This window comes from Topomyia yanbarensis, chromosome 2, assembly GCF_030247195.1.
Source record: "Topomyia yanbarensis strain Yona2022 chromosome 2, ASM3024719v1, whole genome shotgun sequence".
NCBI classification, from domain to species: domain Eukaryota; kingdom Metazoa; phylum Arthropoda; class Insecta; order Diptera; family Culicidae; genus Topomyia; species Topomyia yanbarensis.
The window spans coordinates 126,166,645-126,231,676 of NC_080671.1; the positions used below are offsets into that span (position 1 = coordinate 126,166,645).

Consider the following 65,032-nt stretch of genomic DNA (forward strand, 5'->3'; position numbering starts at 1 on the left):
CGAATGTAAAACAAAGAAAATGGCACCTTCAAGCTAACGTACACGTGTCCTCTCAAATAAACGAACTGAATAAAAAACAGGCACTAGAGGTGTACGAATACAGATTTGAGCCACTGTATAATTAATACAGATATTATTTTTCAATCACAAAAAAATCAATTTTTAATTAGATCCATTGCCCAATTAATTCAACAATTAGTTTTAGAATTTTCACTTTCATCGAATAATTTCAACTACAGTAGGAAAATAGTATTGGAGTTTCATTTTCCAGATGTATGTGTTCAAGCGGATAGTGTGAAAATAACTCCTTGGAAGCAGAAAATTGAGCTGGCTTGGTTTATACAATATTCTGACAAAAATGAGCTCGAATGGTACTGATAAAATACAAAATTCACTCAAGCTAACCACCGAAAACAGTACCATTTTTGATAATTGCCGTACCTATTTAGTTTCGAAAGTCAACATAAATCTCAATTAGTCAATTAAACTCTTTCGCTGATAAGTGCGTGCTAGACATCGTTCTCTCTAGTAAATAAGAAAGAACGGAACAGATACATATCTCGTCTGCAGGGTCAACACAATAATTTTAATTATTCTATTAAGATAGGAACTTGACTGTTGTTCACACTCGACTAGACTCCGTCTAATGCTCCAGGCTAGGAAACTTGATGAAACCATCTCCGCATGTTTATGTTCAACTCGAGAATCCAACAAAAACAAGAAAATCACCGTGTTGACTGTTGTTGACGGTCCAATAAATTATACGAAGCATACGGTCCACAGTGTGGTGATTGCATTTGCAAATTTACGCCATATGCGAGTAGTTAGCATTTATAATTTCCACAAACCCTAATCGCAAGTGCGTGCAGAGTGCATTTGCCGTCTATGCAAATTGTAGCATTGTTGAAGTCACTGGCGTGTGACACGTGCGCTTACATATGATGCAAATCGGGTTGGTTTTATAATTTCCGGCTCTATTTGTCTGACTTGGTTCCTGTGCCGCAAGGCAAGGGCTTCTGATGGTCGGATGATGCGTAATTGGCGATGGCATAACAGCCATCAGATGGCTTGTTAAATAGTAGGATCTCGGCTAGTGTTTATGCTAACTCGGGCTGGCAAACAGGAGCTCCAACAATGCGAGTAAGGCTACAGGAAAAACTGTCCTAGACTAGAATTTGCATATAAACAATCGATGATTTGCATTTAAATCAGATTCTGGACTTAGCTTCTCGCTGTGCGCCCTTGAAACCGTTTCCCATTCGTGTACATATACGAGTGTTGCCAGCTTGAAGATATTGTGGTACAGTCTAGCCACTTGATAGTTTGAACTATCTAAAAACTAGTACTGGCCCTACACTTTCAAGTAGATAGAAAATTACCTAAAAGTATGTAATGTACAGAAAGTTGCAGTAGAATCTACCCAAACCACATTTCGGTTGCTATTATTTTCATGTGTTGCTTATTGGTTGGTCTTAAGAGACAACCTGGGCACACTTGACCAGGTTTTCGGTAAAACTTGTGTGTAAGTATAATATCCTACAAACGTTTACTGGAAGAAAATAAGCAAAAATATAAAAACGATTCGTTTTCATGATTTTTGTGGATTTTTGACGTAGGACTACGTCTTTGTTTTCGATATGGGGGTGCACTTTGCAAATTCTACAAAAATGGTATGTAACGAAAAGTGGTCCAATTTTAAACGCATATAATTCAGCTATCTCACGATAAATTTTCAATTTTTTGCACAAATCGTCCCGAAATACTTCAAAGAATAGATTACAATAGATAACCGCAAAGATTTTTGATATCATGGCATTAAAAATTTAAATAATATACAATCTTGTCAAAATATCGCGCATTTACACAAAGAAGATGGCACTTCCCAAGCCCGGTACGACAGATTTGTGTACCTAGCGCGCTACGCTTCTATGAATATCATCATCGACTATTTAAAGAACGGATTTGACCGAACAAGCTCAGTTGCCTGTTGAACGGCAGGCGGAGCAGATCACTGCGCTCTGTGTTTTCACAGCCGGTGTAGCTGAGTGAGAAGTCAGTTACACTGCTTGTAGAGGTACAGAAAATTCATACGTTTTTGTTTTTATTTTGTTTCAAAACAGAAATCCGATCTGCACCAAAGGCTTTGTTTACTTATGTAAAGGTTCGCACAGAATGAAGCCAAATCTACCAATCGAACATGTCACTGGCTACCTATCGTGCAAAGTAAACAAACAAACATACTTCTTTAGCTATGTCCTTTTTATCTTTCCGTTAACAAACAGGGATACCACATTGAAATCTGTGTTGCGGTCAAAAATATCATTTTACTATATTTTACGGGAAAATGTACTTTTGCATATAAAATATTTAAAATAATCCATAAAGAATTGAAAAACGATCCATAAAAAAATTGTCAATGTTCCATAAAACAAAACTGAAAATCCATAAAACTGTGTGAATGATCCATAAAAAAGGGTGATTTGATCCATAGATTATGTAAAATTGAACCATAAAATGGTCTCAAAAGAGCACTAAAATAGTAATAAAAGAGCAATTAAAATGAACCAATGCCCCATAAAAATATTGGAAATGTTCCATAAAATGATACATTTTGCGCCATAAATTAACTGACATTGATCCATAGAATATTAACAATGTACATTAAAACACGTCGATATGTTCCATAATATCGACAAAAATGTTCCACGGTATTACAAAATGGAGCAATAAAATGTCAGAAAAAGTTCCATAAATTTGATGAAAATGTTTGCTAAATAATTTTTCTTGGTCCATAGAAGATGTAAAAATGAACATTAGAAATGATTCATATATCGAACGAAATTATGGTTCATGGATATTTACAAAACGATCCATCAGAAAAGAAAATGTAAAACGACCCATTAATATGTGCTTATGCATTAGAAAAAATAAATTTAATGAATTCATGTGAAATTTTATGGTAAACTTAAAAAATAAGTTGTGCTTAATAATTCTCATAACAGTGACAGTGTTTTAACAAGTGAGCTTATACTGGGAGTTAGTGTGATGCGGCTTGGCCGCATATCCGAGGCCAATGATCCGAAGCGGCGCAAAGCCGCTGAGGATCCGTTGGACGAGGCATTGATTAACCCGTAGCTGGAATTGCAGGCAAACCTGTGGTCCTCTCGTTTGCCCGGTTTACTTAAACATAGGGGCTATAGCTAGTTAAAAGCCGACTGAGCGGCAGCGAAGTCGGACAGTGCACAAGAAAGCGATGTGGCGTAGCCACATTAGTCAGTGTTCGTGTATAAAGTGTCCGTTTTCGCTTCAGATAGTTATTCAGATAGTATTTGCGACTCATGCCAGCCTGTATAGGTGGTCTAATAACACTCAGCGCTCTAATATCATAAATACCCTGACGTTTAAAGAGTTGCCATAATGATTTCAGGTTAGCTAAGGTCAGTTAGCTGACTAGTTGGGTACGGAAGCTGAAGTTTAACTATAATGTATGCATTGTTTGTTGTAGTTTGACATTACAACCAAATGTAATAAACTTTATTATTAGTTCAAATAGCAAAAATTTCGCATGAATTCATTAAATTTAATTTTCTGGTGCATAAGCACATATTAATGGATCGTTTAACATTTTATTTTCTTATGGATCGTTTTGTAAATATCCATGAACCATAATTTAACGTTCGATATATGAATCATTTCTAATGTTCATTTTTACATCTTCTATGGACCAAGAAAAATTATTTAGCAAACATTTTCATCAAATTTATGGAACTTTTTCTGACATTTTATTGCTCCATTTTGTAATACCGTGGAGCACTTTTGTCGATATTATGGAACATATCGACGTGTTTTAATGTACATTGTTAATATTCTATGGATCAATGTCAGTTAATTTATGGCGCAAAATGTATCATTTTATGGAACATTTCCAATATTTTTATGGGGCATTCGTTCATTTTAATTGCTCTTTTATTACTATTTTAGTGCTCTTTTGCGATTATTTTATGGTTCAATTTTACATAATCTATGGATCAAATCACCCTTTTTTATGGATCATTCACACATTTTTATGGATTTTCAGTATTGTTTTATGGAACATTGACAACTTTTTTATGGATCGTTTTTCAATTTTTTATGGATCATTTTTGTTGTTTTAGCGGCGCAAACTTAGGGCTGCCATATTTTACTATCTGTGAGAACTGAAACAGGAAAAAATCTGTGATAAATTTCCGAAAAATATGTGAAAAATCACAATATTTCCAAAAATCTATCAAATTTTTATCAAGCTGCAAGCTGTTCAGTGCTATGCTTTCTTTTGTGTTGTGCTCGTTTCCAGCACACTTTTATGTACAATCTCGAACACAGTTATTCCTTTACAAAATCGCTTGTACAGTCGAGCTCCATTTGCAAACACGGTTAACATAGTGTCGTGGTACTAGTTGCCTCTTTCACTCTACCCATTACCATCAGCGTTGATTCATTTTGCTTTATTAGCTTGGGTTCAATGTTTGAGGCGAATGTAGGTATATCTAATTTATTGGCAGGGCTACTATATTCACAGATTTTTCTATAATGTCAGAGATTTCTTTCACAATTTTTGATCACAGATTCTTTTTCACCTACCATCTTTTGGTATTTTGATAAAAATTTGATAGATTTTTGGAAATATTGTGATTTTTCACATATTTTTCGGAAATTTATCACAGATTTTTTCCTGTTTCAGTTCTCACAGATAGTAAAATATAGTAAAATGATATTTTTGACCGCAACACAGATTTCAATGTGGTATCCCTGTTTGTTAACGGAAAGATAAAAAGGACATAGCTAAAGAAGTATGTTTGTTTGTTTACTTTGCACGATAGATAGCCAGTGACATGTTCGATTGGTAGATTTGGCTTCATTCTGTGCGAACCTTTACATAAGTAAACAAAGCCTTTGGTGCAGATCGGATTTCTGTTTTGAAACAAAATAAAAACAAAAACGTATAATTTTCTGAATAGAATTTATACCATTGTAGCCTTGGAAGAAACAATTTCGAAATAAGTGGAATGAGAAAGACACGCGGTAGCCAGAAATACTGACAAAAAGATATGCAGCATATGTACATCCAAATTGAATATGTCATTTTCAATGATTAAGGAACGTGAAATAAATTGGAATCACTGGGAAATATCTCACGTTATAACAAAACCACACCTTGAATGGAGCATTGCTGTGGAGCCTATTCTAGATACATTATTTCCTGGTGATTGATTTCCTGATGGTTCTAAAAATTATCGTCTTTAGAGTACAACAATGTTTTTGCTCTCTCAAAAAAAAAATTCTCCTAGAGCAACTACAATAAATGAGACAACGACCAAGTCCCACTTGACTATGTAGTCGCAGCTAACAACAATATCACCACACAAATGAAGTGTCGCACACGACGTTCATCTTTTCCATCTACGAGCTAAGGCGCATCATATCCTCCCTCGCATTGCAGCTACGTTCTTCGACACTGGTACATCTTTCACGATGAATAATTTATCATTATTGAATTCAATTTCTAGAAAACAACTTTACATTGAAATTACTCGCACTCCGATGCTCGTCTAGTGAAACATCTAGCTGGGATCATCATCTGTTGGAATGGAACCAGCAGCGTATGTCCATTCATGTTTGGATTCTAGGTATTCTATAACACCTAAATTAAAGTCAGTGACTTCCTCGTTCATTGTTCAACAGAAATACTCTCTGCAAATATGCTATGTTTATTTCCCAATCTTCAGTACAAATATTATTAAATTCTAATTAGTTCTTACTCAATTCGCTCAGAAACGAATTAACTGACCATCATCCAAAGCAGCTCGCCAGGAGAAAATAACTGTCTAATAACCCGAGCATACTATTTTCTGGTATCATATCAAAACCTGGTATTAATTGATTAATAATACCTCAATGAGGTATAATACTTTATTTTAGTATTATTTATGTATTTCAGTGATTTTTATAAATACCTTATTGAATACCTCCATACAGTGAATTTTGTTATTGGAAGGTTGAAAAGGTTTTGTTATCATTCAGGTATTATAATAGCGCGTTTCATTATCAACTGGTTATTCGTAGTATATGTCTCAGTTATTATTTCAGGTATTTCACCTCTTATGCAAGGCTGCATAAGAGGTATTGCGGTGTTCAAGTATTGGGTACAGCATACCTCACGGTGTGGTTGGTAGAACAATTTTATTAAAAAAAAAATCGGCATCGCTAAAACATCAGCATGTGATAAGATGGGCTTTTCCCTTTCATTTGAAAGTAAAATCAAAATATTCTGTCGTGGGCTCCAGAACAACTTTTTATTTTAAAGTATTTTTGCTTGAAAACTTAGGTTTTTCAATGAAACTGGATCACATTTCTGCCCATAGGTAGTACTTTAAGACATTCAAATATTACCAAAAGTGAGAATCTAATGGACAATTTCATTGTGTACAACTTTGCAGAAAACTACATCGCAATCTAAAATTGCCAGAGAAAGCTATCGAATTGTTATCACAGTTTCTAGATTCGCACGGGGCTGGTTAAGAAACTTTATTCCAAACACATTTTCATTTGTAAAAAAAATGGTTTGCCTTATTTTAACAGTGTGCTCAGAAGAACCTGAATGCTAGCAAAGTCCCACCTTTAAGCGGAAAAAAATAATTCTAGATTCCACCGTTTTATGCGCACCAATGATATTTTAGGAGCAAGGAGATATAGAGAAGAGTAGATAAAATCTAACCGAAATTAGTACTCTTTTAAAAGATGCTGGGTAATACAGTTAAATTAAACAGTTTTTTCTGTCACAGATATATTTGTTTCTTCTTTTTTTTTCTTCACTAATTCTGGAGCATGCTTGATGTAATCTTGAATCAACCTTTTTGCTCTTTAGCATCTTGTGGGATATATTTGGCCTAAATTTTAACAATATATTTGTTTAATATTAAACTCGATTAAAGGTTTTGTCTATTGTACGAATATAGTGATCTCAATATAAAAGTAGATATAGAAAGTATCACCTTTAACCGAAAGACGTGTTGCTGTTAATGTCTCCAGATTCTGAACTGAACGGCAACTCTGTCTTCTTGATATGTGGTCTTTGCTCTTATCCCATCTTATAAAAATATAAAAAATCTTGAATAAACTGACTTTACTGGATGTATGGTCCAGTCTGATATTTTCTTGTTCCTTTTCTGTTGTGATACGTGTTCAACGAGTAACGACTCCGGAATTTCTTCTTAAAGGAAATTATGAAACTTGGTTTTGTTCTTTTTTCTAAGATTATGTGAAGTGTGTTTGATTTGTAAATAAAATTTAAGCACAAGCAAAACTCTGCATCTATAAATTCTGATGAAACTAAGCTACCCAAAAGAGAGCAAACATGGATCCAAAATTCAAAGAGCTTTTTTCTCTTTCAATCATCTTTCTTTTAATGTTGATAAGGACAAACAGGATTCTCAACCCAAATTTGCAATAAAATCCGGCGCTTATTACAATGACTCGAACTGTTCACTAAATATAAAGCTTTAAATTTAAGCCAATTGTATTTTACTAGACAGGAAAGGATAAGGAAGAAAATTCATTCTAGTTTACATCAGCTATCTCCTAGAGCGAGAAAGGAAATGATAAAATCCGTTATTACATTAATCAACATCTTGAAAAGGTATAAGACTCGAATAAATTTGGTCAACACCTTTGCACACCTCCTTGTTCATAAAGTGTCAATGTCGCCCAAAAACCGGAGGAATCTGAAAATATATTCTTTCTGCTGAGAATGGGACTTTGTAAACATTGAAATTTATCTGAATTTACTGTTTATTTAAACCCAATTTTTTTAAAGGTCATTGTTAATCGACTTCTTTATCCATAGGCGCGCACACCTAAAAACTGATAAAATTTTAATAACTTTTTCGGGTGATTTTACATCGATTTACAGTTTTCTACGAAGTTGTAGACAATGAGATTGTTCATCAGATTCTCATTTTTAGTATTACCAATTACCAATATCAATTAGTAGCAAAAATGCGAATTAATTGCATTAACAAACTTAAGTTTTCAACCAAAGAACTTTAAAGTAAAAAGTTGTTCTAGACCCCCCGACAGAATATTTTAATTTTACTTTCAAATGAAAGGGAAACGTCCATTCTTTCATATCCCGAAGTTTTACAGATGCCGATTTTTTTGAATAAAGTTGTTCGACAAAGACACCGTGTACCTGAATTTAGTATTCTGAAGTTATTTTCTTCTGCTGGGGAAAGAACTGACCTGCCGTCCCACAAACTATTCTAGATGCTCTCTCAGTTCGGAACTGGACGAAGAACGACATTCAAGAAGAATAGAAAATTCATGTCACTCTCTATTTCTGCCATTTTATCATAAACAAATGACCACCCTTTAACGAGCCTGTGTGTATTTTCGCTCCGAAATTATACTGCCTGTGTCTTACTGCCTTCTCTGATTCGACAATCATTCGCTATATACAATAAAAAAATCCAACTGAACGGAAAAAAATGATTCATGTGGTCTAGTTCCTTTTTACACAACTAGTCAGCCCGTATCTAATCGCTAATGCCGTATTTGTACTCACGATCAGATGATTTTCCTTGCCTTTCACACTTAAATGCCACAAAACCCGCGCTGAAGGTGCTGGCTGTTGATTTTGGGTTGCTTGATGCTTTATTTGCAATTGAACAGTTGCCACAAATTTGGCAACCTTATGTGGTTCAGGAGATGGTAGTTGGATTGATTTGCCGTAGATGTGTTGGCAATCGGTTATGATGCATTCTCCTAACCATCTTCCACGAAAGGTTTTCCAGTGTGTCTCATCTAATTACTGAACTTACACATAGGAATCTGCCCATCATCGATGCATAGCGCCGTACAAAGTGAAGATGATTCAAAATTATACGGCAATTAAATTATTCATTTAATGAAGAATGTAATCAATGAACAATTTCAAATCTTGAATAACGAAGAAACGTGGACAACCATACCGACCCTTTCGATTTGATGGGAATTTGATAAATCGTTGGGAGTGACTTGGATAAGAGGGTTAATGTCACTCCTTTGGTCCTAGGTTCTTGGGATGGGACAGAAGTGGGCGTAGCTAGGGGTATGCGGTGAGGCGTTAGCACCCACACATCACATACCACCCTTCTCTAAACACTCTTCCCCCATCCAGTACCCTCTCATCAAGCCGCCCCCGTTAAAATTTCCTAGTACCTCTAGAATAAACTTGAATTTTGAAATGAACACATTACGTAATAGGCAATAACCGCATTTAATAAAAACCAGTGACAAATTTAGTTTGAAATGATTTTGAGTTTGACACTATTTCAAATTAAAACTAATTTAATATTTCTTAACAAGATGAATATATTTTTGGCGGGGTCCGGACCTCTCGAACTCTCTTCCTGGATCCGTCACTGGTTTCAGACAGGATGCTGAGCCTATCGCTTCAGCAGTACGCTGGACGCCGGTAGATCCTCGGTTCCATTTTCCTCGGCTGTTTCCGAAAGCGCATCGGCACTCGGAATTGGAATGGTGCTGTCAGCACGAAGTGCTTCCACTAAAAGGTCCTTGTCGAAGTCCTTTATTTTCCGCTCGCCAGTCCTCACTCTCGGTGTTACCGTACAATTTCGTCGACCAATCGTAGAGTGGATCGCTTGGTGGTCACTATGTGTGTACTGCTCACAAACTCGCCAATTCATGTTATCCATCAGCGAAGGGCTGCAGAATGTCATGTCGATGATGGATTCTCGACCGTCTTTACGGAATGTTGTAACGGAACCTTCATTGCACAGTCTCACATCAGGCTTCGCCAAGGCTTCCAACAAGCTGTAACCTCTTACGTTGGTCAGCCTCCTACCCACTCCTCGGCCCAAGCGTTAAAGTCTCCTCCTATAACAACCGACGTTAGTCCGAATAACGAGTCGGTTAGTGCGTCCAGCATCCGATTGTACTGCTCTGGTGTCCAACTCGGGGGAGCATAGCAGCTACAGCAAAATACGCTGTTGATCCTGGCGATCACGAAGCATTCGTGTGTGTTACCCACCAACTCTTGGACAGGGAAACCGCCCATTACTTGTATTGCAGACATCCCTGCACTATCAACCACCCAGTTACCGTTATCAGGAGGAACATGATACAGCTATGCAATAATTGGAACGTCGCACCTCGTTTCTGTTGTCGACGGCCACAACAGTTGCTGTGCAATGTCGCAATGATTGAGATTAAGCTGGGTTATCTCCACCATCATTGGCCTGCCTTCGCCTTGATATACGCAGGGCATCTGAAGCCACCCGTCATGTGGTCGTTTCCGTCCTCCGGTTTGCAGATCATGCACCTTGGTTGCTTCGTGTAGTCTCTAGCAACGTGCCCATTTTCTCCACATTTTCTACACAATGCAGGCCTGTCCGGGCCCTTGCAGTTCCTCGCCAGGTGTCCGAGGTCAAAGCATCTGAAGCATCGCTCTATCTGCTTGGAAACTCGCGGAGTAACTCTCAGCGATTATACCGACCATCCAACTTTTATCCTATCGGTCTCCGCCAGCTTGTTGGCAGCGGCCACCGCTAGTTGAACCGCCGCCGTTTGAGTTCCTCCATAAGACTTCCAAATCCGGATAGCCGCCGGTACATCCAGTTTGCATTGCTCGATCAGTGCACCCTTCAGTTCCTCAACGGTCTTTATCTCATCTAGACCCTTGCACTCAACTACTGCTTCCTGCGACAGGGCTCTCACGTTCGCTTTGCACTCCAATGATTTAGCAACGAGCTCGCGGTAGGTCGAGATCTTGACGGAAGGATCTTTCTTCAGCTCGAAGATCATCTCACCCTTCTGAGTGCGCCTCGTTCTAACAACGTTCTCTCCCAACTCTTTTTGTTCTGGGTCCTCTCTCACTTTCTTGAGTAGAGCGGCGTAGGACGCCGCATCGTTCGCTTATACGATCAGTGCATCTCCTTTTGGCGCCTTCTGACGAGCAGAAGGTTTTCCTTCCTTATTCTGCTCCTTTTTTTGCTCTTCCTTCTTCTTCTGCTGTTTCCCGTGTTTCTCCTTCCGACCTACAACGGTACTCCAGCTTTCTCCCTGTTGGGTGTCGTCTTTTTCTTCGGCAACAACCACAGCATCCTCGAGCGTCTGCTTTTTGGGTCCGCTTGTTCCCCCGTCCCCTGGCAAGGATCTAGTCCTCTTTGGAATCACGGAAACTGGCGTGTTCTCCACACCAATCTGCTTCTCCTTACCCTGCTTCGGAGGGGCTAGGAAGATAGTAGCCTTAGCCGACGCCAATGCTCGCTCAGCTACATCAGCCCTCCGCGTGGCAGTGTCATACTCAGACAGTAGCGTCTTTCGGATTCGTATTGATCTCTTTAATGATCTCTTTAATGTCCTTATGGATTCACAAACTTGTGGAGCTCCTCCGCCAAATGCTTCGCTGCCCCTACTTTTGGCTTCTATGGGGTGTAATTCGTCTCGCTCTGCTCTGGTTGTTGTTGGTGCCGCTGCTGGTGGTGGTGACCTTACCAACCAACCTCTGGCGAACGGATTCGCCGTGCCTGATCCTTGTTTTTTCCCCATTTTTTTTGCTTCCAACTGCGTGCCGCTATCTCCACTCACTGCGCATAGTCGCCTCTCGTGATCCCATGATTATCGATACTACCAAAATCTTAACAGCAGGGAGGTCATGCAAGGGTTGACACTATCCTTCATGAGGAGTAGTGTTTAGAGTCGGATCGGCGTAGATCGGGAATGCTCCAACCGAACCTAGTATCACCAAACTAAATGGTGGCGAGTTTTGAACGTAACCGGAGACCTGCCAGGGTTTTATTGGGACGGAGAAAGCCATTTCAAGTCGGTGCCATCTTTCCTTACTCATGGAGTAGAACAGCATGCCTGTCAGTCCAATGTCGCCGTCGAATTCGTGATCCCTGTCCTGTGCTTTGTCGTTCGCCATGACCAATACGCCATAATCAGGATGTTACCTGCGTCGATCCTGATGTGCCGGTTGGCACTCCGGTTGGGCTAGAGTGCTTTTATTGCTAATATCTTAGATTATTGGAATCTAAGGATCTTAGCAAAAGCGGCACAGACTCGCTTGGTCGGAACTGCATGCGGAGTTATGGCTTTTTTGAGGTTTAGCAGAGCCCACAATATCCTAGCAAAACTCCCCAACTTGCAGTTGGGGTGGGGGAGGAGGTTCGTTAAGCCCCTAGACTCCTGTCCCTGCTGCCCCCCCTTTTTTCTTTTTTTAAAGTAGCGTTTAAAAAGCTTAAAAAGCCTGGCCTGTAGTGTGTTGGCATTGTGTGGGACTCACGATCCCATTGACTGCTGATGAGTTTAATTCAATTCTGACTCATTGTTCCGGAGTTACAGGTTGGTTAGTAAGGTTACACTGGAATTCGATTCGCATGTCTAGATCACTGATTGCCACTCAAATAGTCTTTAAATATGTTGTCCACTATCCACAAATCCGGTAGTTCCGGATTCAGGATATATTCCACAATTAAAGTCACATCGGTTCTTCGGTAATGACTGACCCGATTTTCTCAAACCAAGTCTATTGTCTATTGCACCTCTAGGTGGATTAACCCTTTGGTCGCAGTGGAAACCAAGGCCCTACAGCTAAAAAAACCCTATGCGACGCGATTTTTTCATTGTTATTACTGTTATTTTTCGCTTTATATAGGTTTTCAGGGTCGCTGATTTTGATTCTGACGTCGAAAATGTAAAATTCAAACCCCCGTGAATCCGGTTTTTTACTGACTGTAACAAAATTTGCCAATTTCGTAAAAAAAAATATTGCCTTTTTGTAGGCGCCGCTTGGAATTTTCGAATTCTGACATCAGAATCGTAATCAGCAACCCCAAAAACTCTCGTAAATCGAGTTTTATGCTCATTGTAATAAAATTCGCAAATTTCGCTGCCATTGTGTAGTCGCCATTTTGAAATTTCAAATTCTGTTATCAGAATCGTAATCGGCGATCTCAAAAGCCATATAATCTATTTTTTGCATATTTTTTTTTGTAAAAGCTGACCTATGAAAAATTATGCAAAAAATCTATTATTTAGTTAAATGTTGGAGATACTTGTAAAAAAAATAGATCTCTAGGATTATTAGTTCAGACACAGCCGAATTCATTGTAAAAAACGAGATTTTCGAGATTCAATTGTTTATAAATAATAAGTACAATAGGATTCCGTTTTTGGCACCAATTTTTTTCAGTTGCCAAAACTGAAACCATGCCAAAAATGGAACCTTACCTTAAAAGTTTTTATTTTCAATTTGTGACATCATAAAGGTTACAAGAACATTGATTATATAAGAATATGTGAAATCAGCTAATTTAATTTTATTCGCTATGCCCGCCCCCATAAAATTTATTAAATATTACTCCTATGTTTGGTAATCAAGTCAAAAGTGATTTCCATTATTACAACTAAATGTTCATTGAGCATTTTTTAAAGATTTACTATGAACAAAAACAATGTTGCCAAGAACGGAACCCATTTGTTGCCAAAAACGGCACTTTTTTATTGCCAAAAATGGAGCATGCCAAAAACAGAACGTGCCAAAAATGGAATCTTACTTTAATTAACAAATTCACATAATTTTGTGCTAGTTGTACTCCTTACATCCCTAAGAGTTGATTAAATAAAAGAATTTGTATTTATATGTCAACGCTAACTAGAAATTCAATAAACACTTTGAAGAAGTAGGTGGGACGTATATGTCCCATGGCATCGCAAAGGCTTAAAACAGGTTGTTTTTTTTAAATTACGTTTTAAACTGTAAAGTCCCATTCCAATTTTATTAAAAAATTATTCACAATGATTTAGTTGGAACCTTAAATCCCTGCCATCTTTATTTGTTCTGCTCCCAAGCCCAGTTCGTTGAGAAAATTCGATCAATGTTGCCCATTTTCCCCTAAAAGATGTTATTTTTTAAAGTTCACAAAACTTTAGTTAAAAAATAATGACTTGGCTTATCATATTCATTGAACCACCAATTTTCCTATGATCTATTTTTTAATGTTCTTAAGGTTTTGGAGTAGTTCACGAATAAGGACGAATTTTTACTGTCGCTAAAAAGCAAACATTTTCACACATTAAAGCATAAAGCATATCATTTCCGTTCACCGCCCTGTTCCCCTTTCACGAATTTGGTAACACATGTTTTCCGTGCAAAATGGTATGATCGCGCTTTTTTGTGTAATTATTAAATTGTTAAAATTATATTTAATCGAAGAATGCTGCAAGTTCAAAAACGTGTTTTCTATAACTAAGCTCAAATTACAAGCCAAGATTCAACTTCCTCATTTTCGCAACCATGATCAAGTGCATCATAATTCTGGAACAGATCAAGGAATGTACGAAACAATACGCCACCGGCACTCACTCGAGTTCCCATTCTGAAAGATGTATTTTTTCGTTCACGGTAACTATCTTCAACAACCTCTGACATCCGTGCGGCCGTGCTGAACGTAAAACGGACGGCTTGATTATATCATTGTAGATCACGCGTGCAGGGTATCTCTTCTCGTGCTGAACGTCAAGTGTGTGTAGTATTTACCGCAATTGGTAGTAAATACATAGTTAACTAGTACTGGTAGCATCCGAGCACGGTGGAATAGTAGCTGACCCGTGACTCGCGGATTATGAACCAACAGTAGCAGATCAGCCGCGCGACAAGAAACATTCCGAAACAGGCGACCAGAACCGAGCGCTGCAAGAATTTCTAACTTCGAATTAGACTGTTTAGTGAAATTCGGTGGAAACGATCATCTTGTAACATAAGCTAGACATATGTTGCCTCATTCCTTCACCATTGAAGCGTAGTTTGAAGACATTTTGACATTCGCGAATGATAATTTATTGCGTAGTTTGTTGCTTCAGCCAAGTGAATACAGTTCGAAATAAAGAGCATCTGGTCAGAGTATGCAGGAAATCTGGATGCAGTTGCGAACAAGTAAATGATCACAGCAAAAAATCAGAAATGCATCGGCAAGTTTCATTCTCACTAGGTGAACTAAAACCAACAAATGTATGATATTAGTGCTAATCATTCGATTTAGTTAAAACAAGTTAGTGCTTCTGAGTGATAAAACTTACATTCAACGCTTAATCCGAATAGTGTTCTGACTGTTTTTTTTGGCGGGAATTTATTACCAGATAAACTTGTGTTCAGAAAAAGTTCGACCAACGGCGACTTATTTCATGTCTCATTGTGAATAGGCACCATAATCAGTGATCATGATTGGATTCGAGCCACCATCTACAAATTTAGGAAGGATGCTTAGATATGCGTTGTTAGTGGTTACCGCATTCGGAGTTACAGCTACTTTCGGATATCTGGAAGACCGACCACCAATATATATGGAAGCCAAGGTTGGCTCCTACGTCATACTAAACTGCCCGGTGGATTTTCCCAAAAACGACCCGATCCCGTATGTCCTGCACTGGAACAAAGATGTAAGTTTTTTAACCTACATCAGAGGATAGACTAATAGATGTAAACATAAACATATCTAATATACGATTTCTGCCGTGAAAAGCACACAGGGTCGGGGTTGGAAAAATTATCCAGAGCGTTCGTTGGTGCGCGAAGTAATTGCAGTTAGTACACGGGATCGCGTTGCACTTCATGTGTGTTTATTGTATATTTACATATATGTATCAGTTCTGTAGGTTGCCTGCCCCCACTTGCTCTAATAACTAGCAGACATAGTTTAAGGTCAAATCTATTACTGAATTTACGAGCGATTGTTTTATCCGTGATGCCCTATGGCGTGTGTACCTTGCCATACATGCATATAATCGCTACGGGCAGGAACACGCCGTTTACAGGAAGATGCTTTTGCATAGTTTGGAATTTTTTTGAAAAGTAAATTGCGGGCATACGTATACATATCTCAAGTACATCTTGCCTCGATGCTAAGTTTTTTTTAAATTTAATTACAATCATTCGAAATATTGCACTAAGACAGGATGATATAAAAGTAACGTGTGGTCCCTTGAACCAGTCGTCATATTCTCGTACCCTCTACTGTTGAATAGAATCTGGTAACAGCAGGGGTGAAAAGGCACATTCGATGACAAAAATAAGAAAACCAACTATTGTTTTGCTAATTGGTTGATTTCATCAGAAAAAATTGTTTATCCTCCTAGTGGTGCGATTGTGCAGCACTCATTCATGTCAACTACGATTCCGTGATTGATGATTTTCAATAACGTTTTTGAAACATTTACAAACACATTGATTATATCATCATTTTCACTGTCAACATCGAGGCCGAACAATCTGGGGGCTTGAAATCTATTAAGATTTCCTTAAGGTTACTCGATCTTGGGCTGCCGTTCTCCAATGTTCGTGTGCACCCGCCGCATGCGCATCTTCCTCGATTGTACACAGCCAAGATCGCTCCGAATTCGATGATCTCCTTCAGATTCTCTTCTGGGCATCATTTTATCTGGTCTATCTTACGGCATTTGCGCTACATGTCCAGTCCACTGCAGCCTGCTGTGCTTTATCAGCCTTCCGATGTCATCATGTTCGTATACTTGGTGCCATTCATGGTTCATGCGTTCCCATCATTCTCCAGTTTCTACTGTGCCGTCTAGTATTGAACGTTTAATGCTTTTCTCAAACACATCGGGCACATCGGTTCTTCGTATAGCACCTTAGAGCTAATGTTGAAAATTTGATTGGTAAGTGATTTGTCCTGCGTCAAACCAACTAACTTTACAAACGCCCCGGTTGTCTCTCCGGCAATTTTGACGCTTGATTTTGACCCATCTAATGTCATCCGATTCAGCTTAAAGGGGTGACCTGCATTACAAGACCGAAGAAATCGAGTTTTTGTTGTTGTTTACATCAATAGTTGCTGTTTTCGGTTTTAGAATCGAGTCGCCCTAAATTCGACCTAATGTTTACAATATTCATACAAAAGTGACAGTTCCGAGCGAACCTAGAACAACTCAGATCTAAAAGCGAAATCAGCGTACGAATATATGAGCGGTCGAAAGTAAAAGTCGTATAATCAGAAATTTCTTTGAAAAATTCAAAGTCTCACTTATATAATCCTAGCAGTCTGTTTTCTGTGAATAGTGTGAGTGTGGTAAATAATAACGATGCAACCGAAAAACAAAAATCATCTGTAAAGGTGTCAACTGTTGCTGAACCCATATGCTCAACCAGTACCCGGAGCTCCGTGGTCGAACCCAAGCGATCGACCGTTGCCGAATTCAAACGGATCAATTTCTGAACCACAACCGAGTTCTTACTATGGAGGACCGAGTCTGCAACAGTTGGCTGCAAGGCACGTCATTGCAAAGGAACTGCATATATTCGCGGGAAGTCCGGAAGATTGGCAGTTGTTCATCAGCTCGTTTATCAACACTACTGTGTGTGGTTATTCAGACGCAGAGAACTTGGCCAGATTGCAAAGGTGTTTGAAGGGTAATGCGTACGAGGCAGTACGAAGGCGCCTACGGTAGGCCGTAGTTGCTGATATACGCGCTACTATTGAAAGAACGTGCTGTTCCTACGCCGAAACACGATCGGCTTGACACCTTAATCAGGTTTGGAATGGCTGTACAAAATCTCAGCAATCACCAGGAAGCAGGCGGTCAGGAAGCACATCTCAATAATCTGATGTTATTGTTCGAATTAGTTGAAAAACTGCCCGCTAATATGAAGCTGGATTGGTCGTTATATAAGCAACGCTGTGAGACGGTAAACATACGGTCGTTTTCGCGATACGTGATGACGTTGGTGAGAGCGGCCACTGATGAGACTCTGTGCTTCGATCCGAATCTGCAGCTACAACAGTTGCGAGTCTCAAAAGTGGAAAAAGGTGATAAGGACAAGAACTTCTGTGGTACGCATTCTACGGAGGAGTCGCTTATCATACCTTGTAATGAAGATGCAACAGAGGAACGCGTACGCCCAACGGAACCAGTGTGTCTCATCTGCCGGGTACCCATCCATCGGGTCAAAACCTGCAGTACATACGCTAAGAAATCGGTAGACAACCGATGGAAAATAATCCAACAGCAAGGATTTTGCCGCAACTGTTTGGCACTTCATGGGAAGAGACCGTGTAGAATTCGGACGAAATGTGAGATCGACGTATGTCAGCTTCGATGCCATTCAATGCTGCATTCAAAGCATAAGCAGTGTGAACAACAGAAGGTCGAGTGCAAGTAGGCAATTGAGCCCAAGTATTCTGGATCCGACGCTGTCACTAATCATTATTCTTCCGGAGAGGTAGCGATGTTCAGCATCGTTCCCGTAGTACTGCACGGGAACAACCATACGCTTTCTGCCTACGCATGCCTGGATGATTGATCGGGGAAAACGTTGATGGACGAAGAGTTTGCGAAGCAGCTAAGCGTAAAGGGAAGCATCATTTCACTGTGTCTGCAATGGACCGCAAACATGCAGCGTGTGGAAACAAATTCACAGCGAATCGGTCTAGAATTTTCGGGAGACAGCGGCACGGAGAGATTTGCACTGCAAGACGTCCGTACAGTTAGTAAATTGGATCTACCACGACTGTCACCGCGGTATGCGGGGTTAGTTAAGGCGTTTCCGTATCTGAAAGGTCTGCCGATTAGGGACTACGAACACGCTCTACTTCGTATCCTAATCGCAAAAGAAAACGCGCACGTAACGACAAGGGGAACAAGTTGCAGCGAAGTCGCGTCTCAGGTGGACTATATACAGGTCACAGGACAACTCTAACGAACATGCGCACACCTTCCATATCTGCGAGTGTCAGGATGATCAGTCATTGCATGATCTAGTGTCGCAGTTCTTTTCGGTGGAATGCTTAGGTATTGAGGCGGTCGCGTGTCCTGTGTCCCCAGAAGTGACAGCTTTTTCCAGAGGATGTCTCCTGTGTAATTTTAAAAGAGCGGCTCCGCCAGTTACCCGAATGGCTTTACTGCCGGCGGCAAGACCTTAGGCGTTTGAACCCGAAGTTGGCATACAGAGGGGATGGGCAGCTCTGTCAAACCATGCTAGATCAATTCTGGCGGATGTGTGGGTGCGAGAGTAACTACCGACAATAGCTCATCGAACAAAATGGTTTGAAGAAACTAGGCTAATCGGCGTAGGAGACATAGTGATAGTCGTCGATGAAAAAACGAGTAACGGATGCACTCGGGTCCGAGTAGTCGACGTTAGAGAAGGACGTGACGGATGAGTGACGGTGACGTGACGGTGGTGCAAACAGCTGGCGGAATAATGCGGCGACCGGTGGCTAAGTTGGCGCTACTGGATGTGGAGAGAGGTAAAGCTGCACCGAATTTTCCAGACCAGCCTTACGGGTGATGAGATGTTATGGCGATTCCCACCAGACCCTTGAGTACCTTTCGGCCACGTGAGAGGCCATGCAACGTTCGGAAGTACTAGTTGGACGTTACGGTAGAAACAATGACCAATGTAAGTAGAGGAAGATGGAAATTGAATATCTTGCTGATGAATTATATTTACCTTTTAGCATATCAACGTAACATAACGGTGTTTGTATTTGGCTTAAAAGACCCCGAAAATTCCTTCAACAGATGTCATCTACTCTTTGCTAGCCAACTAGGCCCATGAATTTCTGTAGCGAGTAACGCCCCTTTGGCTTTGCGGAAGCTAGATTGTGTGTCTGGTAGTAATCCGTTTGCTTTGCCCTAATTGTCGAGGAGGAATAGGATAATTTTCTCGAACAACTTCGGGTAGAGGATAGCGTTTAAATCGGTCGATATTAATTATGGTCGGAGGCAGGTTTTCCTGATTTTTGGAAGGGGATGGCAACACTTGTACCCAATCGTGTGGGGCAATGTTACCCTCGAGAAACTTATTAAATCAATTCAACAAGCGTCTTTTGGCAGAGTCTGGCAGATTATTTAACAAGTTAAATTTAAGTTAAGTTTATTGTTACATGATAAGAGAGCAAGTGAGAGCTCCAGCATCGAAAACGGTGTTGCGTTCGCGTTAACATGAGGGGACGCGGCGCGATAAATTTTCTGTGGCGGGGCGGAATCCGGACAAACCTACTTAGTAAAATCGAATATTCAACGGATTGAATATTCCATGCTCTCATGCTGTTTCGGTTTCGTAAGCGCCGGGTTGTGCCCCAAAGCGTGCTTATCGATGTTTCTCTTGTTAGCCCGTCAACAAACCGGCGTCAGCAGCTACGTTTCTTGGCTTTCATTAAACTCTTCAATCGCCTTTCTAACATCGCATATTGTCGATAGCTAGCGGGCAGCCCGCCTTCCCGGAAGGCCTTATACGCGGCAGTGTTCTCCGCGTACACGTCTGAGCACTCTTTGTTCCACCATGGGTTGGGAGGACTCCGCGAGAGTTCGCGTCTGATACGCGTTTAGTCTTAGCTTGAATCGCGGTATCGAGAATCAAGCAATCCAGAAACCCGTACTCTTCGTCCGGAGGAAGTTCTTGCGTGGACTCGATTTTTTTGGACATCGCGGACGCGGCGTAGCTTCGCGCTGGTGAGCAGGAATCTGTGTAATTTCACCTGTGTTGAAAATGATCATATTAAAGTTGTCGCAAGGCTCATGAAGTGAGGTAGATTGGTTATAGTCATGAAGGAATTCCCATGCCATACCGTGGGAGTTAATATCACCTAAAACTAGTCTCGGTGCGGGGAGAAGTTCCGCATTATCGTCAAGCCGTTCGTGGCTAACTGAGACTCTAGGGAGGATATAGGTTGAAGTAATGCAAAGGTCTTTGGTTTGGCAAGCGACAGCTTTAATGCCTGGTGTCGAGGGGAGGTCGATTCGATTGAAAGAATAGCATTTTTTGATCCTCAAAAGTACTACTCCGTAAGAGTTTTCTCGATCCAAGCGAATAATATTAAAATCGTGGTCTATTTTTGGAGTAAGCCATGTTCCGCATAATGCAAAGGCATAGCATTTCAAATTTTTCATTAATATTTCTAAAGAATCGATTTTTGGGATAATGCTTCTGCAATACTACTTTAGAACAGTGATCAAATCCGAGACCTCGTTCGATGAATTAGCCATCGAAGGATACAATCCCTAAAAGGACGGGCCATTTCACTGTGATCTATATCAAACATGTTTTTAATATGGGAAGAAATGCTGTAAAAATTCGGTCCACAATGACAGCAAAATTTATTAAGGCAGCGCTGGCCTCTTTCTCTGGCTGAGGTGCGAGAGCACTTAAGGTTTTTGATGTCCTTGGAAGTGCCGAGAACTCCTTTTCTGAGCTCGAGTTTCTGAGACCGGGAGCGATTTGCTTCGGTTTTGCACCAGTACTTTCTCGAGTAGTTATTTTAAGCGGGCCTTGAAGAGACACCTTCTGGCCTTTACAACGAAGCTTGGGAGACGGAATGTTCCTTCTTTTTCTATTGCTTCTAGGCACAGCAGAAGATGTTCCCTCTTGGGGTTCATCACAGTCACCTTCATCAGTAGAAAAGATAGTATAGATGTTACTAGGTTCTGATGCCATAAGTATCTCTGGCAGTTCTGCAAAGAATCGCTTATAACGTCCCTAAAGGAAACGCTTAAGATTCTCCTCGCGTTGTTTGTACGCGGGACATGTCGGGAGATCATGTGGGTTTCCCCCACAGTGGAGACTCTTTTCGACATCCCACAGGAATCATCCACATGATTCCCACCACATTTCCCACAACGAACCTTATCAATGGGATACCGTGTGTCCCAGTTGTTTGCAGCTAGTACAGTTCATGACCCGCGGCACAAAAATGTGAACAGGTAAACGATCCCTGTCAAAGAGGAGGTAGTTAGTGAGATACTCCAGTATGTTCAATGGCTGGAGCATGGAGTTTTTAAAACAGCCAACCCCACGTGTCAGCTGATTCGCACAGTTCACACTCGAATCAGAAAGGAAACGACCCTATCTATGTCAACCTAGTTAGCTGGTACATATACTCAGCACCCCTTCGTAAAACGCCCGTTTCTAGCAATATTTTTGCCTGCTTCAAACTATTTACCATCACTGGAATCTTATCAAGGTGAATTTTCGATATTTCTGTCGCGGTCGAATATCGTTCCGTCGGAGCTCGAGAAATTTTCAGTAGATTCAAGCATTGTTTGTGTTTGACCCGGAAAAATATCACGAACAGCCCGGTTGAGGAGAATCGGTGAAATTTCAGTCGGGAAGTCGATGTTATGCCTTCAACCATCTCACCTTGAGGCGAGCCGTTTTTATATGAAGTCATTTTTGGACGGGTCTTCGCCCTGTGCACGATAGTAGAAGAGATAAGAATGGGGAATGTACTAGGGGAACCCGGGGCTATTCGAACTTACCTAAGCAAATCGCTTTTTTGGGTGGATAGATGTGAAAGAATTCGTCATATTTTGAAGGAAGCTGAACAAATACAACTACAGCTTCAAATAATGGGTCAAACTATTGCTCAGGCTTCAACTTTCAAACATCTCGCGGTCTGGTTCGACTCTATAGGAACCTGGGGATGTCACAGAGGTGACAACAAATGATCCACTCCGTACAATAATCGCCCACCCAGAAGACCTGATCAGGCTGTACCAAACAACGATATCGTCGGTGATGGAGTATGGGAGTTTGTTTCTGATCCGCTGCAAACATACTTTTTATCAAACTAGAGCGAATCCAATATTGTTGTTTGCGTATTGCTTTGGGTTGCATGCACTCGACTCATACAATGTGTCTCGAAGTACAAGTGGGCGTTTTCCAGTTGAGAAATATATTTTAGGGTCTTTCGTATTCATTGCTCATCCAATGTGATATCTTGAATCCGTTCGTGATTGAAAACTTTGAGAGGCTCGTCGAGCTCAATTCCTAATTCCGATTTGTACTACGATTGTACTTCGGATACATGGCACAGATCATCCTTCTTCGTATAAGCCTAACCATACCCGATTCTTAGACTTCTGATTCAACGTTATTGTCTGACACATGCTTGAAGACAGAATTTCATGGAGTACGGTATGCGTGCCATTTGTCCCTTCCAAAATGCAGTGTTTTGGACGATTACCCGGCCAGGAGAAAATAACTGAGCAATAACCAGAGCATACTATTTTTTGGTATTCATACCAAAACTTATTATTAATTGATTATTATACCTCATTGAGGTATTAAGCAGGTATTGAAGAAACATTTTTCAATACCTGCTTAATACCTCAATGAGGTATAATACTTTATTTTAGTATTATTTATGTATTCCAGATATTTTTCCAAATACCAAACCAATACCTTATTGAATGCCTCCATAGAGTGAATTTTACTATTGGAAGGTTGAAAAATGTTTTATTATTATTCAGGTATTATAATAACTCGTTTCATTATCGAATAGTTATTTGTAGAACATGTCTGTGTTATTTTTTTTTTGGTATTTTACCTCTTATGTAGAGCTCATTAATACCATATTGTGGTAAACAGTCGTTGGTATTGATACCTAAATTTATTATTCCGCAGTTATTTTCTTCTGCTCGGGTACTAGCGAACATGGAAAATCCTATTTTAATATCAGGATAAGTATTTTTGAAGATAGAATACGCCTCCTGCAAGTTACACAAAACTAATCTTCTCTGTACGTAAATTTTGCCTTCTTCATTGTTAGATATTAAATAATCCCTTTTTCCTGCACAGACGCGGCTTACATCGTCACTATTATAAAAATTCGTAACACATGTTATCGTTTCTCTTCCTATTGCCGCAGAGCTTAAACTCTTTTCAGGCACCACCATTATTCCTTTCTCTCGCTGCAATGCTTTTGCCATATATTGAGAAACATTGAACTCCTCCATAATTCTATATGTAGTCCAACTGTTGGGAAGTGTTGTTAAAATCCTGTATCGCTCAGTGCTATCTCTTGTTTCTTTATATTTCTTCTTAAGTTGTGTAAGAATTTCATTATCGTCCGACAAAGGTGCGTTGTAAGGGGTAACGATCTTTTCAGAACTGGGTGCTTCGAACGATTCTGAAAATACATATGATAGATTGATTATCAGAAAAAATCATATAAATGATTTCTTTTTTATTATTTACCTTGGTAGGAAAATGGAACGAATCCGGAAGGTCCTGCAATGGCGGTCAATGTTTCGAAGGACTCTGAATAAAGGTTTCAAAGAACAAGAGTTCGTGTTAGTAGTTTGAAGAAAAGGATTGAAATTTATAAAGCAATCATGTCATATTTTCGATAATATATCTGGAACAGCGATTCTCGATGGTCCTGCAACGGCTTCTTCGGTCTCGGGATCATTTGGTTCATACAGTTTACTGTAGCAACGAAAACAAATGAAGGAGCTGCTCTCATCTATTTTCATCTTTTTTTCATTGCATAATCGTACAATTTATTGGTGAGTTTTCTGATACGCGTACTCAACATCCAAATACCACAAACTGAACACTTACGTTTCATTTTAAGAGATTGAACTGTTGTTGTAGGAAACTCTGTTTTCTAACAGATAATTTCTTTCAAAACATTCCTGGTTTTATGTAATATATTCGAACCTACGAGCTAGTGATGTAGTACCAGCAAAAGCAAAATTTACCTATTTCTTCAACTTGCTTGCGACAAAAGCTATTGAAACAAACCCGAAATACAGCTAAAAATTTCCTACCTACCCTAAAACTATCTGCTAGTCATACCAACCATGTCCTTTGTCTCAGCAAATAGGTTGAATACTCTTTTTTCCAATCCGAGCAACACTCCCAATCTAGCCAAAGTGGACGATCGGTAAAAATATTTTCAGCGCGAGGGGAGGGCAGGATCTGCAATGTCTAAATGTTTTTCTACATGGTTAATGGACAGCCTTCAGGTTGAAACGACAGTTGCACCCAGCTTGTAAGTAAATCATAGATTTCTTTATTCACAGCTGCTGTGACTCGCAAGTGTATGGTGAACTACCATGCGGTTACATCGATTCCATGCATGTGGGGTGTACACATAGATTATTTATTTATTTTTTTTTCTCCGAAACCTCTAGATCTGGTTCAAAAATATGTTTGGAGATGTTGTGTAGAATTGAATGATCTTTCAAATAAAAATATAAAAGTATGGAGTATTCAAGGACCCTCCCTCGCAGTGAAAATCAAGAAAAAGCATTTAATGCGTATTTTGTTCACACAAAACTCAATATATTTTAAAGTTAATAATTTTTTCTTAAAACTACTTTTAAATACCTTTCATTTGACCTATAACTCATGAAAATCGGTTCAGTGGTTCAAAAGTTATGAATTTAAAAAAAAATCAACTTTTGAAAAATCACAATTTTTGGACCCGTCTAACGTGAAAAGAGACGCCCTAATGACGAAATAAAAAAAAATTGTATGTACTATTTTTCGGTAAGGAACGATTTTACCAAATATTGCAGAGTTCTGAGAGATCGTATAACTTTTTTTCATGGAATTGCTGTATATATAAAAGCTACGGATCTTCTAAAAGTGTAGCATTTCATTTATCAGTCTATTGAGCATCATACAAAGGGTTTGGATCCAGACACTTCTCTGGATTTAAACCCAGGGAAAGGGGATGGAATAGGTTCAGTAATAGAGAAGGGGGCCATAGACAAATTTGTGCAATTTGTTACATAGGAATGGAAGAGTCAATTTTAGGCAATTTTCGCGATACGTAATTTATGACTCACACTTAGAAAAAATGAAAATTACATTTGACGTAAACAACATTGCGACGTATTTTGCTGTCTAATAATGAAATTTTACGTGTTTTGAAATGTGAAATAAAATAATGTTTCTCTTTTGCTGTAGAACTCGGTTGAATGGAGATGGATAATTGTGAACAAAGCGCATTTTTACATGTTCTTGAATATAAATTCAAGTGAATTATGACGCTCCTTTTATGTGCATCTTGCGAGATGTAAATATTTTTAAGTGTGTAGTTTCGTACAACTACCGAAGTTCCACATTTCGCCGTGTAGTATCTTTGCGGTAATATGGGTTTAGTACTACAATGCGCAACTGTATGGTCTATTACCAAAATGGTGACAGAATCTTACCCAAAAGTAATAGAAATATACGTCGGATTTTGGGTGCACTTATAAATCACATTAGCACAAGTTTAACCGCATTCAATATTTAAAAAAAAACATCTTTAAAAAAGTATATTTTTCTATGAATTTTTCGTTTTCATCCAAAAATGACATCCCGTGAGTAAAATTTTATAGGATATAGTGGAGAGTTTCGTGCGAGCTGGGATGGTCAAATTCCTAGGACCTGTTGCATTACCGGGGAATTCCTGAAGCGTAGTTGTTGTATTTATTCATAGTGTTTTGTGTACCGTTACCGTCAATTTGCCTTACTATGAATTTTGTTGACTGTTGTACTTGTTATAACTATTCTTTGTCTAAATTCTATTGGGTTACCCTCTGGTACATAGTAGCACATCGAAGATCTGTTCTCAATTCTAGCGACTGGTACAGTGATACAATCAATCTTTTATGCTAACAGAAACGAACTTTTATGATCGGAATCGTTGACTTCCAGCATAAGCCTTAATGCATAGAAGCAAATTTAAATTACCATTCATCAGCCTGTCACCGTAGCACTAATAGGGTGATTCACCAGTGGTCACAAATTACTAGGTTTCACTGTTCTCCCTGGTTGACTGTACGATCCATCTTCATCTCGATATTATTAAATAAACCGATTGTCAGTGCACAATATTGTTATACAAATACAAATACACGCACAGAGCACAAAAGCTATTTCTCCTCCTCCCACTCACAATGGCAACTTCACCAACAGGCTGTTACTGCCAAGAGTAGGTGCAACAACACGTGCTAATTTCACTTATGCCTGCCGCTGGCACAGGGCGTATCTATCTGGGGTATTTGTCTATTTGGTAGAGCGTGGGAAAACGAAACGTGCACTAGTGGGGCAGCGAGGGACTGAATCGTATTTGCCGTGTGCATTATATTGGTTCCATTCATGTCTACCGAAGCTACTATAGAGAGTTCCGGGAAATGTGTTACGACGACAGTTTCAATTAATTTCTCTACTACCACGTCGGGATCAGTTTGAAAGGTTATTATTACGCGTACCGGCTTTGTTGTGCACAAATGACAGTGTTTGGCAGCAGATCATCCGAGTCCTGCATGTGGTGATTGTATGCATTCATTGTCAGCTACAGTTGAAATGAAACGTGGCTTCCCATTGAACCGACTGAATAGGGAATGACCACATCACAGGTGGATTGATGGTAGGGATATCAGTTCCAGCAGCTAAGTGACATGGTGACTCCGGACACTTTGTAGTTTCACGCGGTATTTTAAATTTCACAGAACGTGATGAGCATTCATAGTTTAAGGGGTAGACCTGGGATGTTGTCATCTATTTAGTAATGCTGCACTGTTTATTATTTTATTTATGTTAAAGTTTATTTATTAACCATTTAGAAAGATTATTTATCACTATATTATTTATATACCGACAGGCTTATGAAGTGGATAATAAATAAGAAAAGGTTCGCTTTTCTACAAATTGTTATGGCTGGCGAGAAGTCAAAGCGTCGAAAATTTTACAAACCAGCATCCAATAATTGATTCAATATATGCAAACTGTACTAAATATGTGAAAAAACTGCCCCAAAAATTTTGATTTGTAACCGGTAGTTACAAGTAGTCGCATTGGCTCGGCCAAGTGCCCGATCAGAAATGACCTTTTTTCAATTAACCTTGCTTTAGGGTGATTGGGGCTGCCCTCTGGTTGTGAGGATGCCCGAGTTTATTTTCGAACCAAATGAATGAGGTCAACCGGATACACCCGTACACGGAAGGCCCGATTTAGAAAGCAACATGATTCTCGCGATGGGTTATAGAGGGCCTGTCAAAAGAACGTAGCACAGGATATTCTATTACCTTCTAGTTGTCATGATTTTGCTGATTCGTTCTATTTCGTGCAAGACTTCAAGCAAGTTAGCAGTGCGCGGCGCGTCTAAAACTCGAGGTACTAAAAAGATGTGAAGTGTGAGATTTAATTAACCTTTGCGTCCCCGTGATAATTTTCACTTATCAATTTAGGTGCTCAATTCGCTCTTGTTTTAACAATTGTCAACGGATTTCAATCAAACCACTTGCAAACGATCGGGAATTCATTCAAGTTTCTTAGGCTGTATATGTTGGTCAGGTCAGAAAACCGGTTCCGGATTTATACGGAAATTCCGTGGGGTCTGTCCGAGGGTCATTTTAGTTGTTTTCTTCAACTTTTCAACATCTAGCTATAAATCTGGTATTATTATGGCCCGTACATGATCAAAACTTGTATACAAACCCTTTGAAGTCATTTTGGGATGGTATTGGCCACATCCTGGCATCCTGGAACCGGTTCCGGGGGACCCAGTAAATCCAAAATGCGCTATCTTTACCAAAAGGCATATCAAATATTACAAGATTTCATGAAAAATACACAACGATGCAAATTGCATGCTCATAGACTATTCCTGGACCCTTTCGAAAGCATCCGAGACATCCAAGAACCGATTCCGAGAGATTTCCTGGAACGGAATTCCGGAAACAGCTAGCCTTATCTATGAAAAAATTGAGAAAAAACATACCTGTCATGCGGCACATCAAATTATATCACCGTGATGATGTATGAACAATGTAATCTTGTTTTAGGTCATCTAGACATACGGGGACACTTTACGACCGCATCCGGATGTTCCGGAATCCGGTTCCTCGGACCAAACATTTTTGGTGAATATGCCTGTCATGCGGCACATCAAATTACATCAGTTTGATGATGTATGCACTTAGCGATAACGTTGTATGTCATCCGGCCACAAGGGGACACTTTACGACCGGTTCCGGATGTTCCGGAATCCGGTTCTTCGGACCAAACATTTTTGGCGAATATGCCTGTCATGCGGCACATCAAATTACACCAGTTTGATGATCTATGAACATTGCGATCACGTTGTTTGTCATCCGGCCACAAGGGGACACTTTACGACCGGTTCCGGATGTTCCGGAATCCGGTTCTTCGGACCAAACATTTTTGGCGAATATGCCTGTCATGCGGCACATCAAATTACATCAGTTTGATGATGTATGCACTTAGCGATAACGTTGTATGTCATCCGGCCACAAGGGGACACCTTTCGACCGGTTTCGGATGTTCCGGAATCCGGTTCTTCGGACCAAACATTTTTGGCGAATATGCCTGTCATGCGGCACATCAAATTACACCAGTTTGATGATCTATGAACATTGCGATCACGTTGTTTGTCATCCGGCCACAAGGGGACATTTTTCGACCGGTTCCGGATGTTCTGGAATTCGGTTCTTCAGACCAAAAAATGAGATGAGGGATTTAAGCCAGAAAAAAGACATCAAAACATAAGTCGTCTGTTGCAACTGCAATACACCTGTTTGCAAGAAGCACGATACAGTACATAACATGCAATCAATGTGATCACTTGTCACAACCAGTAGCACTAGTGAGAAACTTTTTTTAAGTCATCAGTTCACCAATTTTCGTAACTAACTACAAGAAAAATCAGTGTGTTTTTGAAATAATAAAACCAAATTAATGTTCTGCATATCAAGCTGATGTTATTTGATGCACCTCATGTCCAACATATTCACCAAAAATGTTTTATCCGCTGAACCAGATTCTGAAATAACCGGAACCGGTCGAAATGTATACTCGTGTGCCCAGATGAGCTAAATCGTGATTGTATTTCTCATAGATCATCAAGCTGATGTAATTTGATGTGCCGCATGACAGGTATATTCACCAAAAATATTTGGTCCAAAGAACCGGACCACGGAATAACCGGAACCGGTCATAAAATGTCGCAGCCTAGTGGCCAGATGACATACAACGTGATCGCAATGTTCATAAATCATCAAACTGATATAATTTGATGCGCCGCATGACAGGCGTATTCACCAAAAATGTATGGTCCGAAGAACCGGATTCCGGAACATTCGGAACCTGTCGTAAAGTGTCCCCTTGTGGCCAGATGACATACAACGTTATCGCTAAGTGCATACATCATCAAACTGATGTAATTTGATGTGCCGCATGACAGGCATATTCGCCAAAAATGTTTGGTCCGAGGAACCGGATTCCGGAACATTCGGAACCGGTCGTAAAGTGTCCCCTTGTGGCCGGATGACAAACAACGTGATCGCAATGTTCATAGATCATCAAACTGGTGTAATTTGATGTGCCGCATGACAGGCATATTCGCCAAAAATGTTTGGTCCGAAGAACCGGATTCCGGAACATCCGGAACCGGTCGTAAAGTGTCCCCTTGTGGCCGGATGACAAACAACGTGATCGCAATGTTCATAGATCATCAAACTGGTGTAATTTGATGTGCCGCATGACAGGCATATTCGCCAAAAATGTTTGGTCCGAAGAACCGGATTCCGGAACATCCGGAACCGGTCGTAAAGTGTCCCCTTGTGGCCGGATGACAAACAACGTGATCGCAATGTTCATAGATCATCAAACTGGTGTAATTTGATGTGCCGCATGACAGGCATATTCGCCAAAAATGTTTGGTCCGAAGAACCGGATTCCGGAACATCCGGAACCGGTCGTAAAGTGTCCCCTTGTGGCCGGATGACAAACAACGTGATCGCAATGTTCATAGATCATCAAACTGGTGTAATTTGATGTGCCGCATGACAGGCATATTCGCCAAAAATGTTTGGTCCGAAGAACCGGATTCCGGAACATCCGGAACCGGTCGTAAAGTGTCCCCTTGTGGCCGGATGACAAACAACGTGATCGCAATGTTCATAGATCATCAAACTGGTGTAATTTGATGTGCCGCATGACAGGCATATTCGCCAAAAATGTTTGGTCCGAAGAACCGGATTCCGGAACATCCGGAACCGGTCGTAAAGTGTCCCCTTGTGGCCGGATGACAAACAACGTGATCGCAATGTTCATAGATCATCAAACTGGTGTAATTTGATGTGCCGCATGACAGGCATATTCGCCAAAAATGTTTGGTCCGAAGAACCGGATTCCGGAACATCCGGAACCGGTAGTAAAGTGTCCCCTTGTGGCCGGATGACATACAACGTTATCGCTAAGTGCATACATCATCAAACTGATGTAATTTGATGTGCCGCATGACAGGCATATTCACCAAAAATGTTTGGTCCGAGGAACCGGATTCCGGAACATCCGGAACCGGTCGTACAGTGTCCCCTTGTGGCCGGATGACAAAGAACGTGATCGAAATGCTCATAGATCATCAAACTGGTGTAATTTGATGTGCCGCATGACAGGCATATTCACCAAAAATGTTTGGTCCGAGGAACCGGATTCCGGAACATCCGGATGCGGTCGTAAAGTGTCCCCGTATGTCTAGATGACCTAAAACAAGATTACATTGTTCATACATCATCACGGTGATATAATTTGATGTGCCGCATGACAGGTAAGTTTTTTCTCAATTTTTCAATAGATAAGGCTAGCTGTTTCCGGAATTCCGTTCCAGGAAATCTCTCGGAATCGGTTCTTGGATGTCTCGGATGCTTTCGAAAGGGTCCAGGAATAGTCTATGAGCATGCAATTTGCATCGTTGTGTATTTTTCATGAAATCTTGTAATATTTGATATGCCTTTTGGTAAAGATAGCGCATTTTGGATTTACTGGGTCCCCCGGAACCGGTTCCAGGATGCCAGGATGTGGCCAATACCATCCCAAAATGACTTCAAAGGGTTTGTATACAAGTTTTGATCATGTACGGGCCATAATAATACCAGATTTATAGCTAGACGTTGAAAAGTTGAAGAAAATAACTAAAATGACCCTCGGACAGACCCCACGGAATTTCCGTATAAATCCGGAACCGGTTTTCTGACCTGACCAACATATACAGCCTAAGAAACTTGAATGAATTCCCGATCGTTTGCAAGTGGTTTGATTGAAATCCGTTGACAATTGTTAAAACAAGAGCGAATTGAGCACCTAAATTGATAAGTGAAAATTATCACGGGGACGCAAAGGTTAACTTTAATTTTTGTTCTTTTAGTAGATAGTTGTCAGTTGTAAAAGTAATTACAGACTAGTGTATCGTAGCAAGGGTGCAGGGTGGCGAACTAAGCGGTCACTTGCCACGCGGATCGCGCTCAAGTAAACCGAGCGGAAAAAGGTAATTTATCGGGAATACTTTGATTGACCTTCCAATATAGTCTGGAATATTAAAGCATGGGACTAATCTTTGCACGTATAGGCCAAGTTTGTCCTTTTTCCGTCTGTTAGCCAATTTCGGAGCAGCTTCCCGGTCAGTCAGACACCCTGGGACAATCTACGACGGGGCGGCAAAGATCCCTAATTCTAGAGCCAACCCGGCACGTGCTCCAAGTGGAAGTTTCGGCACGAGAAGATTATCGACGGCCGAGTGATTGCACAGATTTCCAAATCTCGCTCAAGAAGACGCCTTGGTACTGATCCCCAGGTTCGATTTAAGCCAGTTAATGCCATATTATCTGCCGAACGCCATCGTTGACGGGCAAATCCTTCGGATTCTATTGCGCGACGTCCCGATAAGAGCTATTCTGATCGACGCAACCCCCATATACCGGAAGATTAGCAGCAAGTGTCAGTTCAGTGCCAGGTGGCCACCCTGGGCTAACCATCCTCGACGAATCGTCAACATTATGAATTGCCGGACAGTTCCAAAGGTCCCACCACACCGTAAGTGAACCCGCACCCGACCGTATGCAGATAATGATGGTAGACTTTCCAATACAAAAAAGACTGCGACAGAATTATTAATGTATTGTCAAAATTTTAATAGGATGAAAAGTCCAGCCAAAATGGCAGAAATTCATAAACGTATATTAGGTTCGTCATTTTTGGTTATATTAGGAACTGAAACTAGCTGGGACGATAGCGTAAAAAGTGAAGAAATTTTCGGCAGTGGTTTTAACGTATTCAGAGACGATCGAAATCTTCACGAATCTCAAAAGAAGTCTGGCGGGGGAGTCCTTGTGGGTATTTCGGCTCAATTTAATTCAGAAATTCTAGTCACAGTGAAGTTGAAGGAATTTGAACATGTGTGGGTTAAATCAAACATTGCCGGCGAAATGCATGTTTTTGCCTCTGTATATTTCCCACCAGAGCATGCTAATATAACATCGTACGAAGCTTTTTTCCAAATTGCTGAACAAATTTTATCTGAACTCCCAGCCGAGGTTAAAGTTCACATTTACGGAGACTTTAACCAACGCAACGCAGATTTTATTCCGGACTCTGAAAACGAACATATTTTAATCCCAGTCGTGGGAGAAAACGAAACATTGCAGTATATTTTCGACAAAACTGCTAGCATAGGACTAAATCAAATAAATCACGTAAAAAATCGACAGAATTGCTATCTCGATCTTTTATTTACAAACATTCAGGAAGACTTCTGTGTATCTGAATCTTTAACTCCTTTGTGGAAAAATGAAGCATTTCATACTGCTATTGAATTTTCCTTATTCATCCATGAAATTCAAAAACCCAGCGATTGTGACTTTGAAGAAGTCTTTGAATACCATAAAGCCAATTATGACAATATCAAGCGGAAGCTAAGTAGTGTCGACTGGCAAAATAGCCTTAGAAATGAAGAAAATATTGTAACCGCAGTGGACGTATTTTACAAAATTATTTTCAAAATAATTTATGAAGAGGTGCCTATTAAGAAAAAAAGACGACACGGCAACTCGAAGCATCCCGTTTGGTATAATAGACAAATTAAGAGTTTGAAAAATAGGAAGCAAAAAGTCCATAAGCTATATAAGAAAAACCAAAATAATGAGGACTTAGAAAAATATTTCGACATTTGCGATAAACTAAATATGGCCATAGATTCTGCACTTGCGGATTATAATTCAAAAACGGAACAGCAGATCAAATCTTGTCCAAAGAATTTTTTCAACTACGTCAAAACTAAATTAAAATCAGACAATTTCCCATCAACAATGCACTTGGATGACAACGTACGTGATAACTCGGAAGAAATCTGCAACCTATTTGCAACATTCTTCCAAGAAATATATACAACTTTTTCTGAACAAGACCGTGATCGCGATTACTTCGCTTTTCTTCCCGATTTTCCTTTGGATATTAGTGTCAATCATGTCATAGTGGAAGACATTTTCAATTCTCTAAAACATTTAGATGTATCAAAAGGTTCTGGCCCTGATGGAATCCCACCATTATTTATGAAAAACCTAGCAACCGAGTTAACTGCCCCATTGTTCTGGCTGTTTAATATATCTTTGCAATCTGGACAGTTCCCTAAAATATGGAAAAAATCTTTTTTAGTGCCTATATATAAATCTGGCAAAAAATCTGACGTACGTAATTATCGTGGTATAGCCATAATCTCCTGTATTCCGAAACTTTTCGAATCAATCATTAACGAAAAAATATTTCTTCAAATAAAAAACAGAATTTCCAACCTCCAGCATGGCTTCTTCAAAGGTCGTTCGACCTCAACAAACTTACTAGAATTTATTAGTTATACACTGATTGCAATGGATAATGGAAACTACGTGGAGGCACTTTATACAGACTTTAGTAAAGCATTTGATCGCATTGACATCCCAATGTTACTTTATAAATTGACAAAGATCGGCATTGAGCCTGGGCTACTTACATGGTTAGAATCATATCTCTCCGAACGTCAGCAAATAATTAAATTTAAAGGAAAGCAATCTAATCCAATTAAAGTCACCTCAGGAGTTCCACAAGGCTCTCATTTAGGCCCTCTATTGTTTATTTTATACGTGAACGATATCTCCTTCATTCTCAAAAAACTGAAAATACTAATTTATGCGGACGATATGAAACTTTATTTGGAGATAAGAAATGCCGAGGATATTAATACATTTCAAAACGAAATACAAATTTTCCACATGTGGTGTCAAAAAAGCCTCTTACAACTGAACGTGAAAAAGTGTAATTCAATAACCTTTAGTAGAAAACGACAAACACCGAATGTTGAGATTACCTTAGGAAATCAGACTGTAGTAAAATGTGAAAGAATTAGGGATTTAGGTGTTATATTAGATTCAAAGTTAAATTTTATTGATCATTATAACACAATTATACACAAAGCTAACAACATGCTCAGTTTTATAAAACGCTTTAGCTATCATTTTGAAGATCCTTATACAATAAAAATATTATATATTGCATATGTTAGGTCGATATTGGAATATTGCAATATTATTTGGTGTCCTTTTTCAAGCAGACATGAAGAACGAATAGAATCGGTACAAAAACAGTTTTTATTATTTGCCCTTCGTAAATTAGGATGGACAGCATTCCCTCTGCCATCTTATGAAGCACGCTGCTTGCTTATCAATATTCAAACATTAAAGGAGCGTCGCGAATTTGCAATGCTCTCATTCATTAATAATATCGTTTCGCATCGTATCGATTCAGCTGAAATTTTATCCAAATTGAACTTTTATGCACCTTCACGACAGCTACGAAATCGAAGTATATTTTCAATAACTCCTTTTCGCACAAACTATGCAAAATATAGCCCCATAAATCGAATGATGTCTATTTATAATCACTATTGCGACTCAATTGATTTTTCAATGTCTAAACTGAAACTAAAGCAATATTTTATACACAAAAGAAATTCTAACGCGTAAGAGGATGATTCAGTAAAAGCCGAAATTGCTTCATTTATACTAAATTCACGAAATATACACATTAGTAATTAAGGAAATCTGTAGTCTACATCGATTGACGAAATAAATAAATAAATAAAAAACCGTAAGTCGCGCTGTTTAGTTAGTGTGTAAGGCAAAACCCTTTAATTGTAATTAGTCTATAAGATAAATCGTGATCACGAATTTAGTAGGAGAGTTAGATCCCAATAATGTATAAGAATAAAACAATAATGATAACAGCTCGTTTGTCTCGCTCAAAAGTACTGTTTTTCTATTAGATCAGGAAGCAAGGTTCCTTAGATTTCACACATTACGGTTGATACCGCCCTGATTCGATGAAAATTTACATAAAGCTATAATTTCCCACCCCTCACTTTCTGAAATCATTCCGAGGTTCGAAACGGTAATATTGGAAAAGCAAGTTGGTTCCAACCCTGCTAATGAACCCTCTTGCCTACAGTCCGAGGATATGTTGAGTTTTATGCTGGAAGGGCAAGCTTTCGTGTACAGTCAAAGTAGCATAGAACGACCCTGGGAGTTTTCCTATTCACATTTGGAGTAAGGTTAAAAAGGAAAGAGAGAGTTATAGATTTTATTCGATAAATAAATGGTGTTTAATAGTAAATTGTCTCTTGAACTTTAACCCGGATGGTGATATATGCCACTAAAGTAGGTACTAGATGTTTCTATCATAAATTCACCAAGAAATTTAATGTCACTAGGTCTCCGCCAAACCATCCCCGCTATTAGTCTATAGTTTTGTTTTAAAACACGTTTGACATCGAACGCCTTCAGCCATAAAATTATTCCGTCAATAAATTCATTACTGCTCGTCGGACCAGAGTGACCTTAATGCGATAATTATTATGATGTCAGTGACGCGTTCTCTAGTCCGCGTCCTGTTATGGCCTATCGAGCGCGAAACGACTGCTCCTGGCAGGCGTTTCAGTAACTCACAGTATCTTTATGCCCGTGCCGAGCTTAATGAGGCTGGATAGGGAACGACAAGCAGAGTCCGTTCGTTGGCTGATCCATAAATTTTAACGCTTTCTGAAACGTAATTATGGAATGGCACTCACTCGCTTGCCGGCGACTGGCTAAAAGGTGGGTTGAAGTTTCTACTCCAAGTGGGTGATGGATAGCACCGAGTGAGGGTGGTGGCATAGATTCGAAATTCAATCAATTCCTAAAAATTGCAACATCGCTTAACACTGGACTTGCATAATATGGCCTTTGTTTGCTAATGATCTCTTCAAGGGGTTTAATTGACTAGTTTATAGATTCAGGACTTATTCACTGCTTCGGCCACACCATTTAGCGTACTAAACATTCTGTTGGAAAATATTACAATATATTTGATGAATTCTAATAATATTTTCAAGAGTTCAAAATAAAAGTGGGATAAAAGTACGAGCCTAACACTTTCCGTAACATTGGCCTTTTTACAAATACTACCGATATTACAGATATTTGTTTACAAATCTCATGCTTTTGTTTGCGTGTTTGAGAAATAATTATTTTATTACGAATAGTCAAATGAGCCCTTTTGACTCTTAGTCGGGACAATAGAGCGTACTAATGAAATGGCGCATTTTGAAACTAACCAAGTTTAGGTACTCTTGCTATTCCTTTATAAATTAAAAGTACCCTCCTATCGGTCTAGGTTGATGTTGTTTAGTTTTCGATAATGTTGAAAAATCTTAGCAGTCATATCTTCCAGGCCAAAACGCTCATGTTCAAACTGCCACTCGTTGTACCCTCATTATTCGTCATAGTTGGGTAGACCATTTTTAGGCATTGTTTTGAAAATACTCTTTATACATATTGGAAAAATATTCTTTATTTACATTTTCAAACTTTTTGCCTTTCTCATATAGAAAGGTTATGCAATCACTCTGAAAATCGGCAACCGAATCCCGGTCCGGAGGCCCGAGTGTCATACACAATTAGACTCAGTTCGTAGAGATGGGAAGAGGTCCGTAAGTGTATATGTATGTGTTTATGTGTCAAAATTTAACCGATCGTCGATTACCACACCCTGTGGCTTCAGCGCACGCACGAAATTAAGGGCACCGGCAGTTCACAGCACGTTGGTTTTTTCTATGTTTGGTGACCAGCAGTTCCTCCGTCTTGTGGTGAACCAGGTGCAACTATGCAGTACTATGGCCATAGCTCCAACCGGCATTGTTGAACGCGTTTTTCACATCGATGTACCGTTGAATTTCCTTTTGGGAATCCAAACTGTCTCTACTATAGCGCATCCTCACCCTCAGCGTAGCTCACCAACCTGTTGAGGATGACCTCTTCCACAAGTTTACCAAGAGTATCCAGCAGGCATATAGGACCATACGCTGCTATATCTCCTGGAGGCTTCCCTGGTGTTGGCAGCAGCACTATCTTTTGGATCTACCATTCACTTGGTAGGTAGCCTTCGTCCAGACATTTCTACAGCACTGTCCTGAATATATCCGGAAACGCAAGGATCGCGGTCTTAAGTGCCACGTTGGGGATACTGTCCGGGCCGGGAGCTTTCTTCATTTTGTTGCTACTACCGGTTTCTTACGGTATTTTTTCACTGTAAGAAACCGGTCGTTGCAACTCGTTGGAAACCCGATTGTTACTAATATTTCCACCGTCTGCATCGGCGTATGGTATAGGCGACCATGGGGTTAGCTCGTGCTTCAGAAGAGACCCTCCATGATGAGCACCTTTCAGCAGGTGTCGTTGGACCCTTGATCGTGGCCAACAAGACACGGTAATCATTGCCACTGGATTTGGCGTCTACTTCTCTGCACAGCTCCTAGCCGGTGAACTTGCTCAACACTATCTCAAGTTTAGAAGCAACCCTGGCTGTCCAGTATATCACCTTACACTAGGGCATTGCAATAACATTTTTTTTTAAATTCTCAAAGGCCCCCTCTCATATTGTGACAAATGTCAAAGAGGGCTTAGATGCCCAATTTCACATCATTTGGACAATTCTAGACCCCCGCCCACCTCGCTTGAAATTTTTGAAATTGATACTTTGGGAAAAAATGGAGGAAAAACATATTAAATGCTATAACTTTTGAAGTAGCACTAAGAAAATTTCAATTCATACCTCTTTTTAAAGGAAATAACCTTATTATTTGAATGAAGATTTTTCAGTTTATCGAAATATACGGGAAAGTGGGGTACTGGGTCATTTTGTCCCCAAAATCCGCTATTTTTAATGTTTTTTCTGCTCCGTGATGCAATTCATTCATATTTTGCAGTTTTTCTAATGTGAAAAAATCTCAGGGATCGAACGAAGCCTTTTTGACCTTTGTCCGAATACGAGAAGCTGGGGTTATAGAGATTTTTGTCATTCATATTAAATTTGATCATTTTCTCGTTCATATATCTCTAGCATTCTTCTATCAATTTTCATAAAATGTATCTTGTTGAACGTAAAAATTTCTTAGGAATAAATGAAAAATAGATTCGCTACCGGTAAAATTCAGAAACATAAAATTCTTTGACATTAACTCTACAAATCACATTTTTTTCATTTTTTGTCCTAATACCTCAACTTCTTTTATTTTCCCAGGAATGAAACTATTTTCATGTGATTCCTAAGAATATTTCACACTAAAAGTAGTAAATTAAATAATAATTTATTGTTAAATGGTGTTGATATGAGCGATATAATGATAAGAATGTGAAATCGAGACTACTGTTTGTTTGTTTGTACTACATGTCAGAAAATTTGATGTTTATGAATTTTACCGGTAACGAATCTATTTTTATTTTATTCCTAAGATTTTTCCACGTTCCACAAGGTACAGTTCATTAAAATTGAGTGAAGAATAATAGAGATGTATGCAAAAGAAAATGATAAAATTTAATATGAATGACAAAAGGCCCTATAACCCCAACTTCCCGTATTCGGACAAAGGTCAAATAGGTACCGTTCGATTTCTGAGATTTTCTCACATTAGAAAAACTGCAAAATATGTATGAGTTGCATCACGGAGCAGAAAAATTATTGAAAATGGTGAATTTTGGGGATAAAATGGCCGAGGACCCCACTTTCCCGTATTTTTCGAGAAATAAAAATATCTCTCTTCAAATAATAAGGTTATTCCCTTTAAAAAATGTATGAATTGTAATTTGCTGAGTGCTATTTCAAAAGTTATAGCATTTAATATATTTTTCCTCTTTTTCCCGTAGTATCAATTTTAAAAATTTCAAGCAAAGTGGGCGGGGGTCTAGAATTGTCCAAATGATGTGAAATTTGGCATCTGAGGTTACTTTGACATTTGTTACAATATGAGAGGGGGGCCTTTGAGAATTCAAAAAAAAAAACTTTTTTTTGCAATGCCCTACCTTACACTCTTCTCTACCTGCTATCTGAACGCGTCCTGTGGCTTTTACGCTGATGACAAGCTTACGCGGAATGCGATGCGGTAGCGGTAAGCGAAGCGAAGCGAATGCGCCCGAACTGTCTCCAAAAAGTGTATGTACAGAACGCGTAATCATGTCATAGTAAAAGCGATACGAAGCGTCGGCGAAAGCGGCAAGGCACCCTATAAAGTGCTATTTAGCGTTCGGAGACGCTTCGCTTTCGTTGTCAGCTTGTCATCGGCCTTAGACAGGAAGGACGAAAGGTGCTGGAATCAGGAATCAGAATATATTGACTCAAATGGCACGTTCCCCGTATGTAGACGGGGATTTGTGCCTTGCCGTGTCTTTTCATCATTACCTGATCGGAAAGAAAGGAGAAGGAGGAGGGAGGAAGTAGAATTGGAATATTGGGAAAAATCATAGCACAAACACAAAAACAAACAGCAGGTAAGTTAAACTCACAAGTAGTTTAACTCACCTGCGAGTAAGCCTAAAGCTCTTTACCACATTGTATAAGAAACTTTAGTATGTCTATGAGTTTCAGTCGTCCAAACATGGTGTCGTCTATGTAAGGACGGCCGAAAACTCGAAATCGCAAATGCGCTACTTCTGGACAGTTGCATATCAGATGATATGAGGTTCCGTATTCGGATTCACAAAGATCACATGAAAAAGACTCAGCGCGCTGAATAGTTGCCATGTGATAATTGAGTTTACAGTGGCCGGTTAAAGCCCTGGTCAACATGCCGCAGTGGAGCTTCGAAAAATGTAGCAGATTTTTCGAAGTAACTGGGCACGTTAAGAAGTCATAAGCGATTGTGATACTACAATTACCTTATATGATTCCGGTTAAGCATGTTTTGTACATATTTGGTGAAAATATTTCGCATAAACACATTTTTACAAACATGTGTTGGTGGTAAAATGAACACAAGTCTGCCCTTTTATGCAATTCTGACGTTAGCGCCAATAGGAATATTTTTCAGGAAACCAATTTTTGTGTTTCGTGATGTTTTCAAAAGGACGAATAATGTTTCAACTATCTGTTCTGTACAAAATGTGTACAATCCATCGTAGATAATAGCCAATTGCTTAAATTTTCAATTTTTGGCAAAAACCTTGTAAATTTTAGCTAACGTCACTTGTGCAAAAAATAGCGATTTCATTTCACTGTTTTTATGCAATTCTGACGTACTTATACAAACCAAAAGTACCGGGTAAAACGTGTCGTATATTATCAACCGTTTCAATTAAATTATCTGCAAATGATTATTACTTCCTTCAAGTTTCCGAGGCTATATGTGGTGGTTTGGTCAGATGGTCGGTTTTGGATCTATACGGATGTTCCGTGGGTTATGTCCGAGGGCCATTCAGTACATTTTCATTAATTTTCCAAAGTTTAGCTGCAAGTCAGGCATTATTATAAAATGTATTGTATATTTTATCCTACATTTGAACACTATAACTTCATTTTGGTATCATGTAGGCCTCTTTCAGGCAACGTGGAAGCAGTTCTGGGCTGGAAGTCCTAGTGAACATGGAATGCGCAACCCATGTTTGTGAAACATTTATACTTGAAGATACCTGCCATGCGGCACATTAATGATGATTTGCAGACATGTAAACTCATCCGGAAACACGGAGAAACTTTACAACCCATTCGGTGATTCCGGATTCCTTTTCAACGGACACATTTTTAAGTGAATACTCCTGTCACGCGGCACATCAAGATGCACCAGCTCGGTTTTCTACGAACAATGCTATCACATGTAAAGTCATCCGGGATGAAACGTTTTTGTTAAACATTTCTGTCATGCGACATACCAAATAATATTAACTCTATAATTTATGGACAATGCAAATTCAATGCCAAATAGGGACACTTTATTAACAATTCTGGAATATGGAAGTTCCGACCAAACAATTCTAGTAATTATTTCTGTCATGCGGCACATTAAATTCTGTGATCTGTGAAAAATACAATCATATTTGAAGACATTTGGACACAGTGTTCCACTTAACGACTGATCCCGGTAATTCCGGTTTCCCGCTTCTTTGGTAATTTTTTAGTGAATATTCCTGTTACACGGCACATCAAAATACATCATATAGGTTGTCTATAAACTATTCAAGCACATTTGAAGTCTTCCTAGTACACGGTTATTCTGGAGTTGATTGCATTTTTAGTGGATCAAGCGTGTCGAATAACAGGTGTATTCAGGTACAAACGTTTCACAGGTATGGGTTACTCATTTTGAATCCACAAAGTCTCTCAGATGGTTTCAAAATAAGTTTAGAGCCTTTATATATACAATTTATTAATGTTCATGTTATATTAATACCAGTTTTCATGCTATACTTTGAAAAATTAATGAAACTGGCTTAACATTGCCTCGGACTCACCCCATGAAATTTTCGTATAAATATGGAGCCGGATATGTGAACAGTTCAACTCACGGTTTATGAGACTTGAATAAATTCCATTTCATTTGCAGGTTGGAATTGGTTTTGAAATTAATTGGCTGGGTACCAATTGCGCACTACAATGATGAAATATAGAACAACAGCGGTCAAGGTTTTGAACAAAAACTTTCACCAAGATACATTCGTACATTATTGTGGTATGAAAAATACATGTTGAAAAAGACTAAGCTTGCCGCTTTAAAGAAGCATTCGAACTTGCACATGAGACTTTTTTATAAAATATAAATAACTAAAAAAAGTTATCGTGCTAAAAGAACTAATTTGAATACCACCCTAGCATAAATATAACACCACCGTAGCCATTTACATAACAAAATGGTGCTTATCTAGCTCCCAACATTACTTATGATACGACAATTACACTGAAAGACGTGGATTTTTGTGGAGAATTCAGAAATATGAAAAAATGAAATTTGACCAAAGTGGTGCTTACGTCACTTTTGCATACAAGGGTAGAAGTGACCTGCAAAATATTCTGTATGTATGCAATGCGTACCGTTGGAAAGCATTTTCCGAGTAATGCTGATGTCCCAGCGGATGATGAGCACTGCATATACACACAGGGAGTTTTGTAGACAAAAAAACTTGTCACGGAAAAATTAAATTTTCATGACGTAATATTAATCAATTTACAGTCCTGTGTCATCGAAAAACATCTCCAAACTTGAGGTTATCCATGGGTGATTAAACTTTTAGGATCTGTTGTAAAACAATGAAGATATTGAGGAACTTGAGGTTAGTGTTCCGACTAATTTTGAGGCTTGGTACATAGAGTGGCAAGATGGTTTATATTGTCCCCACTACAACCTGTTCATTTTACCCCACCAAGACAATTTATTTTCAAGCAGCCGTTCCGATTGAGCCATTGTGTCATGATCCCTACTTATTGCGGCGAAATATCTGCAAGATGCTAAATTACTATGTTATAACACCATTTCCAGAATAAAATAAATAAATAAAATTTCACTTTAAAAGACCTTATATTCTACATGCCGAATTTAACATCAGCGACAGACATGAATGCCAATTTATTTTTTTATCATATTCATTTCACATTCGACAGCTTTTTATCAAAAGAAATGGTTTCAATATGCTTTGAATACTTGACAGATCAGGTTTCTGTGAAGTTTGTTCTAAATTTAACAAACATTGTCTTGATTTAACTACCTGTTCATTTTACCCGAAGTTCCCCTACGTGCCTACGTGTCAAAATTGTCGCTCATTTTTCTCAGAGATGGCTGGACCGCTTGCACAAACGTAGTCTCAAATCAAAATATACAATCTTTCCATCGGCTGCTATTGAATTTTGTGTGGAGTAATGAATTTTCGGAGTTGCGGGTTTAAGAGTGCGACCACACAGCAATTTTCCACGTAAACTGGTACCACCAAGGCGCTTAGAGTTATAAGGTGATTCGTCTTTGGCAGTAACTAGGTGAAGAGTGAGGTAAGCGTGCAGCAGACTTCGGGGAAGAAAAATGACAGCGAACAACTTTTTTTACCCACTGAAATCCAAGCAAACATATGGAGAGAACTAGCAAACAATATTGTTAGCTGTCGTTTCTAAAACCAACATGGCTGATCGGCGTTTTTGAGGATCGTATCACCTGAGAATAAAAATTCCTTGGGTACCACTATGATATTGTAAGCAGGGTTACCATATTCACAGATTTTTCTGTAATGTCACAGATTTTTTGCACAATTTTTGATCACAGATTCTTTTTCACACATGACAAATTTTTGGCATTTTCAAGAAAATTTCACAGATTTTTGGAAAAATTATTTTTACAGATTTTCTTGAAATTTATCACAGCTTTTTAACAGATTTTTTTCTATTTTAGTCATCACAGATGGTAAAAAGATTTTTTGACCGAAACACAGATTCCCATGTGGCATCCCTGATTGTCAGGGTGGCCTAGGTGCCTCTACCGGGATTTTGGATTTTCGTAACACAACAAAAAATGGTAAAGGAACAAATAAATTACTAAATTAACCGACATTTATTCACCTATCTTCTCTGTGCACTCTCCACTGCTTGTCGATCTGCTGCTGTTGGCGGGAAGATAGCGGTTTCGTCCGACCGGCCGGGACTACAACGGTCGAGTTCTCCCGGGATGTCGTTGGCTGCTCCGGCAGCGGCCCTTGGCATTTAGCTAGGAAGGTGAGCTTGGCTCCTTTGTTGGAACCTCTCTAGCGACGTTGGCGACTTATCGTCGCATCGACTTGCGCGCCGTAAGTGATCCCGGAAGTCACCGCAGTGTTCTTTCCAGGGGGAACCTTTGCCCGCCCTGCTTCGTTCTTTTTGGTAATTAACTGTGGAGGCGAGCTAGGCCCGTTCGATTTATCCTCCACAGTGAGAACGGTCGGTATTCGCTCCTTATCGTTTAGCCGGGGAAGCGAGAAGGCTCCTTTGCGATTAGCTTTCCCTCAATGACGAACCAAAACCACACAGGCGAGTACCCGAGCCACGAGCCGGCACTTTTCGACAGGGATTTTATCCGTCGCACGTGCGCACTTCACCTCACTGGTTAAACGTGGCGGGAAACTGTCCCGAAAAAACTTGTTCACGAACGTCTGTTTATCTTTGTTGTTCGTCACTTTCTGTCTTGCACGATGGCCGCCTTCCGCACTCAACCAAAACAAAACCACCAACCGCCATAACTGTCATCGATGTGCAGCATAATCAGAACACCTGTATTTTCGCAAGAGAAGAGCGGTAGCCTAACTAAACACGATGCAAATTATACACATATGTCAAACAAAATTTACTACACCTATCTGCACAAACAAACGCGAAAATGAACGGAAATTTACAGCTAAATGTGAACGACATCGAACAGCGGTTAGCATAATTTTATGTAAACAAATACACTCTACGAAGTGTATACACAAAAATGGGGATTTTACCACCCAGTGCTAAATTATTACCCTGACGGGTTACAATATCAAATTGATGCAAAACTTATTAAAATACTTCAGCTTTAAGGATGAGACACCTGCCATGAGACGTCTCTTGCTGCACAATGCTCTGAAAATCTAGCGAAATCGTCTTAAGGCACCAGCGGGTATCATTCAGAGCTATTTGCCCGGCGAGTTAAATCTGTAAAGAATGCTAAAAACTAACTTCTATTCCATGATGTTCAGCTCAGCAATTCGAGAGATCGTGCTCACCGCAAGCCATGAAAAAAAAAACTGCGTTGTGAAACAACGGTCACTATTTATTAAAAAATCACGGTTTTATGAAAAATAAAACTATTAAAAAATTTCAAATAGTTCATAATTTTCACAAATTTATTAGGGTAAAATGTTCAATAAGCTTTTGTATTTCAGTATTTTCTTTATCTGCAACATATAAACCCTTAAGTATACCAATTAATTGGTATACGAATTGGAATAGGTTCGCCAAATTTTGGAAGAAGTCGATAAAATAACCCCTTGAAAACTATCTAAAAATTGTAGTTCGATGCAATAAAAAAATCCCCAAAAAATGGAATGTACCTTTCAATTTTATCAGTGTCATAGTGTATTTTAGGCTGACAAAATGGTGACATTGACTAAATCGGGCAATTTTATTCTTCTTTATAATAAACTGAAACTCATACTATGTTGCGTTTCGGCTTCGCCTCTTCAGAAACCGACACTAACGTATTGTCGGAATAGATTAGCGCCGGCTTGACGCAAATCCCTTAAAACTAAAACACACTATGTGTTTCAATCAAACGACTGATCAAACGTGATGTCCCGTTCGAGCAGAAGTTCTGTTTATGCCGATGAGACACAAGTGAAGCCGAAACTTGTCTTGGCTTAGCAGGCCTATGCGAAAAAAAAAATATAGCAAACTGAAACTGTTTAAATATTCTTCCCGTCCCATGATGTAGTCTGATAACTATTTCTGATGATTTAATATAAATTTCTTTTAAAGGGGTTTTCTAGCGTAAAATTTAAAAAAGATGAACTTTTTATTTTTGCATATTTCCATCTTCATGATAAGGAAATCATCCTTAAGAGAGGATATAGTCGAACTCAGTCTTGTTCGTCTGCTAGAGCCCATCAAACATATGTTCATATGTGGCTGATAAATTCGGATTTTCAATGTATTATAATAGATATTCAGTATTCGAAAAAGTTTCTTGTGAACGAGTGTAGAACGACATTGTTTCTACTTACTTGAAGTCAGCGGCGTAGCCAGAAATTCGGATTGGTGGAGATTTGGTGAAAATCGAACTTACTGTTCAAACGGCATAATTCCGAAACCACAATTTTTGAAGTTTTAAAATTATGCAGAATTAATTTTTCAGAAAATAGTAACAGAGTTCGTGTCTTTAGCAAATTTGTTGCGACTTTATTATAGACATGAATATTAACCTGAGTAAATTCGCCATAAATACTTCTTGGACGATATAACGTCAAAAATATTTATCAAATGATGTGCTGTTTAACGTCTGTAAAACTCATCGAAGATACTAAACCTCCGAAATTGGCGGTTTCAAAATGATGCTATCTTGACTTTAAATTACTGTTTTTGAACATTTATTTGACCTATTCATATAATTGGTCATACAACAAAAATCAAATGCTCAACAAAATCGATCAGGACCTGCTAGAGTCGAATGGAAAACGCCATTTTTCATAAATTTCTGTCTACATTCGGAAAGTGTTATCCTCGTTATTAATCATATTACGTTTTCGGCTCAACTCCACGCATTCCTAAAATAAAAACCTGATTTAATCCATCTGGTGGTGCAATTGTGCCTTTCTCATTTGTCCAGACTACGTTTATGTCTGGTTATGTTCAATACAATGGTGGAAATGTATATTACATATGAGCGACCGAAAATAAAAATCGCAAGGTCAGAACATGCTTCGCAAAACCCGTTTCAAACATATTAAAATATAAAAATCGGTAATAAACTTCAAGCATAAAATAAATCGGACAGTAATCCTTCAGCATAAGAATTGCTTAAAAAGTGTTCACCCATAAAAATCGGCAAGGATGAATCTCCAGTATAAAAATCCTATTAAAATAAATAAATCGCTCATAGGAGCATCCGCATATCTTGATGTTCAAGATTAAAAGTCGGCTAACAAAAACTACTTTGTAAGAATCGTATATATTTCTTTCCGTTTTTTTACTGAAGGTTTTTTTTATTCGACTCTTACAAAGAAATGTCCCAGTCCGATTTTTGTGCTTGAAGTTTATATCCGGTTTTTGTATTCTAATATATTTGAAACGCGTTTTACGAAGCATGTTCTGTCCTTGCGACTTTTATTTTCGATCGCTCATATTCAGTACGATTTGCACATGGATCGACAGCCACGATCTTGTGATACTATGTGTCGATACTGAAACATCGCTTGAAACCAGCGGAGGATCAAGGAGGAAGATTCGGAAAATTTTCAACTTGTTAAGAAATTTTAAACTAGTTTTAATTTTAAAGTAGCAACCCCTCACTCCCTTCGGGCCGGGATGATTGACAATTTTTAGAGTCATTGCATAACCTTTCTATATGAGAAAGGCAAAAATGTGCCAAAGTCAATCTTCGTAAAATTTTTTTTTTCGATTCTGCATCAAATCTCATGCATTTTAAAGTCACTTGGCATCAAAAATACAAATTTGATTTGGAAATTTTCCCTTACTCCCCCCTTTGAAATTTTTTCATTTCAGCTTATATGGGAATTTGCTGTGTGGTCGCACTCTTCAACCCGTAACTCCGGAACCGGAAATCTAATCAATAATAAATTCAATAGCAGCCGATGGGAAGGTTGTACCTTTCATTTGAGACTATGCAAATCGGTCCAGCCATCTCTAAGAAACAGAGGTGACACTATTTTCACATACACACATACATACATACACACACAGACATTTTCCGATCTCTACGAACTAAGTCGAATGGCATATGACACATCCGGGCCCGGGTTAGATTGACGATTTTTAGACTGAATGAGAAAGGCAAAAACATTTTTAGTAAATGATTAAAGTTATGCAATGTTTTGGTGAGCAGTTCTATGTTTCATATACATTGAATCAACTTTGCTTCCTATAAAGACCCTTATTACGGTAGGGGAACATGGGGAGATTTGACCAGGTTTTCAGCTATCTCTACAAAAGCCTTCAATCCCTCAAAAGTCATTGAGATATAATGTGCAAAGTTATATTGCGTCTTCATGATTTTTTGCAAAATTTTCAATTTAGTTTTTGAAATATTACAAAAGTTTTTCTGTGATCGTTTTTATTTTTGGTCAAGTCTCCCCACTGCGGGGAGACTTGACCAAGGCGTGGGGAGACTGGAACAAGAGAATTTTGAAAAATCGTAACAAAAAATAATGATGTCGAGATCCTTAGGTAGCAGTAAAAATATAAAAGGGTTGCATTTGATAAATTTCTATTTTTTAATGCATTTCTTTTTAAGGATTAACTGTACTGCTTGCATTGCATGTTCACACGTCTCGAAATTAGTCCTACTATTGCTAACTTTATTTACTTGTAGTAAAATATAAAGCCTTATGTTTGAGGTGGGATTTTTTATGGCGTGATTAACATTAACAGTAGATACCAAAGCATAATAAATATCAGGAATTTTGTATCATTCTTCAGCTAATTTCCGCTTGGTCAAGTCTCCCCATAAAATCTTGGTCAAGTCTCCCCAACATTAATTATTACGTTCAATGTCATGCAGATTCTATTAATAAATATTCTAATGTTCCAATTTATGTAAAATCATTTCACTGCTTCACAAGAATTAAGATGGTGTATTAGTACATTAATAGTAATTAGTAGTCGAGTAGATATGTCCATACAAAGTTTGATAAAAAATTACATCATTTAATGTAAATTTATTAATAACGTAATATTTTTTGTAAGGAAAGGATTTTTCATTCCAAACTTTTAAAATTGCCTTAAGGGATCGAAACAAATATAAAAATATTTTTGAAATAATTTTAAGAATTGAATAGAATACGCTATAGCCAAAAATAGAATTTTTTTCGCTTGGTCAAGTCTCCCCATGTTCCCCTGCATCTTTTCAAAAGCGAGCTCAATATGAAAGGAAATCTGAGGATTATGATTGATTTCAGAACTCTGAAATTTTCTATTGGGATGTTTTCAGGCAGGTATTTGATATTGATGTTATTAGACAACTGTGAAATCAGGACCAATAGAACAGTTACATATCAATTTTCAAAAATCCTCATGATGATGACCTGTTGTTGGTTATCAATGTACGGATCAGATCATTCTTATTGTAATATTGCATTAAATCAGTCATCATCAATAAATTTTTAACATCAATCCAATAACTTTTTTTGAGTGGGGGGGAGGCGTATGGTGTTAAACCCCAAAGCCTTCTCTTGGCTACGCAGTTGCTTGGAGTTATTTATTTCGCTTTTCATTTTCCAATATGTTTCAGATCGATCCGATGGTTCTAAGTTAGAAAAATTGCAGTCAGAAGGTTCGCACAAATGAACATTTTTGTACTGATAAGTTATCAAGTTCCTTCCAGACAACTTGGAATTGTTCGGTGATTATTTCTAGCGGTTGTAGATAGAAGAATGAAATACAAAATTCGTTTTATCGAAATCATGTTTGGCTTATTTAAATGGATTATTACTATATTGAACAATAAATAGGCGACAAAGGGTAATCCACAAACAACAGGCCATAACTTTTAAAGTATTCAAAGTGATATTTCATGTCTTCAGTAAAGTAAAGTTATGGTCAAGTAATCTTGAAAAACACCTTTTTCATGAGCGACTGATGCAGGGACCCCGTTAAATGATCATTGTCACAAATAATGATTAAATCAGTGATCAGTGGAAGTAATAATAATTCAATTATGAAGTTTTGTCATATATTGTAATTGCCAAGTTTATTAAGCTCAAACACTGAACGAACCCAATTTAGCAAGCCTTTTTGACGCATTCGGTGTAGAATTAACTTGAACAATTTTATTCATCCATTTCCCAGCATGCCCTAAAACAAGTGTGGGAGGGTAATGCATAAATCTTCAACGCGTGACTGACAATGACATGTTGGGCATAAATTAAACGGTTGTTGTGAATCGTATGATACGATTAGACAGTATATATGACCAGACTAGACTTTGGTAGTGCACACCTATGCAGTCTCAACAAACACCCAGTAGTGTATTGACAGTATTGTATTACATAAGCCCCTTTCTACATGGCCGTGTCCGCTTAATTCAAATCTGCAGTCTGATTATAATAAATGCATTTTGCGGGATCCGGTTGATTCATTGTGAAAGAGTTCGGTTTGAACCATATGTTTTGTGAGCATGGCATAGTTAAAGCAATAATGCATTGATATCACAATGTCCAGAATGTGTAGTTTCTATGATTCGGCAGGCTTTGGTGTCAGTTTGAACCGAGAACTAAACAATTGCAGAGCTGGGACAATGATTTTTTTTAATAATTGTTAAATTTATTTAGGCCCAAATGCGGTAGCTCGACAAGGCCGATTGTTCGTTTTTTTACAACAAATAAAAAAAAACAACTAAGTCAAGTTTTTGGTCTCGTTCAGACGCAGCTTTCTGCTGCGTGTTGAGATCCTTTTTCTAGGGGGCGAAATATTGCCAGTGTTGTCCACTGCAATTTGAGGTTCGATCCGTTTGTCTTCTTTCGCGTTGTCGTTCATGTCCATGTCCTCATCCGTAGTACTTTCCTGCTGCTCGCGGCCAGATGTTCCAGTTTGTGTCTTACTCTTATGGGTCGTTATTGTATGTTCGTATTTTTCGGCATTCGTTTCGTTGTTGTTGTTGCTGGTTGTGGGTGCTTGATCCGGAGATGTTGGTTTTGCAGCTGTTAGTGGTTTAGCGTAAGATGGTTCTGGGCTGGTTTCAGTTGGATTGGTTAAGTTTTCCTTAACAGTTTCTAGGCAAGGTTTTCCGAGGTGCAGCTTCTTCGTGCAGAACTGGCACGTAGGAATTTGCCCTGGGTACGTGACTGTCTGATTGAATGATAGCATCGTCCCTTCCTAACACTGTGAAGCTTAAGTATGAGGGAATTGGCTTGGTCACACGCATTCTCACCACACGAACACCGTTATGGATGCCCGGGAAAAAATTCCTCCATGTATCATGTGTAACGGAGTCTACTTCTCCGTATTTTTGCAAGCATTTTTTAATCGCGCCGTCAGGAATACGCGTAGCCAAATCATGGACCCGAACATCTACAGCGCCGTTCTCGATGTATACGGGAATGCTATATTTAACATTACCGCATTCGGCGGTGTGCTGCATGTTGTTCGCGAGGCGAATGACTCAGCTTGGATAATGTTGTTGAACGAAATCAGCACGCAATGATATGATGCATTTGTAGGGTTTTCACTTCAGCCAGATTGAGTTCCATCTGCACTTTTAATAACTGTTCCACTTCCCGAATGGCTGGTCTTACGGGGCATTTTGAAAAATCAACAGCAACCCGCATAAATAAAAACTTTATTTGGAATCCTCCATATTATACAAAAATCATAAGTGCTATGGTAACCACATACGTTAAGCTCTATTTATGGTATTACGATAAATGCGTTTTCCTGTAAAATTACAGAATGAAAATACGAGTTATTTTTACAATATAGGGAATGGTTATAATATAATATTGTATGTTAGAAAAGAATTGAGGTGCTTCCGCAGGATTATAAAAAAATATATCGAAACGATTTGAATTGATGTCACAATGATGGTAGTCGTTTTCATATGGTTCTGTAAGGTTTGCTTTAAAGAAAAACGTGTATCGTTACAATTTCCTTACAAGATTACCATAATGTTCACCTCAAGTCGAATCGTTTGGTTACAGTTTTCAATAATCCTTTATATTGAATTGACTGTGTTGTTAAAATGAAATAACGAATCTTTGTTTATTGCATATATTTATTGGGAAAAAATAATAATCTATCTACGGATAAAGTGCTTTAATACTTTATTATTATTTCTTACCAAGTGGAAATCAGATTATTTAGGTTGGATAAAAGAAATTCCAAATTTATTTTTTAGCGTACAGGTTTCGTTTTTGGACAAAATCTAAAGCTTCATACATTTCTGTAAAAGGTGAAATGAATCCACAGGGCTGTCAATAATGTTTTACTCAGCGAAGGTCAATTAGATTAATTCACATTTCACCAACAATTGGTTTATAATCACAAGCAGCAAAATGGTAAAACTAATCATAATCAAATTTCGTATATGGCAAAATATATCACATCGTAACACTGCCGTTTAAGAAGTTCTGTTAGTAGGAAGGAGCTTCATGAATTTAAGATGGACTTCTAAAGAAGGGCTAATACCATGTATTGCAGTCCTAGCAACTCAAGAATTTGAATACTCCTTTAATACCCGAGCTTATACCTTTTTCTTAAGTGGATTAATGTAAGTGTATTACATTTATCGTATACATCATGAGTCTTTTTAACAACGTAAGTACACAGCTGCCGCAATTTGCTACACCTGTCAAGACGAGGAGAGATGGTCAATTCTAATAACGGATGCATCATCCAGATTCTCGATTTGCCTAACCAACCAGATTCAACGGTTTATATATTATATATGAATGTATTGTATCAAACACAGGCTCACCATCACCGAAAGGCTCGCAAACCTCCTCTTAAACCAATTCAAGGAAAATTAAGGGAAAATTTGAATTGAAGTTCCAACCATACACGGTATGCTCCGTAATTATTCAGCTCTTACAATCATGGTCATTTGTAATCATCAACCGTTTATTAGTATATGGCATGTCGATTTACCCTCTTCCTAAAGTCGATTGTGGCTAGATTATTATGAAGACCAAAATACGTTTCACAAGATTACAGAAATAGCTCAATTGGTAAAAGCGGCAGTACCACCACCATAAGATGTCAACAACCGAACATGGAGGACGGCATGCAATCAAATCACAGATTACCATAAATCGATAGAATAAAAAAAGTTATTCGAACTGATGAGGGGGGAGGGGGAGGAGGCTCTTGGGTGAATCAGAAAAAAAAAACATTTATAAAGTTCTTTTTACATCAGCCGCATTTGATAGTGTCGATAAAGTAGTTTATTATACACACTCATAACATTTTGCCCATCACATAGTGTCACTCGAAAACTATAACTATACTATTCGAGAAATGGTTATCTGTGGTTACAATACACCAAATGATCGAAACGATTTGTGGTATGGTACCATGTTCGTTTTGCGTCACGATTTGTCATATTGTAAAAAAACATTAAATGAATTGTGTGTAGTGTAAGATTATACTAATCGCACAGCATGGTGAAGAAATGTTTATGGTAGAATGTTTATAAACTGTAACTGTAACATTATAATGTACCTTGTTAACATAATTATATCCAATAACAATGTAGTACCGCAAAAATGGATTATAAGATCACCATTCCCCTTATAATATGCCCTAAAATTTGTTTGAAGGAATTGGAATTTTTGAATGGTAACGTTACTTAATGACCTATTCGGCAAATGGTACAAGTGGCGCTGACCATAAGTGGAATAGTCAATATGATTGCCGGTAGCGTTGGTTTATCGTTTCGCTAATGATAAGAGGAAACTTCAGGGAATGGTTTTTAGTACCAATGGAATGGTCCAAATACCATTGCGGTTATCTTACAGGAATGGTCACCAAATATTCGGGAACACAGTTCGGCCGTATCTGGGTTGCTTTTTGCTGGGCACCGTCACTCATCACTATATCGCACAGTAGGTATAGGCTATTGTTATATGGACTGCTTGTGTGATAGGCACCGATTGATTTTTAGGTAGAATTGACTGTTTCACTTGCGCGGGACGATTTTTTGCTTCTGCTCAGGGCGAGATGTGAAGACAAACTGCTGGGACAATGATGTAACACGTCCCTTATGCTGGTTCAGAATGTAGAAACTTTGAGAAGTCGGAATCAAAAATTGAGTCTTACGATCATATCATGCACACGTGTTCTTGAAGAGCATATGGTTAATTTAATAATAATAATTAAAGTCTATAATACTTATATCAACATCCTTTTTTATATAGATAAAGAATTAACAAGGTAGAACAGATCGATAGATATTTACTTAAGTTTTTCTTTTTTTCCAGAACAAACCCGTTTTCACTTTATACGATGGAATTTTGAACTCCTACGAAACCTACATCGGACGAGTAACGCTGCTGAACAACGACCTCATGTACGGGAAAGCCTCCCTCAATCTAACCTCGATCCGTGAGAGTGACAACGGCTGGTACGAATGCAAAGTGATCTTTCCCAATCGAGTGCCAAACAAGCGTAACAACGGGACCTGGTTCCACATATCTGTGATGGGTGAGTTCCATTATGCTTTTCAGCTGCATATTGACGAAATTTTTCTTTCACATACAGGAGGAACACTACTTAAAATTCCCCCTGTTAATGAGACAGTTTTGGAGGGAGATCCTGCATTCTTCCACTGTATGGCACAGAATCCGGAAACGATGTTTGTCGAGTGGTACAAAGATAACGTGTCTCTGCTTGAGATGTACGACCTGTTACACCGGTCAACGTTTGGCCCGGATGGAAGCCTCACGATCAACCCAACGCAGATGAGTGATTTGGGGTTTTTCAAATGTAGAGTACGAAACACGATGAATGATTCGCAAGATGCGACTGCATTCCTTAATGTGCAGTGTAGGTTGTTGGAGCAAATGATCGGCGGATTTCACCACAAATTTTAATTTTTTAGATAAGGCAAAAGTTGTATATGCTCCTAAAGAGGTTTACCTGCCCTTTGGAGAACCTGCCGTACTGGACTGTCACTTCCGATCGAACCCACCGTTGACAAACCTGCGATGGGAGAAGGACGGGTTCTTGTTCGATCCGTACAACGTGCAGGTAAGCGACGACAGTCCCTGGAACTTTTTCAGATCGAAGAAAAATGCTTTTCAGGGTGTATTCTATAAACGAAATGGAAGTATTTACTTTGAAAAAGTTGATGACTCCCACGCCGGGCGTTACTCTTGCACACCGTACAACGATCTTGGATCGGACGGACCGTCGCCGATCATCAACGTAATCGTTCAAAGACCACCGAACATCATTCTGAGACCGAAGCTGCTGTACGTGACCAAGATCGGTGGAACAGTCGAAATGCAATGTGATGCTAGAGATCGAGATGGATACCACACGCCTCCCATTAATTGGATTAAGGTAAGTTTTCGGTCTAGCTGGTGCCATGATCAATAGGTAGAATCGATTATTCTAGAAAGACGGAAGTCTGTTACCACACGGTCGATACCAGCAGAACGGAGGCAACCTGACTATTGAAGATATCGTAGAATCGGATAGAGGAATCTACGCGTGCCAGGCTACGAACGAAGCTGCAACCGTGTCGGCGGACGCTGAGATTATGATCGAAAATGTTTCGCCCAGGGCACCGTATAATCTGACCGGAAACAGCACCGATACGGCCATTACTCTACGATGGGCTCCGGGATACATACGTCAGTATCTGGAGTATATTATCTGGTACCGGTTAGCGGAAGCTCCCGAGTGGAGAACGTTCAAAGTTAGCAATAAACACATTTTGGAAGCGACGATAACAAACCTACAGCCAGCCAAGGAGTATGAGTTCATGGTACTGTGCCAGGACAACTATGGCGATGGAATGTTCAGCAAAGCGTTCAGATACTTTACGAAACGTAAGTCTTTTGAAAATGCAAAATCCCCATATTGATTTTTTATTCCCCACAGCAAAAGAATTCGACCAACCGGAAACGTTCCAGGATACACTGCTGCAATTCAACCAGATTGGATCACCCCTTAATTTGACGGTTGAAAAGCGAAGCAATAACTATCAAGCACGTTGGCAACCGCCAGAGTTGGGTCTGGATCAGCTCCGCTACTACATTCTGCGATGGTGGCTCGAACCGCAGCACAAACTGCACGGAAGTGTTTCGATTCCCGAGGTCAACTACATTCGTGAGTAACTTCCGGTCCTGTTTGAAAAAGTAAGTATTCTACATTATATTTCTGCATTTCAGTTGACGATCTGGATGAGGATGAACTGTACACGTTCCAAGTGTTTGCCGTGTCGACCACAAACTACACCAGCGGAAGCAATGAGGTTGAGGTCTACGTTTATCCATATCGAAGGGTGAAGGTGATCACTATCAGTGGCGTTTTGATTTTGTTGCTCTGCCTAGTGGTGATAAGCACGCTGCTGTACATGAAACGTAACCGAATTAAAAAACTGCGCGAGGCGGAAAATGTTAAGATTTGAGCGCAGCTTTACTAGTGTTGTGGGAGTGTTTCCCGATTCGATTTGGTAATTAGGAATGTGACAATTAACACTGCTGTTCATAGGTTATAGGATTCAACTGTCTGATTACTAAACTAAGTTGCATTGTTTTCTTTGCAATGTGTAAGTTACAACATTAGATGAAAGACACCAACGTACGAAGCGGTATTTATTGATCCGAAATGTTTTTTGAATTTTCTCATATACAAAGGTCGTTGCTTTACAGAGGCTCGCATGGCCAAATTTCTTATACCATTCGACTCAGTTCGTCGAGATAGGAAAAAAGTTTGTATATTTTTATTGAGCATTAAAAAACTTCCAAAAAAGCCCTGAGAGTGCAGGAAAAAATGTACAAAAACCTCAACATCTCAGGGCACGAATTTGGGCTGCCATCACCCGACCTGCGAAAAACCACTGTACTTGCCCAGAACCTGATTCCTCCCCGGCACTACCTTACGACATTACTTCAGGAGGGGTTTCCTATGTACATTGCACCCACTCTAACTCAACTACTTAGTAGTTAGTTCTTTAGTAAGGTTACAGCACTACTAGTCGACACATCACCAGTTCTTGACCATCCGCACAGGCTGGCTGGCAGCCGGAAAGCTAGCTATGAGTAGAGATTTTGAGCTCCTCCCCTACGAAGACAATCTGGGCGGCAAACTTCAGATTAACTTATTTACCGAGGCTTTCGGTATGCTTATGTCATTCAGCATCGCAACTCCTTTCTCATTCCATTCAACACCACTTACTCGCTAAGCTCCCGACTTATTCGCAAACTACTCGGTCTAGTTCATGACGGTGGACCTAGCCTACTCCGACGGAAAATTCCCCAGTGAGAGAAGTTCTCCCGAAACCTAACCAACCAGCCAGGTATCGAGGTCAGTTCGGTGATTCCGGTGAAGCTGGGCGTCCAGTTCGGTGGTGCCCCGACAACCCGCGGTGGTGTCACGTCGCGGTCTACTCATTGTAGTGCCCAGCGGTGAATCTAGCTTACGCAAACGGAGCGTTATTCGGCGAAGGTAGTTCTCCCAATACCGATTCTTCCTTGGTTTTAGCACCATAACTTCTCGAACACTTTGGCTCCCTGTCCGGTGCCATATAGCACCGTAACTCCTTTAGGCCTTTTGGTTCCCATCTTGTTCCACTTCGCCGATGAGCCATTCAGCTCCCGACTTTACAACAACAAGCTTCGCGAACTACTCGGTCTAGTCCCCGACGATGGATCTAGCCTACTCTAATGCAGAATTTCCCGGCGAGAGGGGTTCTCCCGAAACCGAGCGGTAGATTTCCCCCGATACCAATGTTCGTTTCCGTGGGCCATGTAGCTCCCCATTTCGCTTCGATTTACTCAATCTAATCCCCGGCGGGAGACCTAGCCTACTCAACGGTCCAACAAGTAGGTGCTGAGGTCCGTCCAGCGATTCCGGGTGGAGAGTAGTTTGCGGTTTACTGGCGCCCCAACGAACCATTGCTATTTCACGCGGACTACTGGCTTTAATTCCCGGCGGTGGTTCTAGCCTACTCACGAGTTATCCAGTAGGGTGTCGAGGTCGGACGGGCGATTCCGGTGAAGCCTGACGTCCGGTTCACTGGCGCCCCGACGACCCGAACCCGGTGCTACGTCGCGTACTACTTAACCGGTTCCCCGTGGTGGACCCAGTCTACACCGTCAGAGAGTTTCCCGACAGCGGAATGTCTCCCGAAACTCTATTAGTGGTTCCACGGCGGTGTTCTAGGCAAATTCTACTTTATTGGTCCCTTCGCCACATCATCTGCAGCTCGGAGCGTAACCAGTCTGTTGACAGCGTCCCAGATATGCTCGTCGTGGCACTTCTCTTCGACGATATTGTCCACTGCCACACCAGATATGCCCCTTCGCGCTTCCGGTGTCTCTTGCACAAAAACTGATTTAAATGGAAGTTCACCTCTCCACGCTTCCTATGCACCCAAGCAAAAACATTTGGGATGAGTCGGTGCGTCCACCTTCTTTTCTCCGCGTTGTCCCACTCTTGCTGCCACTTAACCAACGAGTCCTCTCGAACCAGTCTTCTTATATTACGTGCATTTCTCGGCTGGTAGCATTCCACATCCTCAGCCATGCAGCCTCAGTGATGCAGATGGGAATTAACCCGGCTATTTATTTATTTATTTATTTATTTATAATTAATTAATATCAACAGACACAGTGTGGTCCTAATGATAATTTCTTAATCTATTTAAAAAGACAAATTGTAATCTGCTACGTGGAATGTGAAGATCGAACTCGGATGAAACTCTGTTGAAGGTCCGCTGCAAACCAATGATGGCACCTTTTACTCCATAGTTAGTCCAGCGAAGAGGTACTCGGAAGAATAAATTATTGCGAAGGGCGCGAGGGCGAACGTTCATGTTTATCGCACTGAGAAGCTCGGGGCAGCCAATTCGATCTTGCAAAATATCCGAAATCGTCATAGCACGGAATAGATCCCGTCGCACTTCCAATGTATCGAGTCCAATAAGCAAACCCCGGCTTTCATAACTTGGCAGCTGGTGGGGGTTGCTCCAAGGCAATCGACGAAGGGCAAACCGAACAAATCTGCGCTGTACTGTCTCAATTCGATGGACACCGTTGAGATAATGAGGGTTCCACACAACTGAACAATATTCCAGAGTTGATCGAACGAGTGAGCAGTAGAGAGATTTCAAGCAGTAAATATCTGAAAAGTGCTTAGATATTCTCATTATGAAACCCAAACAGCGTGATGCCTTTGCGACAATATAGCTGATATGCTGTTTAAACGTCAGTTGTTCATCGAGAAAAACTGCGAGATCTTTGACGCAATTCGCTCTGTCAATTGTGGATTCAGCTAGACAGTAATCGAATCGAATTGGCGTTTTTTTCCTCGAGAACGTATTGACCGTATATTTCTTGGGGTTTAGGGTCATTCGGTTGATCTCGCACCATTCCGCAAAGGTTTCCAGTTGGCGTTGAAGGAAAGCTGCATCATCAGTATTCCGGATTCTATGGTATAACTTGAGGCCGTCGGCGAAAGACAACCGTGGTTCTTCTAAACAAAAGTTAACGTCGTTGAAATACAGAAGCAAAAAAAAATTACGCATATTGCCTCCGACAATATCGTTCTGTACGCACTCGCGAAACGAACGGCCATTAGGCGAAACGTACTTGTCAACTTCATCTGGTTCCGCTTTGAGTTCGGCGCAACAGCTCAGGCCGGTACGCCATACCTCAGTATTGAGGACGAGACACCCGCCAAAAGACCATACTACCGATTTCGTGTGCTAGAGTGAGGGATCCAGAACAGAAAAGAAAGCTCTGAATCCCACTCCTCTAAACTCCACAGAGGAGTCCGACATTTGCCTGATTCCCCAGATTCCATTTGATATGACTACTTCGGGGGAGGCGGGCTCTTTGCTTGATTCCAGCTCTAGCTGGTCGTGCTAGTTCGTTGGTCTCATAACAGCCATATCAATCCTGCACGGCATGTCGATCCAGCGATTCCGGTTGGAGGATGGTTTCCGGTTCACTGCTGCCACGACGACCCTATACTGGTGGTTTGTCGCATTCGGTGGTACTCGGCGTAGTCCCCGACGGTGGAGTTAGCCTACTACGGCGGAGAGTTCCCCGATAAAAGAATGTCTCCCGCAACCGTTGACGAACGCGTTATTTTTACTTCGATGCAGTCCGGCAGAATACCGAGGTCTGTCCAGCGATTCCGGGTGGAGGATTGCGTCCGGTACATTGGTGTCCCGACGATTCAAGCCGGCGATTCGCTACGGACTACTTGGAATAGTCCACGACGGTGGATCTTTCCTACTCCTACGAAGAGTTCCCCGCCAGTAGAAGATCATCCGCAACTGATTCTACCCGGGTAGATGCCAAGGACGGTCCTGTGAATGGAGGGTGACTTCCAGTTCACAGGCGCCCCGACGACCATTTTCCGATGCTACTTACTGATCTACTCGAACTAGTCTACGACGGTGGGCCCAGCCTACTTCGACGTTGAAATTTCTCTCGAAAGCGTTATCTCGATGCTGGTCTGTTAGATGCCGAGGTCACTCCTGCGATTCCGGGGGGGCTGACTTCCGGTGCTCAGGTGCTCCAACGACCTACCGTCCACGATGCGTGCGCTCAATCTAGCCCCGAGCGGTGGATCTAGCCTACTCCGGGATGGGATTAGTCGATGGGTTTGTCTACAATTTATAGCGTTAACAGACTGATGTTGCCACTTGCTGAAGGTTTCAACTCGGGTTCGTTTACGGATACTTCTTGTGCCTAGATCCCTAAAATACTCGCTATGGGAATCGTTCCAGCTATCACATAGGCTGCCTCTGATGAGATAGTTCGACACGCGCTAGACATCCACATGGCCATTAGCTGTTCAACCGAAATATGTTCCTCTTCGTCTGCAGCACGGTCACTCAAACCGATCTTGTGTATCTGGCCACCGGTGTGGAGACACTCGCCAGTAGTCGCTTTGTACTTCTGTTGATCGCTGAATTGTTGGGAATGATCCGAGATCCAAGATCTCGCATGCGTGGTCGATGTGGCTATTAAAGTTTAACCGGTCGTCTATCATCACTCCCAGTTGTCAAACTCCCCGCTTTGAGTTGATGATACACCTCCGACCGAAATTATTGCCTGCTGCGCTGCCTTTCGGTTGCTCATCAAAACCATCTCGGTTTTGTGGTGCCTATTCGCGCATCCAGTCTACCATAACATCTATCGTTTCCGTTGCGGGTACTTCTACATCCTCTAGTGATTCGACGATCACTAGGAGCACCACGTCGTCCGCAAAACCGACAATTTTTACGCTCCAGCTTCAGCACTCCGTCGTACACAGCATTCTAAAGAGTTGGGCCAAGTATGGAACCCTGTGGAACGCCCGCTGTTACGGTTACTTCCTTTTCCGGCGTCAGTTTCGTAGATCAGTTGCCGGTTCTGGAAGTAGCTCCTCAGAATCCTACAGAGGTACTCAGAAACTCTGAGACTGTGCAGTGAATCGGAGAATGCAGCCCAACTAGCGCTGTTGAAGGCGTTTTTTTACGTCCAGTGTAACCACAGTAGCAGCAGGGCCTTGCCACTAACGTTCATTTTTTGGCTCATTTTGGATTCGCCAATAAGTAACTCACGGTCCCTTGGAATGTCAAATCCAAGCATGACGTTTTACTGACATTGAAAACATGGGCACTCATATTTCTATTGAAATGTATCCATGGAAAAAAACAATTAAACGTATCTAGGGGAAAACGAGCTGAAAATAAATATTTGAATATGTATAGCGGAAATTTAAGAATTGCAACTATGCAGTGGCGGTTTGTCGGAAGCAATATTTACGGGACGGACTCTCCGTAATGGAACAGATGCGGAACCGGGACTCAACGGTATCCATGCAAGAAAACAACCAAGCTATAAAAAAATCAACTACGGATAGCTACCCCGTATGCAACATGCATGTATGCTACGTAATGTTATGGAAATGGATGCAGCAGAAGATTATTTTCTTGTAAGTCTTGCAATTGTTGAACTGCAAGATTAGTTGGCTATTTAGAATACGTTTTTAATTATTTCGGTGTCCTACACGTTTATGGTCTAAAATTACATTGTGAGCTATTTCATGGAGTTTCCCGTTGCTGCAAAGATAGAGAACGGGTTTGCACATTGACCTCAAAAACTTCAGAAACGTTGAAACTAAGCTGTATTGTTCGGCTTGAGTCAAAATTCTGCCAAAAATTTAATTTAGTTTTTGCTCGATTACTGCAGTAATTCTAGTAAGCAGATATTGTCAGGATTTTTACACAGTGCTTATCAGTATTAAGCCAGATTTTTTGCACGATTCCTGTTAGAATTTAGCTAGAAACTGCGAGTAAAATCGACTTCAGAGTTCAGACGCAGAAGTTTGACAGGGTCTTGTTTTCATTCTTTTTTATTTATTTGTTTTATGGTATTTGGTCAAAATTTAATAAATAAGCAAATATGAGTAAATTATGTTTTAGTTTAAGTATTGTAAGTGTCAGCTACATCGATGATCAAGTTTTCCACCGGCGGTCGTGCATAACGTACGATCAGGGTTCATGTCTTACCCTTGCAATGCGATCAGTTTCGCTAACGGATGCTTTGTATAGGCTGGCAGCTTCGTCAACTGCATTAACTGATAGGTACGATTAGCAATGGGATTAGACTGAAATGAAGACATTTTTGATGAACTACTCACCAAACTTTAGTTCAAAAGCGAATACAGCAGCGATTAAGTCTCCACTTACCATGCAATTTGACTGCGGGGGAGGCCATTCCGCTCTTGTCCGTAGTATAGTGGCCAGCAAGATTGTCTTAAGATACAGTACCTCCAGCTGCAACACTAGTATTTTCAGATGTACACGAATCACCACCAGCGTTTGCTGAATCCGACTGGTACCTAGAGTAGCTTCAACTGAAAAGAGCAGTGATCCTCGCTATCATCCTGTGGCTCTCATAACACATTGTACGGCATTGTTTCCAACCGATATTTTTCCTATTTAAAATATTGCCAAATTTTCATCGTGGTCTAACCCACGCTGTGCAGAATTCCTTGATCGAGAAAGTCAACCATTCTTAGGTTTCGTACAGGCACGAACAATACTATCAAACTATCAACGAAAAATGCAACGTAAGCTTAAGTCGGATCCTAAATCGTTTTGGAGATACGTCAATGAGCAGCGGAAAGAAACCGGCTTACCTTCTACAATGTTGTTGAATGGTGAAGTTGGGCATAATTCACAAGCCATATGCAAATTGTTAGCCTCTAAATTAGCGAGTGTGCTCGTCAGTGAGACTCTGTCCTCGCAGCAGATTGACGTTGCAACTAGCGGCGTGGCCCAACTCGAACGGTCAGTGAGTGAGATTCATGTGGAGCACTCGGATATTGTATCAGCAGCATCCAAGCATAAAGCACCGTCATCTCCCGGGCCAGATGGTGTCCATGCTGTGATTTTGAAAAAGTGTATATCTGGTTTGGTTGAACCACTCTGTCAACTATTCAAAATGTCACTGACAACCTCGATTTTTCCTCAATTGTTGAAAGTAGCATTCATCTTTCCTGTCCACAAAAAAGGTGATAAGAGAAACATTGACAATTATCGCGGAATTTCTGCGCTCTGTGCCATTTCCAAGCTCTTTGAGTTAGTCGTGGTGGAGTCAGTGTTTTTTCACTGTAAGGAATATATTTCTAAAAACCAACACGGATTCATGCCGAATCGATCGACGTCGACGAATCTACTATCTCTAACCTCTTTTGTGTCCGAAGGGTTCGATGCGAATCAACAAACTGTTCTTCGCAACGTCTGGTATTCCGCAAGGAAGTCATCTCGGACCATTTATATTCACTCTCTATTTCAACGATGTGAACTATCAGCTGGAAGGGCCACGGTTGTCGTATGCAGATAATCTAAAAATTTTCAACAGAATTAGGAACCGAACGGACGCACAATATTTGCAGCAGCAATTCAACACTTTCAGCAGATGGTGTGAAAACAACCGAATGATTCTGAATCCGGCGAAATGTTCTGTGATATCGTTCTCCAGAAAAAAAATCCCATTGAGTTTGAATATAACTTGTCTGGAGCTCTTGTTTCCCGGGTGAGCTGCGTTAAGGATCTTGGAGTGCTGTTAGATTCGAAACTTACATTTAAGAATCACATTTCGTATGTTGTTGGTAAAGCATCGCGAAGCCTGGGCTTCATTTTCCGTACGGCTAAATCCTTTACAGACATTTATTGTCTCAAAAGCCTATACTGCTCTTTAGTGCGTTCCACGCTGGAGTATTGTTCGGCAGTCTGGAATCCGAATTACCTGAACAGCAGTGATCGAATTGAAGGCGTTCAACGAAAATTTATACGGTATGCTCTTCGACGCCTGCCTTGGCGCGATCCTGTTCGTCTACCAAGCTACGAGAGTCGGTATCAACTCTTCCAGCTCGATACCCTTCAGCGTCGTAGAGAAACTGCAAGAGCCTTATTCATCTCTGATCTTCTGTCGGGACGCATCGATTCTCCAGATTTACTAGAGCGAGTCAACATCCAAGCAAGGTCCAGAACATTACGCGGAAAGCCTCTTCAATCGTGTGTCGCACCTGTTCGACTTTCATTTGTCTCGGATATCATTAGGAAATCGATTCCTGCAGTTTTTTAGATGTAATTAGTTTAAGTTTCGATCATTCAACGCACATCAACAGGCCGTGTGCGGCCTGTTGATGTCCCCGATAAATAAATAAATAAAATAAAAATACCTTTTCACA

General features: G+C 39.9%; 1 protein-coding gene across 2 annotated transcripts; it reads left to right on the forward strand.

Annotated features, from left to right (window-relative positions):
* The first annotated feature begins 14,654 nt into the window (after positions 1-14,654).
* LOC131681043 (protein borderless) lies at positions 14,655-56,917 on the forward strand. 2 transcript variants are annotated; one of them, XM_058961747.1, is made up of 8 exons: positions 14,655-15,089; positions 15,178-15,477; positions 54,586-54,808; positions 54,866-55,150; positions 55,206-55,669; positions 55,725-56,160; positions 56,213-56,440; positions 56,503-56,917. In XM_058961747.1, the coding sequence occupies exons 2-8, from the start codon at positions 15,259-15,261 to the stop codon at positions 56,739-56,741; spliced, it is 2,094 nt and encodes a 697-aa protein (XP_058817730.1). In that variant the 5' UTR covers positions 14,655-15,089; positions 15,178-15,258; the 3' UTR covers positions 56,742-56,917. The 2 variants fall into 2 exon arrangements, with proteins under 2 accessions (XP_058817730.1, XP_058817731.1); XM_058961748.1 differs by having other exon boundaries at positions 14,656-15,477; positions 55,206-55,354; positions 55,409-55,669.
* Positions 56,918-65,032: the final 8,115 nt, after the last annotated feature.

Coding starts and splice junctions, on each gene's coding strand:
- LOC131681043 (XM_058961747.1), top strand. CDS start 15,259: ATGATTGGATTCGAGCCACCATCTACAAATTTAGGAAGGATGCTTAGA. Junction 55,670..55,724: donor CTCCCATTAATTGGATTAAG/GTAAGTTTTCGG, acceptor CGATTATTCTAG/AAAGACGGAAGTCTGTTACC. Junction 56,441..56,502: donor TCCCGAGGTCAACTACATTC/GTGAGTAACTTC, acceptor TCTGCATTTCAG/TTGACGATCTGGATGAGGAT.